Here is a 72089-nt window from a genome sequence, read left to right as displayed (position 1 = left end):
ATCTGGAGTTGGGGTGAGTACTTGTGTTTGTGTTTTTTTTGTTCTGTATGTAAGTCAATTGTCCTGCGTTTTTCTGTAGCATGAAGAGGAAAGTGTGGCTGAAGGTGAGTTTGACAGCCGGATTGGTTAATCTTATGTGGGGGGTCTTGCCGCTTGTTTTCAGCTTGTGATCCCGCCATATTATTTTTTGGCGCCCAAACAGCGACTGCTGGTGAAGCAGCTGCAGGGCGATTGGGCTAGTGAGTTGTGTGATTGGTGGAGAAAGTGAGGATGGAAGGGTTGAAGGAGAGGCTGAAGGCGGAGTTGCAGTTGGCAAGGGAAGCTAAGGATAGATTGGAAGTGGAGAATGAGAGGTTGAGAGCTGAAGAGCAAGTTAGAGGAAATGAGAGGAATGCTAAAGAGTGCAAAAGTGTAAATGAAGGAAGAGGTGAAAGGACCAGAAGATAGAATGGTTGAGAAAATGGACAAAAAATTTGGAGTAATGACAAATGCAGTGCAGGAGATGATGAAAAGATTCATGGTTAGAGGGAGCTGTAGGAGGTAGTCCTACTGGGTCTTGTGACAGGCCAGGAGTGATTAAGAAAGTGAAAGAACAAGTGGATGAGAATATGAGTGAAGAAGGTGATAAGGTTGTGGCAAGTGAGGAGAAGAAGACATAGGATAGGGAGAAATCAGAGTGGAAGGGTAAGAAGGAAGTTGAAGGTAAGAAAAGGGCTAAGGGAAAGACTAGTAAATCTGATGAACAGGGTAAGAAGAGGACAGATGAAGGTGCCATAGAGTTAAGGATAAGGTGCAGGATGAGTGATTTAGATAGCGGTGAGTGGAAACATGTAGGTAGAAAGAAGAAAGTAAGAAGAGCGTAATCAAGAGCATGGATATTAGTATGGAAGTTGATTTGTTGTATTCAGACTAGGTAAAGAGGGATCAGAATGGAAGTAGTGAAAGTGAGAGTGAGAGTGAGCAGGAAGTATGAAAGGCTGTGAACATGAGAGATGTACCCCGATGTGCACAATATGAAGAATATGGTAGAAGGGATATAGGGGACTTTTTAAAGGAATATGAGAAGTAATGTGTGGCTAAGTATGGCGATAACAAGAGAGTCTGGGCAAGAGAGTTAGGATTTTTGTTGAGTATGTATGGGGTAATGATGAGTTTAGGGAATGTGCCGTGTGAGTGTGAAAGCCAGGATTGTGGAACGGGCAAAGAGGATAAAGAGTAGCGTTAGATATAGGAGAAAGCAAGATTCTGAAGAGGCAAGAGAAAATGAGATGGACGAATGAAAGGTTGACATGGAACAACATTTTAGAAATAGTATAGGATTATGAGTTAGATAGCTGTAAGAGAGCAGAAGTGTTAGTGTTAGGACTGAAGTAGCTGAGGGAATACCAGAGTTTAAGAGCTATAGGGAGGCAGCAGATTTAGAAGGGCTGAGGCAAATGGCAGAGCGAGTGGTTGATAGGAGCGTTAGAGCAAGTAACGTGAGTGTAGTTAGCCATAAAAGAGACAGGAGTGTGAGTGCCGGAAGAGTAGGGTCAGTTAGTTGTGAGCAAGAGCAGCAGTGTTACAGATGTGGTAAGCCAGGACATAAGAAGAACAAATGTCAGTGGGCATTAGGAGAGTGCTTCGGGTGTGGGTAAACAGGGCATTTAGTGAGCGAGTGTAAGAAAGATAGGGATATTAAATGCTACAGGTGTGAACAGGTAGGGCATATAGCGAGTGGATGTCGGGGTACCCGTGTGAACGAGGTTTGTGGTAATCGTGGAGGGAGTGGGCATTATGCTAGGATGTGTTAGGAGCCGCATGCAAAGTGTGTTGAATGTGGAATGGAAGGTCATGTGGCAAGTGTGTGTAGGCAAACGAGGATGAGTCAGGCTGGGAATTCGGGAAACTAGGTGTTAAGGGGATTCAGTTAGGTGGGTCCTCTAGTATGCGACAGTATGTTCCAGGAGAATGTGATGAGTGGTTGAAAGTGAATAAATGTCAGCCGAGCATCAGTGAACACATGGGTCTGGGAGATCAGTAGATAATGCTGGTTGAGTATGGAAGAAAGCAGAAGAAGGTAAGGAAAGGGAATGAAAGGGAGAAACATGTACTGCATGATAGGGGGGTTAGTGTTAGGGTAAAAATGGTGGATAAGACATGTAATACGGATGACTTTGAGGGAAGGAATGATACTTATAGTGTGTGGGTTTGAATTGTCAGGGTTTAGTGAGATGTCTGCAGGAAGGGAATCAAGTAGAAAGGACGGGAGTGTAAATGAACTGAGTGATTTGGTGGCAGAGTTACGAGAGATATTAGGACAAGAGTTAGAAGGGGTAGATGAGATAGTGAGTGGGATTTGGGGGATAGCAGTGAGGGAGATGGTAATGGGAGTCTGACTGGAAGTGGTCTGGGAGAAGTCAATGGCAGTGTAACTGAGAGTGTGTATGAGGACCCTCAAACAAGATCCAGGGGGGCCTTGGTCTGAGCATCTGTGGGTGTTGCGGAAGGCTATTTAGTGTGGGTATTGTGAGTGCAAGGAGACATTGTCAAATGTAATGGGGGAGGAAATATGGAGGAGTTATGGGAGTTCCATTTGACAATGTCCTTGAGAGAGAGAGAGAGAGTAAGTTTCATGGTTTGTGTTGCTGTTGAGAGCATGTGGTATGTATTTATGTTTTTGGTTTTCTGTAAGAGAGAGAGAGAGGGCGTACTTGGTGGATGGATGGTTAACGATTCAATTGGTTGTTGGTGAGTTCTGGGTTGTCTGCGCTGGTGCGGTTGGAGTTAGTTGTTATGATCAGAGTTTTGAGGCAGTCTGTAATCAGAGCCTTTGATGGTCAGTAGTATCGGAAGCAGCCTGTGAAGAGTACTGAAGGCATTGGCGGTCAGTTAAATTGTGTGTTATTGATGTCTTGTTTAATTTGTTGTTTGTTTTATAGTTGTTATGCCTGTGTTGTTGGATTTGATGTGCTTATGAATTTGTGTTGAGTCATGTGTGAGTTGTTGTAGTTGGGGGTTGTTGTTGTTGTTGTTGTTGGGGAGCTGTTGTGGTTTCTTGGTGTTGTTGTGAGAGGTTGGGTGTGGGCTTGTGGGGTTGTTGGGTTGGCATTATGGAGTGGGGTTGTTGGTGAGCTGTTGGGGCTTCTTGGTGTTGTTGTTGTGGCTGTAGTCCTTGGTGGTTGTTGTGGTTGTAGGCCTTGTTTATTTGTTATGTTGTTGAGTTGTGGTTGTAGTTCTTTTTTGTTTGTTGTGGTGTTGAGTTGTGTGGTTGTGGTCCTTGGTTGTTGTGTTGTTGAGCTGTGGGGTCAAGGTCCTTGGTTACTTGTCATGTTGTTGTTGTGTTGTGGTTGTGGTTCTTGGTTGTTGTCATATTGCTGTTGGGTTGTGTGGTTAAAGTTCTTTGTTGTTGGTTGTGTGTTAGTGTCTCAGCAACCTCGTCCAGCGGACAGCACAGCATAGACCTGAGCATCTGGAGTTGGGGTGAGTACATGTGTTTGTGTTTTTTGTTTCTGTGTAGGTAAGTCAATTGTCTTGCGTTTTTTTGTAACGTGAAGAGGAAAGTGTGGCTAAGGGTTAGTTTGGCAGACGGATTGGTTAATTTTATGTGGGTGGGGGGAGTCTTGCTGCTTTTTAGCTTGTGATCCTGTCACAGAAGCTGTGCCGTTCTGTTAATGGCGTCTGTGTCGTCCTCGGAATGGAGTTTTCAGAGACCTTAACTGTCACGCCGTATTGAGTCTACTAAAGGTTCTCTGAAGATGAGCGGCCGTAATTAGTCCGTTAAAGGCTGGGCCTAAACCACTGTATCACCAACTCCGGGAGGTCACCAGTTGTAAGGACCAGGGCGTAAGACAGGTAACTGGGTACTGATGATTTATTACAGACGAACTGCGTTGACAGAAAGGTGCAGATGGATAAGCAGTACTGACTCGCACCAAGAGCAGAAATTACTCTGAGACAGTAGATTTGTGTTTTCTTACAGACATACATTCATAAATAACTACAGACACAGTTTGTGTTCATACATGGTAATTATATTGGTGGAAAGGTCAGAGAATTCTACACAATATGGAATACATTAGAATTTGGCATGTTGTTGCAGTTGAATGAAAATAGTGGAAGGACGTTGTCCTTACAAGCTGCAGCAATGAAAATATCCCTTAAGAGTCCATATACACACAAACCAACATGGCAGTTTTCATCTAATAAGAAGTCAAAGACTTTCGATGTTGAATTTTGCTTTATTTGTCAGCTGAACAGCAAAGGAACAGATTATACAAACTATGTGCTTTACCCTTCTTTGCCTTCAGTGGAGAAACTAATTACAACTACTGATGTTCGATGTTCATATGGGGAAACAGAGTCTTTTGCATTAAATGATTGAATAGGTGGTTCGTCTGCCAATGAACTGGTACAGAAAAGTGTTACCTAGCACAAACCTTGTTATAAGGATCTCACAAATAAAACAAACATTGAGCGAGCAAAAACCAAATATGAGAGGGGATGGCAACAGGCAGAGTCGGTGAAATAAAACAGAAAAAGAACGACCATCAAAATTGTTGTCTACATGTACTCCCACATCACGACCTACATGTACCAGAAGAAAACTTTCGACAAGGAGATGTGTCATTTGCCAAGAAGACAGAGCAGACAAGTTGCATGATGTGTCAACTGAAAACATGGGAGCCCAGCTCAAGGCAATTGGCTAACAGACAACAACTGAACACCTGAAAGGCAGACTGAGCAATGTTGTTGGATCATCCAATCTATTAACAGCTGTTGCAGAACAAATGAAGTACTACTTGTGCTTATGCCATGCAAAGCGAGACAGAAAAGGCTAAGAGACAACTCCCAAAAGATAATATTCAGTTCACACAGTTAGTGTCTGACCTGGAGATATTCAACATGGTGGAAACGAAAATTAACTCAACTCAAGAATCTGTTTGGAATATGAACGACATTGAAAAATCATACTAGAGTTTGCTGGAAGCAAATGGGTTTCCATTATCCGATCATCCACGATATAAACCATACCTAAAGCAACTGATTTTGGACAATATCCCTGATCTCCACTTCACAAGACCTCCTGACAAAACAAAACTAGAACAAGTAGTTTCTTTAAAGGCCAAGGAAACCCTGTTAGCTCGTGCTCTTGCTGATCCAAAAGACCTGAGAGATGTGAAAATGCTGCTGATAGCTGCTAAAATCCTGAGAAGTGACAGAAAATGCACCTCTATGGAAATTTCAAGGAACATTTGATGATTATGACCCACCTGCTTTACTCAAAACTCTTCTGCAAGCATGTTATTCAAGGTTTGCTTGTGCTGGAGCAGCATTTTGTGTGTGCATATAAGACAGAACGACAGATTACTTATGAAACAACACACCAAGATGTTGCTTTCAAACACTGAACTGAAACTCCACTCAGAGTTGGACTAGCCCTAGATACCCACAAAAGCACCAGATCAAAGTCTCTTGTAGAGAAGCTACACCAACTAGACCTCATTTTGCCATACAAAAAAGTCATGGAAATAGACTGAAGAAATTTATGGTGACCTCAGGAACACAAACCAAGGGCAATGTTAATATTCCAGATCCACTTCTCACTCACAGCCAAGAAGAGGCAGACACGTTGCTCATACTACATGCTGTAACTGTCCCCCATGAAGCTGACCTTGTGGTCAGTTCTCCAGACACAGACGTCTTATACTTACTTGTCCACATATATCTATATTTGCCAGTTTCTAGTCTTCCTCACTGGAATGGGCAGGCTGAGGAGGAACATTGGTGTTTGTAACATACACAACAACTTAGGACAAAAGCCAGCATCTGCTCTGTTGGGTTTTCATGCTCTGGCAGGCTCAGATATGTCTGGTAGATTTGCTGGCAGAACCAAAGACTGGTGCCATTTATCCCTTCATGGTTTATTCAAGAAGCAGTGCTCATTAAACAATTGACTGGCGAGTACTCCAGGTAAAAGTACCCCCAGCTTCCTTTAGCACAGCAACCTTCATACAAGGCAAAAATACAGGACTAACCCCCTATGTTGCCAGTTACGGAAATGGGACTAAGAGAAATACAGTCTTCAAACACTGTCTCAATCTCTTTCAGGTAATGAGCCGCAAACACCGACTTTGACCTCCAAAAGGTACTCTGCAGGATAGCAGACAGCCACAAATTATGTTGGAACGCTGAAGAGGTCGCTACCGCTTGGACTTCATGTGCCTTGACTTTCAACACGGGATAATCCTTTGTTTACATGAGAATGTGCTGTGATAATGAGTTCTCTCAAGCAGGAGATCACATTTTTCGAAAGAGGATGAGAGGGATTCTTCACCAAACACCACAGTTGAGAAGATCGTCCTCTCATTTTCTCTGTTCTGTGGAATAACTAATATCTAAGAACTCTTACTGGGCATAAGTCTTTCCTCTTCCTCCGGACCAAGAATATTGGCCAAATTCTTGAGTGTGAAGGAGCGGGGCCAAGGTTTTGAACGGTTTTCATTCTTAGCTAGAAAACTTAACATCAACGAGCAAACTGCATCCCCTTGTGAGAAGCCAACTCTTTTTCTCCATTGCATGGAGTTCGCTAACATCTTGCTGAAGCTAAAGCTATCAAGAATATTGTCTTCTTGCTTAGGTTCCTTATAAAGGAAGACCGCATCGGCTAATAAGAAGAACTCGAAAGCCACTTGAATACTACGTCAAGGTTCCAAGATGCTGAATCTTTCGGGCACTTAGATGTCTCAAAAGACTTAAGTCCGAGAGGTCACCATTATTAGAAAAGCCTATGGCTCTGTTCAAATACAGATGCTACCATCGCCCTGTAACCCCTAATTGACAAGGGAGCCAAGCGTCTCGATACTCTTAGGAAAAGAAGAAAGTCTGCTATCTCACTTATAGAGGTCTCAGAAGAGACTTTATTCTGCTTGCACCATCCTCTAAACACTCACCACTTGGATTGGTACAGTCTGTTAGAAGAAGCTCTTCTACACTTAGCAATAGCTTCCAACACTCTTCTCGAAAAGCCTTTTGCTCTGACAAGGCTCCTGACAGTCTGTAACCTGTCAGGGCCAGAGCAGACAACCCTTAATGGAACCTTGGAAAATGCAGTTGTCTGAGTAACGACTCCTTGGACGGTAGGAGTCTCGGAAAGTCTATAAGTAGACTGAGAAGATCTGGAAACCATTCCTTTCTTGGCCAGAATGGTGCTATGAGAATGAGAGATATTCTGATGAAAACAAATTTTGTTCAGAACTTGCTTCATCAGCCCGAATGGAGGAAAGGAGTATGTGTCCAGCCCCAACCAGTCCAGCAGCATTGCATCAATAGATCATGCTAGAGGATCTGGAACTGGAGAGCGAAAGAGGGGGAGTCAGTTGTTGCTGGAAGTGGCGAACAGATCTATCACCGGTTTTCCCTATATCTTCCAAAGGTCAAGTCAAACCTTGGCATCGAGAGTCCACTCTGACGGAAGAACCTGATGACCTCGACTAAATTCGTCCCCCAAAACATTCATCCTTCCCTGGACAAACCAAGGAATCAGATACACTTTTTACTGCCACCGCTTTCCCTGTGATCTGGTGAACGAAAGCTTGCAGACCCAGATGGACCGCTAGTAACTCCTTTACTCTGATGTGAAGGGAACTCTGTTCCATCAACCATATTACCGATACCTTCATCTCTCCCAAGACTGCTCCCCAACCTATGTTGAAAGCATTGGAAAAGAATTGTAGGGTTGGGTGGAGAGGAAGAAGAGAAATGACTTCCGATAGTCTCGGCTCCAAGAGCCACCATGCTAGATCCTCTTTGATCTCTTTCGTAATGTTGAACACCTTCAAGTTCAGTTGAGACTTCCCGCACCACAATACCTTCAGGAAGAATTGAAGGGGTCACATATGTAACCTTCCGAGTTTTACATACTTCTCTAGTGACAATAAGGTGCCCAGAAGACTCATCCACTGGAGAATGGAACATGAATGACGGTTCAGGAACTCCTGAACTACCTGAAGGGACAACTGAACTCTTTTCATTGATAGAAAAGACTGAAAAGCTTGAGTATTGAGAGTCATTCCCAAATATAGAATCTTCTGAGTCGGAATCAATTGTGATTTCTTCTTGTTGACAAGAATCCCTATGATCAAGTCAAACAAAGAGTCCTCTCTAGATCCTTTATGCACTGGCTTTCTGGGGAGGAGCGGAGAAGCCAGTCTTCCAGGTAAAGTGCCACAATGATACCCAAGAGAAGTAGCCATTTCCCTAGAGGTGCCAATACTTGGGTAAATACCCCAGGAGCCATCAAAAGACAAACACAGTGCTCAAAATTGGAATACTTTGCCCATGAAAATAAACTGAAGAAATTTCCTTGATTCCTGATGAATCAGAATACGGAAATAAGCATCTTGCATGTCCAAGGAGACCATCCAATCTCCTTGGCGAAGCGACGCTAGGACCGAGTGAGTTGTTTCCATAATGAACTTTGTTTTCGAGACACGTTCAGAGCTCTCACATCCAACAAGGGTCTCCAGCCCCCCAATGCCTTGGGGACTAGAAAAAGGCAGTTGTAAAACCCCAGAGATAATTTGTCAATTACTAACTCTATTGCCACCTTCTGAATGAGAGCTTCCACCTCTTTGGCCAGAGCTACAAACCTCTCCGAGCCTGCAGAGTAAGCTGACAATATGATCGGCAAATCATATGATTGGAATGGAATAACCGAGGTGAAGAACTTGTACCATCCAAGGGTTTGCCCCTCTGCAAATCCCCTCTCCTAAAACAGGTGTAACCTGACACCTACTGGAGCATGAAGGATAGTTATATTACTTGGAGGAAGTCTTAGAAGCAGGTTTTGTCGTGGATTTGGAAGGGAGATGCCGGTTCAAGCGAGGTCTGACAAAGGGCCTGGTTCTACCTCCATGAAGAGTCTGCTGCGAAGGAGAGGAAGATTTGTCAGGAGTCACAGAGGTGGCTTTCACTCGCTTAGTCAACTGGGCCAACAGATTGTTTGTCAACTTTTTCTCTAATAAGTGCTGCTTATCTAATGGTGAGAAAAGCAAAGCTGATTTCTGTAGAGGTAACTCCTTTTGTGACAAAGGAACACCAAAATTGTCTCTTTTCGAGAGTTCCAAAGGTGAAGTGAGAGGCAATCTCATCAGAAGCATCCCTGACAGATTTGTCAGCACACAAAAGAACCCCTAACCAAACCGACATCACATCTGGAATAGAGGGGCAATCCTCAATCTTTGAACCAAGAGCTCCAGCTATCCAGTCCAGAAAACTCATAATTTCCAGGACCTTAAAGAGGTTCTTGACTAAATGGTCTAATTCGGGGGAAGAAAAGAACACCCTCACTGCTGAAAGTGCCGCTCTGCGATTAGCGTCAACAAGACCTGAGAAGTCCCCCTGGGAGGCAGAAACTCCCATGGAAGGAGCTTTGCCTGTACATAGAAATGGTATCTCTAGTCAATGAGCTTCGATGGTGAAAAAGCAAAAGAAGCCTTCCCTGACTCTCTTAGTCAATAACCAGTCTTCCACAATATGAAGAGACTTCTTCACAGCCTTTGACAAAACTAACTTGGGAAGTAAAGGGTCCACATGCTTCCTTCGCATCATATAAATGGAAGCAGGAGACCTGGGAGCTGCCACACTAAAGTAATCAGGGTATGTATCCAAGAGATACCTCAGAAGACTCTAATATGCCATTGGCATATTAGAGTCTGTGCCCTGTTCTTCTTTCTCTGACAAATCCAGAGAAAGAGAAGGATCTGTAGGCTTAGGGGCTGACTGCTTGTCCTTCAAATAAGCCATCAACTCTTCCAACTACTTCAGAGGGAAAGGATTAGAATTATCCTGAGTCGAAACAGCAGCAGTCGAAGTTGATATGTCAGAAGTCACAAGTGTCAAAATTTTTGACATTGAAGGATCCACATATGTACGTCGAAGCGGACGTTGCACGAGAAATTGAAGGAGTATTTGATGAATGTACCAGCATCAAAGATTTCAAAGGTGTCAAAATACGACGACCATCTTGAGAGTCCGAAATGTCCAAAGTCAAAAAGTGATCTAGAGGAGAAGTAGAAGTCTCAACACTACAAGAAGGATGTGGACCATGATCCCTTCCTTGGATTTCTTAATAAAAGGAGGGGAGAAATCTACAGTTGCGCATCTTTGTGCAATGGATGTGAAACTGATGAACTACACCACTTATAACGCCTCACGGGAGAGGAATCACTCAACTCCAACAATAACGGAGCAGCAAACGAAACACCTTTCCAATGGTGTTATGTCGAAACCTGCTGGCGCACTACAGGAACGAAGGAGGAAGCAACTGCTTGTGGGCAAACCCCACAGTCTTCCTTGGACCAGTATGTCTTCTCCCCAAGGTGGGAGAGCGGGACGGACCTTCGTCTAGGAGAACTGGTGGGACAAACAGCCACCCCATCAGAAAGCACTGCACTAACACTCGGCACTTCAATATTAGAATTAGCCTTTTCTAGAAGAGACTTAACCAAAAAACTTACTCCATAACCGTACTAGCATGAACACCAAACTTTTTCTCGAACCTAGATTCAAGACTGGCAATGGCGTCGGGAAAACTACACGGGAGGCTGGTAAAGGAGTTTAAGGAGTAGAAGAAGGACTCAAGATTGGAGACATGGCGAGAGGAGGAGGAGAAGGAAAGAAGGGACAAACTGGCTCTATGGAAGATGCAGAAGCAGCTACACTAGCTTTACGTTCTGCCCTTAGAGCTGCCTTCCTCATCCTATCCTTTACAGTGGTCCCCCATATTCGTGGGGGATGCATACCAGAGCCAACCCCTCCCCCCAATAGTTGGAACCCCGTATAAAAATGTTTAAAACCTCCTATTTTGTTAGTTAAAACTCAAGAAAAACCCAATTAAAATTTTCATATCTGGTTTTTTAATAGTTTCATCACAAAAAGTGCATTTTATGATGAAACTGATCTTTAAGTCATGAATTTGTGAATATTTCTCATAGAAAAATACCATGTATAGGCTAATTTTCTGCAAATAATGGGGGGAAAGGGTCCAGAGAGAAATCTGCGAATGCGTGAGTCTGCGAATCCGGAGAACATGAATACAGGGGTCCACTGTACTAGTTTATCAGAATATGCAAGAAAAACCTTTATTGATTGTCACTCCAATCTTTACATTCGTCACAAGCCGATTCATGAGTACACTCAGACACATTACCTTTACATTTAATACATTTCGAGTGTGGGTCAGAGCTAGGCTTAACCTTCAATCTAGCCTTGCACCCTCCAGCACAAAACCTAACCCCTGAAGGGCTAGAATCTGACATGATGGCCTAAATGCCATAACTAATTGCAGTTAAGCTAAATAAAATGCAAGCAAACAACCAGCAAAAACACAAAGTTTGAGTACTTCACTAAAATACGGCAGTCAAAATCCATCCAGTGATGAAGATAAAGTCCGTATCGACCACTGAAGTTAACCAGAAGCCGGCAGAGAACGAATTGACTACATCTGGTCTGTTGTACCTGTTCCTCCCTCAAGTGGTGGGAGATAAGGTCGCCTACATCGGCAATGGCGGCGCCACCGCAAAAGTTAGAATCTTTTGTCTGCTATGTAGGGAACCCACAGCTGTATAATTATTCGGTCAGACACTACGATAAAAAACAAATTTTTAAAACATGAGGATATTGATAAAAATTACAATAAAGTTTACCATGATTGATCAAAATCACAGCATGAGTAGATTGTGCAGCAGCATGGGAAAGGGAGTCATACGCTGATCAACTACCAGACTTTCTCCATTTTTAACTCTTAAGTGATGGCAATCAGTTATTTACAGTAATTCAATGTGTGCCTTGGAAGCACTGAAAAAAAAGAAAACAGCCCTTTTCACCTATCAAGCCAAAAAGATCAGGTGGGCTCTTTTACCTCTTTCTGAGGCATAAACCCATTCTGTTTTGCCAGTCCTGGTCATACAGCAACACATACCAGGAAATAGATAAGAAAGATAGCACACTGGGGTAAGTTAACGGTTATTGTCTTATCATCCACCAATACAAAATATACAAACATTTGAGAAGAGACTGGTTTTAGGAGACCTGGCTCTAACCCTAAAAAAAGTTTTGAGGTTAATCTGATTGACCTTAGGACTGGGCATACTTTAATTGACCCATAACTTTATTGTGATAGAAGCCAGTTCCTAACTTCAGATACTTGTACGGTACTAATTTTATTTTCTGGATCTCTTTTATCCAGCTGTCCAACCACTCCAACTCCCTCTATTCACTGTCTTCAGCACTGAATATGCTCTAGCAGTCCTAATTCTTGAATTTTAGTTTGCTCCAATTTTTAGTTATCATTTTGATATCAAATGCTTTGGGCCTGTCCTGAAAGGCCTGAGGTGTGCCTTAGTTGTCACAGCAACCTTAGAAGTAAATAAATAAGGATGAAATGAACCAATTAGAGGTGAAAAGAGATGATCTATTACATGTCCACAATGTTTACCTGGAAAAATAATAAAAATCAATTGTGTAAACATTTATTTACTAGGTATTGTATACATAAGTGAGTAAATCATGAATTGCTTAGCTGAATCATAATTCAGGAATTACAATGCTGTCAATAGTTTTACTTATAAGCTTGCATGATATCATGCTACGTACTGTGATGGTGGTTAGTTACCTGGAATTTTTGGGAATGTCAGCAAGAAAATGAATGAAGTCAAAAGTATAAGTCACCTAATTAGCCATTTGAAATACAAAACAATGTCAATTTGTATCACTGATATCAAATTCATTTTTGAAAAAAAGAAAAAAAAACTCATATCAATGACAAACAGAAGGCAACATACCATCTACTGTTGCATCTTGTGTGGCAACATAGTTCTTTCTACTGAATGAAATAACAATGAAATAAGGTCGTATCTGGGCCTCAGGTCCAGAGCTAAAATCTTTAATGTCCTACAGCAGTGAATATACCATAATTAAAATGGAATGACAGTTTTCACGACTGAAATTAATCTTAACAGGGTGTATAAAAACAAAACATACGATTTGAAAAATTTTAGTCATTTACAGTGAGGTAAGTTTGTGAAAATCTAGAAATTGTATAAAGATAAAAACCAATAAAATATACAGAAAAATGTTATATCAAATTATTTACATTGTATATGTGGGATGAATTAACAAATGTATCATCCCACATTTTTACCTTAAGTGATATCTAAAATCTTTTACAAATGTCCAAATATTGTGAAATATGATATTGTTAAACTACAATAAAGTTTTGTACATACTTACCTGGCAGATATATACTTAGCTATAGTCTCCGACGTTCCCGACAGAATTTCAAATCTCGCGGCACACGCGACCAGGTAGGTCAGGTGGTCTACCTTACCCGCCGCTGGGTGGCGGATGTACGAACCACTCCCGTAAGCTTGTCAGATTTTTCTCTTCCACCTGTCTCCTGAGGGGAGGCTGGGTGGGGCCCATTTAAATCGTATATATCTGCCAGGTAAGTATGTACAAAACTTTATTGTAGTTTAACAATATCATTTTTGTACATGAACTTCCCTGACAGATATATACTTAGCTGATTGGCACCCTTGGTGGAGGGTAAGAGACAGCTCAATAATACAGGTAAGACGGGAAACAACTAATGTTGTAGGATATAAAAACCTTGGTTCTCACCTTTTCAGGATGAAGACTTCATAGATACTATCTTCAGAGTCTGCATTGCCTGGAGAGCTACAGCTAGGACGTGACCTGATGCTGAAAGACTCTCGGATCTACCACTGGGATATGTGATCCCCTATTGTGGTAGAATCCAAGTCGGATGCTGTTAGAGGGACCTTGTCCGCTTACCTAACAGATCCTTACCACTACCTCTGCAAGGAGCCAAAACCCACCAGACCACCTAACCAAAATACAAAGGGTTAATATTACGACAAAAAGAGGTGCCTCCTGCAACCTCTTTCAGACAACCAAAAAACAACAATATAAAATATAGGGTAACATATAAAAAAAGTTTAACACAGGATAAGTTTCAGCTCCCTGCCCCAGCACCGAATCCGCCGATACGAAAGGACCCAAGGCGAAGCATTTATCATATGTGATTTTTACATCACGTAGGTAGTGGTTTGCGAAAACCGATTGGGCAATCTCCAAAAAGTCGCCTCCATCAAGTTCCGCACAGACATATTTTTTCTGAATGCAAGCGAAGTTGCGATGGCTCTCACTTCGTGAGCTTTCACTTCAGTAGTCTAAACTGATCTTCCTACAGGCAACATGTGCCTCTGTAATAAGGCTTCTCAGAAAAAGGAAAGAGCATTCTTCGACATGGGCCGAGTGGGGTCCCTTTACGGAGCACCAAAGTACATCTTGATTAGCCTTAAGTTGTTCCTTCCTCTTAAGGAAATACTTCATAATTCTCATAGGGCAAAGAGTTCTTTCAGGCTCTTCCCCTACTAGAAAGATAAACTACGAACTTCAAAGCTCCTGGGCCAAGGGCGTGATGGGTTTTCATTCTTTGCAAGGAAACTTGGAAGAAACGAAACATACCATAGAATCTTCCTTAAACCCTACATTGCCCTCAATAGCTTGGAGCTCACTCACTCTTTTAGCTGTAGCTAGGGCCAAAAGGAAGATAGCCTTCTTCGTCAAGTCCTTGAAAGAGGCTAAGCCAGGAGGTTCGAATCTAGACGATCCAAGGAATTGTAGGACTATCGTCTAGATTCCAGTTCGGTACTACATGAGGACGCTTAATGGTTTCAAATGATCTAATAAGATCATTGCAGGTCCTTATCATCGGATATATTTAAGCCTCTATGCCGAATACCGCCGCCAACATACTGCGGTATCCCTTAATAGTTGACACAACCAGATGACATTCTTCTTGAGGAAAATAAGGAAATCCGCAATTTGGGTCACAGAGGTACTGGAAGAGGAAATGTTCTTCCTCTTGCACCAACGTCTGAAGACATCCCACTTTGACTGGTATACACGCAAGGTGGAAGGTCTCCTCGCTCTTGCGATTGCTTTAGCAGCTGCTGCTGAAAAGCCTTTCGCTCTGACCAAACTTTGGACAGTCTGAAAACCAGTCAGACTGAGAGCGAGGAGATTTTTGTGGTACCTGTCGAAGTGGGGTTGTCTGAGTAGATCGCTCCTTAGCGGGAGCGATCTTGGAAGGTCCACCAACCATTCCAGTACCTCTGTGAACCATTCTTGGGCCGGCCGAAAAGGGGGGGGAGCGATTAAGGTCATTCTCGTTGAATCGGACTCTACGAACTTCTTGATAGTTAGCCCCAGGATCTTGAAGGGGGGAAAACGCGGTAGACGTCGAGTCCGTTCCAGTCTAGAAGAAGAGCATCTATTGCTACTGCCTCTGGATCCGATATCGGAGAGCAGTAAGGATCCAGCCTCTTGTTCTTTGACGTGGCAAAGAGGTCTATGTGTGGCCTGCCCCATAACTTCCACAGGCTCTGGCATACATCCAGATGAAGGGTCCACTCTGTGGGAAGGACCTGATCTTTCCTGCTGAGGAGATCTGCTCTTACATTCCTTTCTCCCTGCACGAACCTGGTGAGAAGCTTGATTCCTCTTTCTTCTGCCCACAGAAGAAGGTCTCTTGCTGTCTCGTACATGGAGAAGGATGCTCCCCCCCTGTTTCCTGATGTATGCCAGAGCTGTAGTGTTGTCCGCGTTGACCTGCACTACCGATCTTCTGACTTTGGGCTCGAAAGCCTTCAGAGCCAACCACACAGCCATCAACTCCTTCTGTTGATGTGCCAGGCTACCTGGTCCCCCACCCAGGTACCTGACACTTCGTTGGTTCCCAGAGTTGCACCCCACCCCATGTCCGACGCGTCGGAGAACAACACCAGGTTGGGGGTCTGTGATTGAAGAGACAGTCCCTTCGCAAAGAGGTTGGGATCTGTCCACCATAAGAGATGTTTCTTGATGTCCTGGGATAACGACAGGGAGAACGTCAAATCCTTGAGAACGACGACTCCAATTCCGATGAAGAAAGAATTGGAGCGGTCTCAGGTGCAACCTTCCTAGGGAAACGAATTGCTCCAGAGAGGAGAGTGTCCCCAGCAGACTCATCCACTCCCTCACTGTGCATACTTCTTTCCCTAAGAAGGTTGTTACTCTCTCGAATCCTCGGGCTATCCTTTCCTGCGAGGGGAAAAGCCCGAAAACTCAGAGAGTTCATCTGTATCCCGAGATACACACACTCTTGCTCGGGAATTAGTGATGACTTCTTGAAATTGACGAGAAGTCCCAAAGCCTTCGTCAATTCTAAAGTTTACTTGTAAGTCCTTCAAACAACGATCTTCTGAATTGGCCCTTATTAGCCAATCGTCGAGGTACATGGATATCCTCACCCCTTTCAAATGAAGCCATTGAGCCACATTCCTCAAAATCCCCGTGAACACTTGAGGGCCGTCGAGAGGCCGAAACACAGAGCCCTGACTGAAAAATTTTCCCCCCATCATGAATCTGAGAAACTTCCTCGAGGAAGGATGGATCGGTACGTGGAAGTAAGCGTCCTGAAAATCCAAGGAAACCATCCAGTCCCTGGACGAAGCGCTGCCAGCACTGATGAAGGCGTTTCCATCGTGAACTTCTTCTTTTCTACGAAGAAGTTCAGGGCGCTTACATCCAACACCGGTCTCCATCCCCTGAGGACTTCGGAACTAGGAAAAGGCGGTTGTAGAAGCCCGATGAATGATGGTCTGTCACTAGTTCGATAGCCCCCTTCTCCAGCATCTGATCTACTGCTAGATGGAGAGCTTGATTCATGATGGGGTCTCTGTACCTGGCCGTCAGTTCCCTTGGATGGTCGTCAAGGGAGGTCTTTCGACGAAGGGATGAGGTAACCTCTCCTCAAAATAGAAAGGGTCCAAGGATCCGCCCCTTTTTGGGCCCAGACTTCTGCAACTCTAAGAGTCTGGCGCCCACCGTTGTTTGAAGACTTGCAAGTTATTTGGGGGCTTTAACAGACTTGGCGAAAGTCTTACCCCTTCTTGAAGGTCTACGACCTCTAAACGTAGAGGTTCTTGATGAAGATGCCCCTCGAAAGGGTTCTCGAACACTTGCCTTTCCTTCTTAGCCTTGGTAGGAAAGGAAGGGCGAGGTTTTCTTGCCGACTGTGCCAAAAGGTCCTGGGTGGCTTTGGCCGAAAGTGACCTCGAAATGTCCTGCACTCGATGTTTCGGGAACAACTGAGTAGACAGAGGAGCAAACAACAAAGAAGACCTCTGAGCATGGGAGACCGACTTCGTAAGAAGGAACAGTAAAACCGACCTCTTCTTCACGATGCCGGCCCCATAAGGGAGGCGATTTCACTCGCTCCGTCTCTTACTGACTTGTCCATACAAGGGGGGGGAACAAAAAAAAAAAAAAAAAACACACATAAGATCATCTGGTGAAATTGACTCTGGCACTTCAATTTTCTTGGCTAGGACTCCCACGACCAATCAAGGAAGTTAAATACTTCTAGCACTCTAAACATACCTTTGAGCAAATGATCCAATTCGTTCATTGCCCAAGTCGTCTTAGCAGAGTTAAGGGCAGTTCTCCTTGTCGAATCTACCAGCGCCGAAAAATCCGAATCAGCCGAGACGGTAGACCCAATCCTAAGGGCTCTCCTGTTTCGTACCAGAAACCAGCGCGTCCTGATAACTTCGAAGGAGGAAAAGCGAACATCGTTTTCCCCGCTTCTTCTTTGGAAGCCATCCAGGAACCAAAACTCCTCAGTGCCTTCTTCATAGAAAGAGTTGGCTTCATCCTCACACAAGAAGAACTCTTCGCTGTCTTCGCCGTTGAAAAAAGTGAGTGAGGAGAAGGAGGAGCCGTAGGCGTAAGGGAATCCCCAAAAACTTGTAAAAGTAGCTCTGTAAGCTTCTTGTAAGAAGAGACAGCAGCAGAAGTGTTCGGTTCCTCATCCGAACCTTCTAGGACGTCTTGTCGAGGCGAGCGCGGAAGATCCTTAGGTGACGAAGGGATCCTAGCAGGAGTTGAGCGAGAGGTTGGAGAACGCCCTCTCTTAGAAGAGTTCACATCCACTGGAGAACGATGAGAAGATCTGGGAAGTATACGATGAGACTCCCTCTTCGAGGTATACGGAATCTCAGCCGAAGGAGAGGTAGGGCTCCTACTCCGAGAATTCTCGGAAACATCCGCAGGGCGCTTACGAGGAGGCGAGCGCCTACTATACTCTATGCACCTATCCTGGGGCGAGCGGCTGCCAGGAGAAGAGCGCCTATCGAGAGCAGAGCGCTTGCGCGGCTCTCATACCTGTCCAGTTGCGTACGATCAACGGAAGTTCGACTGGAAGGCGAAATGCGCCTACTAGGAGAAGGCTGCTTGCGAGACTCTTGACGTTCTAACAAGAGGGTAACATTCAGGAGAAGGGCGCTTCAAAACTAACGAGCGCCTACTTGGAGAAGGGCGCTTCCGGGATTCCTGGTGCCTACCAAGAGACAAACGGCTCAGGAGAAGTGCGCCTAGAAGCGGGAGAGCGCCTACACGGAGAAGGGCGCTTGAAAGGACTCTTGTTGTCTGCCCTTAGGAGAAATAATCAGGAGTATGACGCCTTTAAAAGAGAGAGAGCGCCTACTAGGAGAGCTATGTGCAGTAGGTCTCTTGGCGCCTACCTTGCGGGGAGCGGCTAACAGTAGGCCGTCTATCATGCACACGACTCTACCAGACTCTAGATGCCTGTCAGGAGAGAAGTCACGATTCCGATACTCGAGGAGAGTGACCCATCTGGAAGAAGAACGCCTACTTGTATAAGGGCGCCTTCTATAATCTTGAGGCTGCTGAGGAGAAGTCTCACGCGAGGGAGTTGAAGAAATCGCGTTGATGAGCAGGTGCAGTGCGCTTACCGGAAGCGGGAATCCAATCTGGAGAAAAAACTTCTTTCTCCATAGAGCGTCCTACCGATGTTTGGCGCCTTGAAATTGAAAGAGAGCCAGGCGAGCGAGGGCGCTCACGCGAGTGAGGGCGCTCCCGCGAGCGATGGGCGCTCACAAGCGAGCCCCCACCTTCATACGAAACCTCCCCATATGAAGGAGAACGATCCTCTGAAGAGCGGCGCCTAGATCTCTTGATCGGAAGAGAAACGTCCTTCTTCCTACGTGATCTAACTGCTAGAGAGTCTGCTAGCGCCGTGATCTGAGCTTGAAGTCCCGCGAGTACTCTCGTAGGAGAATCTTCTAATTCTTCCTCGGAAGCAGGCGCCGAGCGCGGAGCGCGAGAAGAAGAACGATCACAGGATTTCTTGTGTTTCTTCGCCTCCACCGACGATTCTTCCGGGAAAACCTCCGGACTAGAAGCCAAAGGACTGCAGGAGCCTTCCAAGCCCTCTTCAACGGGCGCGACGCATCCGGGGGGAGTTCCAACCTCTCTTCGGAGAGGGAGACGACGAAGAGGAGAAGCATTGGCGTAGGAGCTCCTTCTTGTAGCGATCCGAGGCAGCCTGGGAGCGTACTTCAGGATCTGCCGAGGGGACGCCTGACCGGTGGGGCTCTCCCTAGCCCTCCTGCGGCTTTCGACTTTCCTACTCCCAATGGAACTGGGAGTCTGGAAGAGGTCTAGGCCTAGAGGCACTAAGGAGCCGGTCAGACGCACCCTCCACAACACTGGGGACACTGCACTGATCACTAACACTCTCCTTACCTTCCAACCAAATGACGAATCTTCTGATCCACAGAACGATTCTTGGCTTTCAGAGCTGCCGCCTCCGAAGGCGAATCTCCGGCTTCGGTGCGGGGAGCCGGGCTGCAACTTGGGAAGAAGGTTCTAATTCTACGTTAGTACTATTAGGATCCACATCCAACTCACTCATTCTAGATCGTATGCTAGAACTTCTAGAGGAAGCCTTACGCACTCTATCACGTTCCAACTTCCTAACATAAGAAGAGAGAGCCTTATATTCTTCTTCATTCAATCCTTACATTCACTACAAGGGTTAGCAAAAGAACATTCATTCCCCCTGCATTTCATGCAAATCGTGTGAGGGTCTACCGAAGCTTTCGGCAACCTCACCTTACATCCTTCATTCACGCAAACCCTAAACAAAACCGAAGTTTTAACTACTGAATCTAGGTCAGACATCGTTAAAGAAAATCCAAATCAAAATCAAACCGGTCCACAATCAGCGTATCCAAGCCAAGCAAAACAAAGCGAATACGTCACCAAAAAGAAGTCCAAATTAACTCCAGGCAAGCGAGAATCGAAAACTATCGAGAGGAACCGACAACAGTTGTTATCGTTCCCGCGACAGAGAAAAATCTGACAAGCTTACGGGAGTGGTTCGTACATCCGCCACCCAGCGGCGGGTAAGGTAGACCACCTGACCTACCTGTCGCGTGTGCCGCGAGATTTGAAATTCTGTCGGGAACGTCGGAGACTATAGCTAAGTATATATCTGTCAGGAAGTTCATGTACAAAAATAAAATCTTTCTAGCATGCTTTTGTTAAATACTATACTGTTAAAACAGTTACAGTTCACATTCTCAAGAACTTTTGCTCTATATGAGGATCATCATTATTAAACTAGTGCACCCTTCCATCATAAATGACAATATTAATACAATGGCACGATGGCAAGTCCTGACCTTTGGGATTTTACATATTGTCCAAAGCTAAAGCCAAATTATGTTACATTCATTTTGTACTTTATACTATAGGGGTCTGTGGTGAGAGGCCAGGACTGGACAACATGGAGTTAAAATGTGGAGTCTACTTGCCTCAAATATTTTTGTTACACAGAAAACAAATTCTGAGAGAGAAAGAGAGATATCTGGAATGAAGCTAGAGTTTTTAAATTATCTTAAAGAAACCAAAGGGAACGGGATCAACAAAACAAAATAAATACCAATGGGGGCTAAAAGGAAACGGCAAAGAATCTTTGGTACCACTATCATATCATTACACATCAAATCACTATGAAAATGCCAGAGATAATTTGTATTTTTCCTAGTTATACAAAACATCAATTTTATTCCCAGTACAAGCTAGATATGGCAATTGAAGCTTGGTAACAGGCAAGTGGCCCATTCACCTGTCGGTAATCTATCACATTTTCCTTGGCAAACAATGGACTATGAATGGTTGTTTGAGATGGAATAACAATAAACTGTGTACGTGTACCTATGACTAACCAGAGCCTTTTAAATACCTTTTGCAATAGCTGGATTGGTTATTCCTTTTGCAAGAACTAAATTGGTCATTGAACCTGGTAGTAACAAGGTCGCAGTTAAGTGATGGAGATGAGCAGAGTAGAGGAATACCCCTCACTCAACTTCCATCACTAGTACATACTTTTCCTTCAGCCCCAGGGACTAAGCAGGGTGGTTGTGGTGAGTTTAAAGTATATAAAATGCACTTGTATACTTAGTAAAAATATGAGTTACTTTTAAATTCTGCTATTTTTTATGTGGAAATAAAAACATTTGCCTTTCATACATACTGTACTTGTCCCTAAGGTAGGAAGTTAGTTCCTGCACCTAACTGGAATTGAAAACCATCATGTAATTGTGATGCTCCCATACACCTTGTAAGCCAGGGATGTTAAGACTCCTCTTATTTCCCACTAATCTGGTGAACTGGTTGACCAAAATAGTAAGACCCTAGGCCTGAATGCCCTGCATTGTAGAATGCTCAAACAATGAAAATAATTCTGAGAACCCTGAAATCTCTCATAAGAGGCTTCATTTTGCAAGGCAGGTAATAGACTTCACCTTGCAAGGCACAAGTACCAAGTAAAGGGTACTAGGACTAAATCCCCCCAGGACAAAATCCACCCCTAGGACAAAATCCCCTTGGACAAACTCCCCCCCTCCCCCACTCCCTCACCCCCAAGGACAAAATACCCTTTAGCAATATCCAAAAGGAAATTAACAGGTAGTATCTGTCAATATAAGGAAATACAAATTTAATTGTAAGGAAAAGGTATACACAAGAACAAATAAACAATTAATACAGTAACTTAATTGTTTAAAAAATTACACCCCAAGGTAAGGCTAGAGTACAGAGCAAGCAAACAAACATTATAAATTGATGGCTTACCTTGTTTGTTAATTTCTTATTAAAATGGTAGTAGTCACTTGGTTGTTTTATTTTCTATTTCTTTTGTGCTTATATAGTTCTAGTTATCTTAACTGAATACTATAACTTATAGAAATATTTTTTTAAACTCACTTAGCTTCCACTCATAGAAGATGGAGTTTGTGAAGAGTAAGAAAGGAAAGTTGAAACCATTGCATGAAGGATACATTTACGTCAAGCAGAAAGATTTGTCAAATGGTGTGGTATCTAACGCGAGATTATCGAAAAATTACACACACACACACATGCACCAAATACACCAAAATGTGAAGCAGCAAAAGTATTTCAAGAAATTAAGAAACATGCAACAGGAACAGAAGGGACTGCACAACAAATAATCGCTGAAACTTGTGCATCTTTATCAGATGAAGTAGCTACAAAAATATCTTCCCTCCATACTCTCTGACGTTATAAATGAAAGGGAACTATTTGCCATTGCCATCATGTGCTCAAGATCTTGTTATACCTGCAAACTGTAAAAACAGCCAATTGTGAAAACTTTTTGTTGCATGATACAGCGTTTGCAGTGTTCCAAGAACCTGTGGGCAATGACCCAAAGGAAGAAAGACATAATGTGGTCCTAATGGGACTAGTGCAGCTATCTTCCAGTCCCACATATTCTTCGGAATGCGATGGAAGGACCAAGCCACTGGCACTGTGCACTATTGGGGAAACCATGCAGGTGACATAGCTATTATCTGTAGAGAAGAAGCTCGCAATCTCCCAGGACTCGAAGGAAGCCATGTCCTTAGACACTTCTCTATGAAGAGTCAGTAATGGAGAAAGGAAATCAAAATCCAATGAAGGGTGTCGAGTCTCCGCAGGTACAGCAACCCATCAATAGGACAAAGTAAGTCCAAGGCATAGGGGATCATGAAGGATTCAAATCTGTCAAAACTGATACCGAATGATTCAAGATCCAAGACTGGAGTTGTGACATGAAACCTGCCTTTTGAAGGATGATGTTGAAGATGATCCATACAACACATCTATCTCCTTTGCCAATGCCAGAGAGAGACAGGATATGGTCTTGAAAAACAAAAACTCTGTCTGACGATTCTTGAAAGGGCTCACATGTAATAACAAATCAAATGGCATCCAGAGGCCTGAGGTCCCTGGGATGGCAAGACAGAGAAGTTTCTCATCAGTAGTAGCAGACTCTCAACTGAGGAGAAACAATACTACTTAAGTGAAATACTAAAGTGAGTGTGCACCCACGTCTTTCACAGTTGAATCAGAAAGAAGTTAACTTTCATGATTCTGACAGAGTAAAAGTCCCACCAATGACGCCAACCAGAGAGGACAGTTCTGATCCCTGAAATTTAAAAAGGACTGAAAGAGAATTTCAGCTATTTCATTGCTGTCCAGCAATGTAAGACAAGGGGATGTACTGCCTGCACAAACCACTTCTTGACACTGCAAAGGTTGGTTCAGGGAGGAACTCTTCTCTTTACCCTGACAACAGCGCTGTCAGGGCAGGCGAAGTCTTCCAACACTGATTCCAATTAAGGGTGGTCAACTAGTAGTTGAACACTATACAAATTAGAAAAATAAAGTACAGAGAAGACAAAAACCACTGTATTTGTCTGAAACATCATTTTGAACCATCACAGTGGCCTATGGGTCAATTGCAGTGAAGCAGTGGACTTACAGATTTCTGTTATACTGTGGGGTAAACAGAAAGATGAATATGAGTCTAATGAGAAATATCTCTGTCTGGTGATTCTTACAATGGTAAATGTGGAGCTTGAGACATGAACCATACACAAGAATTCCAGGCCAATCACAGACCTAAGCCTGTGATGGCTGGACAGAGAGATTCAAATTAGTACTTAACCCTCGATAGAGGCGAAACAATACCAAGACAAACAATATTGCAGTGAGAAGGTTGCCTGGTAGTATATTCCATCTTGGAACGCATTCAGCTAGAGCTATCGAGTGCACTACAGAGTACACTCGAGCACCTGCACGTTTGGTGAAAATGCCAACCTGTGGTGTTGTTTCTAAACAATACCACTGGTCATCTCAAAATCAAAACCGGAAACTCTTGGGAGGCCTGAAAGGCTGGCCTGAGTTTCAGGTAATTAAGAAAAGGTGGTACTACAGGCAGTCCCAGCTTATGCGTGAGGGTTCCATCCTCGGCAGGGTGCTCATAAGCGAAAACCGCCATTGGTTAATAGTGCCGATAACCTGTTAATGGCACCTCTGTTAGGTAAGTTATTGCACCATAACTCTATTATTGGCCCCTTATGGCACTGATAACCGAAGCTCGGTCCATTATGGCGCCATAAATCGTCGATTTTATGGCGCTAGACAAGCCCCATAAAACCGGATCGCCATTAACCGAGTTCACTGATAACCGGGGACTGTATTCGTCTCGGTCACACACCAGAAGAACTAACTTAAAGGTATGTGCTTATTACTCAGATGGTGCAACTGATAACAGATGCATTTCACGAGGACAATATACAAGTATATTCGTAGGCTCCTGTTAATCGAGCGCCAGCCTAATTCTTCTTCACTTCAAGAGAGAAAAGAATAAGGACTGGAAGCAGACCTCCTTCATTCTCTAATGAAGAAAGCTAAGATGAAACTGTCCCAAAGGGAGGCTTCTATGGCGATAACAGGACATCGAAGACGACTAGTTCATGCAGAACTGGCTGTTCCCAAAACAGAGGTGGAGTTCAAACTTCTTGATGTTATCCATCCTGAACAGATTGAATATATGTTCGGTGAGAACCTAAGATCCAACCAGGCACATAGTCTCATGCATTCAAACTCTGGGGTGTAGACTCTGTAGAGCTCCTCTTATTCCCTCACTCATCCTGGTGTAACCTAGGGAGTAGAGGGTAGAGAGGAGAAAAAAAAAAAAAAAAAAAAAAAAAAAAAAAAAAAAAAAAAAAAAAAAAAAAAAAAAAAAAAAAAAAAAAAAAAGAGGAGGATTGACTGTTCTTGTTCACTCTTCTCAGAACTTGCAGTGATGATAGCAATGCACAGACATGGAAACATATTCACTGAGGAAAAAAGCTTCCTGAAGGGATATCAGAGGTTCTCACTTACCAAACGGAGCATTCTCTTCCTACAACTGGTTCATTCACGCAAAAGCAAGTGATAGTTGAGCGGAGTTGAATGTGCCAAAAGTTAGCAAGAACTTGCCACATCTTGCTAAGCATCTGTCTTCTCCATGATCGAACCTCACAAAGAAGACTACTGCGCAGAGAACTTACTCCTAGCTCCTCCAGAAGCCTTGTCCTGAGGGACAGCGACATCAACCTTGCCACCTGAAGAAGCGCCACTCCTGGCTTTCACATGTGGGTCTGAATCACCAACGTGACTTGGTCCCTTCTGTCACCAACGCAGCTCAGTCCCTTCTCTCACCCTGCATCACTGTCATGACAGAAAGAAGACTCCCCATCACTGACTGTGGGTGTAGGGCCCTCTTTGGAGGTTGTACACTGAGAGACTTACTTGGTCCGAACTCCTGGGGCTCCCAAGACACTAGACCCTGAGGGCTGCGTTACAGTTCCCTTTTAGAAATCTTGAGGCGAGGCTTCTTAGGAGGGCAGAGAAACTACCTTCGGGAAGCCTTTTAGGAGAGAGGTGAAGAAGCATCAGATGACGACCCCTTTCTGTGGAACTCAATAGTCTCCAGAGGAAAAATAAGACCTGATTCTGGTATAACTTTTTACAAGGATTCCAAATATGCATCTATTTTCTTTCTATGATGAAAAATAAGAAATGACAACAGGACTGCAACACAGGAAAGGAGGGTGCTATGCCAAAAAAGAAGTAGAAGCAGTGGGGATCCACCTAGATGGAGGGCAAGAAGGACAACATACAACTGCTCACACCTTTCACACTTAATGCTCTTTTTCTATAATAAAGTAAACAAAATACTACTCAAAACATAAGTTCAAACTCAGCAGTCAGCAGGACAGCAAGCCGTCCTCTCAACAGCAGTAAAGAAAAGGTGCTTGGTGAGGTGAGGGTATCTCAACACTCACATCCCATGGCCACTTGTTAATTACCTTCTTACCAAGTTCCAATTACTGATTCCATCTTGCTCTGCAGAAAATTTCTATTTAAAGAAAATGGTTTGTATTTCTGTAGGATAAAACAAGTTTTGTTTCTTGCAATGATGAAAATCATGTAATAAAATATTAATCTATTATGTTATCATCACCTTTTCTTTCTTCTTTTATAGCCAAAGAGTGTAGTCCACCTTCCTCTGAATTCTTTGCTTGATCACCATGACAGTAAAAGGTCCCTTCTTTTCTTAGGTGTGCCTCATTTTGCTTGCAAGTTAGATTTTTTTCCTTAGGCAAACATACATTCTCTTCTAACCTATCCTCTAATTCCTGTGTAAAAGTATATACATCCTTAATTTCTTTCATATATTGTTTACACTCTGTATGATCACCCTCATTTTCATCCTCACCCAACCAACCTTCATTCTCACTTTCAGAAAACTCCTGCTCTTCACTGGATAGAATGTGAAGACCAGAACTTCCACTTTCATCATGTGGATAACCCTTATTCCTAATAAGATCTCCATGCTCATTTGATTTATAATTATGTTTTTTCATATGTTTATAGTGTCCACTAAAACTCTGAAATTTTTTCTCACACACAGTACAAATATATTTTTTTTCTTTTGTAGGAACAATTGCACGTCTTTGCAAAACACCATAATTACCTTCCTGATCATGCATTTTCATGTGCTTATAATGTCCACTGAAACTTGAATACTTTTTGTTGCAATAGGTACACTCAAACTTTTTCTCGGGATTATGAACTCTTAAGTGACTGTGAAGATGACTGTTACTAGAAAATTCTTTCTCACAGTAAGTGCACTTAAACACCAGATCTTCACTAGAATGAACTTTCATATGCTTTTCAAGATTACCATTTTGTGAAAATTTCTTGTCACAAAGAGTACAAGCGAAAGGTTTTTCTCCAGAATGTATCCTCATGTGAATTCTTAATACGCCACTATCAGTAAACCTTTTGCAACAAGTAGGGCACTCAAAAGGTTTATCGTTAAAATGTCTCCGAAGATGTCGTGTGAGGTGACTGTCTTGAGCAAAACTTTGCTGGCAAAGGGGACAAGTATGGGGTTTATCACCAGTGTGAATGAGCATGTGCCGTCGCAAGTTATTAAGTGAACCAAAAGTTTTGCCACATTCAACACACACATGTGGTTTGCTCCCTAAATGGAATTTCCTCATGTGTTTCATCAAACTATTATGGTACAAAAATCTCTGATCACATTCAACACAAACAAACTGCCTTTCAGCAGCCATTTCTTCTTTTGTAGGACTGTCACCAGAAAATGTAAAAAGTTCAGTGGAATCTCTTCCTTCCATTTTCTTGACATGAAAAAGAAAAATACAATTTCATATTTTCTTTAGGGATATACAGTAGTACTCTAAATATTTTATATGACTCGTGACAATGTTTAATAATTACATAAAACAAGTGCACACCTCAACTTACCAAGATGCTTGGGACCTGGCTTTTTGATAAGTATCAAAGTGTTTTAAAAAACAAAGACCCCATATCACAGCCTGTGCTTGAATATTTTTGAAATATATTTCAGCTAATAGCAATTCCACCTATTCTAAACCTAAAGTAAATTGTACTTTACAATAAACATTCAAATTAAGAGATGTATCTAAGTATGACTTTTTCATGATACAATATTTTTTAATTATACTTACCCAATAATTATATAGCTAAGAGTTTCACTCGCCAGCTGTTAAAATCCCGGAATTCGCGGGTCGCACTAATTTTTTATTTGTTATGGTTAGGTAACATTGCCCCGCCCACTTTCGGGGCAAGAGAGAGAGGAACAGCACGGCAAAGAGCTAAGTTTGTTTATGCTCATCAACATAAATCCATGCTATGGGACGGAGGGTGGGTTCCGATTACAGGCAGCCCTCGATTAACAGCAGGGGTTCCGTCCCCAAGTGATGCTGCTAACCAAAAATCGTTGCTAACCGAAAATCAACGATAACAGCACTAAAACCCTGCAGCGTCGCTAGACAAGCGCCGTAAAACCGAATAACTGTTAACTGATACCGCTGTTAACAGAGGGCTGCCAGTACATAATTACTGGGTAAGTATAATTAAAACTTTATTTTATCATGAAAATGTCATTTTTAATTATACAACTTCCCAGTAATTACAGGTAGCCCCCAGTTATCAGTAGGGGTTCCATTCCTGGCCGGGTGCCATAAAGCAAAAATCGCCTTAAACTTAATGGTGGCCCCGATAACCGCTATGGCGCACCTGAGGGGGCTTATGGCATGCCATAGCGGACGGGTAGCTTATAGCGCGCCATAGCGGATGGGTGGCTTATGGCACTGATGGTGCTGATAACCAAATGTGATGCCATAAGAAAATGGAATTTTTATTATAAAATTAATATTAATAATACTTACCTGTATAATTTATCTAGCCCTAAATCCCCAAAAACAGCACCAAAATTAACCACATTGGCAACCCTGTTACCTCCTATTCTGTCTGCCAGTTGGCAACACTGCCTTTGACAGTTACAAAACCTTCCCTTGAAAATCAGTTGTGATAGGCAGAACATGGGGTAGGATGGGTGGGGCTAGATAAATTATACAGGTAAGTATTATTAATATTAATTTTATAATAAAAATTCCATATTAATAAAAATTACCTTAATATAATTCATCTAGCCCGATTAACCACATTGAAAAGGAGGAGGGAATCTGAGTACAATTTCCCCTTTGGGCAGAATAGGACATAAAACAATCAAAGAAATATATACCATAGGCAGTTAAAAACTCAACCCAAACTCTAAGATAATACTAAGAACTCAAAGTCTCCTACCATAATGCCGCCAAACTGCAGTACGTAGTAATGGACAAGGAGTAAGTGCATAGTCAGTCCGTCTGTACAAAAGTCAGGTGACCGACCAGGTGACCAGTCAGACGAATCGAGGACAGCAAGGCTGCACCCTTATGACTTTATCAAGCACTTCAACGACACCTGCTCTCTCACAAATGTCTGGCGCCAAGAGAGAGGAGCGGGTATCGACAACTCTTTCCCTGAATGATGAGTGCCTGGACTGCCTGGGCGATTCAAAACTAAGCAAACATTGGGGGTGAATCAACACAACCCAACATCACCAGCAGCGATATCGGCTCATGAGCAACCCCTAGCTCGAGCTTTCTGGTATCAAGAGAAAGGAGCGCGGAGCAAAAGGCAACTCAGTCCCGAAGGACGAGTGTGCCTGACAGTCCAAACTGGTCTTATGTTAAACAATCAACGGAGGGTGTATCAACACAACCGACTTTGTCAACAAGAAACTCAGGGCTACTAAATGTTGCCTGATCTCACACGAGTGTCTGACTCCGAGAAAACAGGTGAGACAAAAAGTAGATGGTGAGCGAGTCACCAGATGACAGCAGACGATCCATCGACTAATTCCCTGTCAAGTAGGACAATGGAAGAAGCGTGAGATGTCTGGACAAGCGAACCAGTGGCTAGTCCTAGGTCGGCATCAACTTTGGGAGAAGTGTAGTCACCAAGTGCCGACAACCCAGTGGCTGGTCCCATGTCAGACTAACAATGGAAGCAGCATGAGTTGTCAAGCAGCCAGTCCTTGTCATCAACAACACCTAAATAACAAACTGTCTAATTCCCATTATATAACTATACCAAAAACTGGCAAAAGTTATACATAATGAAAAAAAAATATATATATATAAATATATAATATATATATATATATATATATATATATATATATATATATATATATATATATATATATATATATATATATATATATATATATATATAATATATATATATATATATATATATACTATATATATATATATATATATATATATATATATATATATATATATATATATATATATATATATATATATATATATACAACAAAAAAATAATAATAAACAGGAACAGGTAGCAACCAAACGTAAAACAGGAAGACTACCTAATTCTCCTGTCTGACAACCTGTCCTGCCATCACCAACGGGCCCAAAGAACGCAGGTCGCCTAGAATTAGAGAAATATCCCTCAAGTAAAAAGAGGCAAAAACAGAATTAGAACGCCAAGTCGCCGCCTAAGCACCTTAGCAACTGACGGTCACAAGGAAAAAAACAAAAGCAAAAAACGAAAACTAGTTTTTATAAAAAATCTGACGCTGCTGTCTGAATGACTTGCCGAGACAGCTAATACAAGAACAGAGTACTTCACCAATTGTGATTACAAAAGGAAAGCCCAACAAATTTCAGGAATAACTGCAACCGACAATCATAGCCATCAGCCGGCAGAAACAAACTGAGCTCTTTGCTGTGTTGCTCCTCTCTCTTGCCCCCGAAAGTGGGAGGGGCATTGTTACCTAACCAAAACAAATAGAAAATTAGCGCAACCCACGAATTTCGGGATTTTAACTGCCAGTGACTTATGCAAAATGATAATATAGAAAAAGATAATCACAATATAATAATATAGCTGATAAATACAAAGCTCTATTAAATTTACGTCCATTACATTCATGTGTTACTAAAATGAATTACAAAATTCTGAATTCATGAGTGAGAGAAAATTGTAATTTTATCTGATTACATAAGTACATACTATTCATGTTGAACACATAAAAAAACATTAAAAGATCTGATATATCTGCAAGAAATTGCAGCAAAATGACAAATTTTTAAAGTGATTTGTATTTACATTTTGGAAAACTTATATGTATGCTGGCACGTCCCTGTCGTCCTTCCCTTCCGTCCCTTCCTAAGGCTCCAGATACAGAAAGATATGAACAGATTCAGAGTTATGCCCTAAGATTTGACAAAGTTAGTAACAGTACTTTTTTGAGAGTCAGAAATACAACTATGGCCCACCTAGATGACTGGTCGATCCGGGGGTCCACAAGAGTGTGCTTGAAAAACATAAGAGCATTGGTCAACTGACTACAGTTAAAAGGTTTTATGGTAATTTGGCAAAATCCGACCTCACACCCAGTACACCCTTTCAGTAACTGGGCTGTGTTGGGATACTTTTCACGCCTCGTCTCTCCCCATCATACTCAAAACAGAATAAGGCAAGTCCTCAAAAAGTCCTTGCACAGCCCAGAGTTTCTAAACAGCATTTAGAACGTATGATGGCTTTGTTCCAATTTGCATCAATATTAGATCCCATACACGGATTACAACAAATGAATATGAACAAATTCTAGCTATCACATGCAACAAACAGGATACAAGACCGAGGTCATCAATAGATTAAAAAAGGTGGGGAGATACTTCAGCCTTGATCCTAGAAGGAATCTCTAGTGATACAGGTCACCCTGACTCCTCAGTCCTTATGAATGACAATACACAGATGCCTTATTGACATCAGCTATTCTGAGGAATTGTCATATCAATTTCCTGGAGTAGATGGCTGTCTTTTTGTCTCTCAACAAGCTCAAACCTCCTGAAGAGAGAAATTTGGTTGGTTCTAGACAACATGACTGCAATGTCCTACATTAAGAGGTCGGAATACTCGCCTCCTCTCAATATGGTAATGCTAGCCATCCTTCGATAGGGCAAGAAAAGAAGTGGTACTTGTCTGCAATTCACCTTACAGGGTCTCTCAATGTAATAGTAAGACTCCCTATCAAGGAAAATGACAGCCTCAACAGTGGAGTTAGACAACCACTCTTTCAGAAAATAGCCAATATGCTTCCACAAATGGAAGTGGACCTTTGCCACATATGAGAATCACAAACTGCTAGGCAAGCAACAGCAAGAGATGCCTTCCTACATGACTGGAGCAAATGGAGGACAATATATCCTTTTCCTCCATTAACCCAGATTTCGAGTTGAGGAACAAACTCCTAACCTACTAAGGAACAGCTTACATAATATATATACCCCAAAATTGGCCAAACAGGCATTGGTTCCTTGTTTGTTTGTTTGTTTGTATGGTGCTTTTACGTTGCATGGAACCAGTGGTTATTCAGCAACGGGACCAACGGCTTTACATGACTTCTGAACCACGTCGAGAGTGAACTTCTATCACGCCACTGAGGCACTGGCATTGGTTCCTATTACTTTAACAACAGGCAAAGAGAAACATTCCAAAACTGTCTGCTGTTTTATACCAGTCAGTAGGAGGGAAAGTTGCTTAAGGATCCTCCTTTCTAAGCCAAGACCTTCATGGGTAGATTTTTTTAAATATCTATACCATGAAAATTACTCACCCAATATTGCTAGCTACCTAGTGCAAAAATTAAACATTTCATATCTCTGGCAATACCAGTATCCATACCAAGAGCCCAGTCAAAAATCACAATTTTTGAAAGTAAATTGTATTTTTCTTAACTATACAAACCTGAGGTCCTTTACATATGGAATTACTTTCAGCGCCAGCTGGAACTCGGTCATAAGATTCTAATAACAAGGTAGTTAGACAGTACAGTAACTGCTTGTCCAATAGTCGGGAGTCCCGCCCGACTGAATGTAAACATTCCACTTTGATTTAGGCCCAGGAACAGATTGATGCACTTTTTGTGATAAAACTATTAAAAAAACCATGTAGGAAAATTTTTAGTGGGTTTTTCTTGAGTTTTAACTAACAAAATAGGCTGTTTTTAGCATGTTTATAGGGGTTCCAAACATTCGCGGGTTCTAACTATTCACGGGGGGGGGTCTGGTACGCATCCCCCGCGAATACGGGGGGACCACTGTACTTTCAAAAACTGTGATTTGTTCCTACACGTTATACAAACCATTGGTCCTTTACATAAGAAAGGCTCACTGTCCAAATGATCGGAGTGAGATTACTACAAGACCAATGGGCAGACCTCTGGACCAGTTCATAAGAGGGAGGCATGCTATTCTTATGAATAGCAAACAAGAACTTATAGTCGGAAGCAAGAAGACAAATATAGTACATTGTCAACTTTGTCTCATGCTAGTGTCCACTTCCCCCCTGTTAGGGAAGGGACGGATATATGCTTCTATACCCTAACAAACGGGCAAGAATGGAGCTCAGTCATATAGGTTACCTGCATCGACCCCCCTTTCCAGCATGTGATGACCCCTGCTCTCTGCCTATAGGAGAGCAGAACGAAGAAGGAAAAGAAGCCAGTCCCATTCTCATTCCAACCCGTTCCTGCAGTCACACAAGGCGGGATGCGAACTTGTCCAGTTAAAGGAGCTGAGCAAGCTATACAACCTGTTGTGCAACCACCATGGGTCCCAAGGAAAAGTGTCCAAGGACCCATGGGCTATATCCAAAACGTAGGAGCAGGTGGACAGTGTCTGGTTGGACCATCTCCCTGCCTTCCACACCAGCAATACCGAAAAGTTCTTGCGGAACATAAAGGTACGACCAAGATCTCTGACTTCATGGGTTGTCAAAGGAAAGTACCCGTGTCGAAACTCCCTTCGGAGGGGTACGCTTCCCTAATCATCTTACAAAGCCAAAAAGAGGGAATATTCTTTGAATGTCTCCTTCTTTATCACCCCGGCGCTAACAAAGAGGATTCCCCCTGAAGTCTGAAGGGACGAGCTCTCAATCGATAGTGCCTTACCACTCTAATGGTACAAAGTAGCATCCGTCTTGCTTGTTGCTACTGAAGACCTCTAGGGAAGGAATCGTAAGGACTCGAACCTATCGTCAGGGACCGAAAGATTTCGAGTCCTCACCACAACATCCAGGACGAACTCGAGCAAAGTCGATCCCCGTCCCCTCGAGTGCTTCATGCCCCTGAAGAGGTCGTGAAGTACGCTCACCCTCTCGCCACTGCTAGGTTTAGCAGAAAGATGGTCTTGATGTTCAGATCCCTGTCTGATGACTCTCGGAGAGGCTCGTAGTTTTGCAAGTCAAACTACTAAGACAAGAGTCACATCCCACTCAGGAGGCTTGTTGTGTCAATCCCACACTCTTGATGTCAGTACCTACAGGTGTGCACCTCTTCACTCCTTTGATGCATTCCAGGACAGAAGCATGTCCGGAGGGGGAGTATGCATTACCTCTCATGTTATGATTCTCCTGTCATCCTGTCACTAGGCTAACTCCTTCCTCGCTTCCACTGTGAGAGGTACAAGGAAGGATCGCAGATTCTGGGGTTTGTGTTACACCCTCTCAGTCTCTATGCAGAGACCGGAGGCAAAGAACTCCCATAGGGGACTACTTCGCAGGGACCACAGGGAATCGATCACGACAGATCAGGACAGATCTCTTCCCCAAGCAAAGGATAAAGTGCCCAGATGAGCTGATCGGTGGATCAGCAAGTTCGGGAGCTGGCATCCCGAACTTGCTGATCCACCGATCAGCCCGTCTGGGCACTTTATCCTCTGCTTGGGGATGAGATCTGTCCTCTCAACTTTACCACGATCCTCAGATAGTGATCGTATCGAGAGAAAAACAATCTCTGCTCTTAGTAACTGGGAGTAATGACTTGCCACTACTAACCCCTCGTCGAGGTACCTTCAGAGATGGATCCTGACTGAGTGGGCCCAAGCTGCTACCAGTGTGGACACTCACATGAACACCTGAGGGGCGGTGGGGAATCCAAAGCCAATTGCTCTGAGTTGGGACCCCTTGCCCTCGAGGATAAAGCAGAGGTACTTCCTGTAGGACCAATGGACGGGTATCCAAGAATACTCATCCTTCAGGTCCACCAAAAGTATGACATCATTCTCCCCGACGGAGGCGAGTGCGAAGCCTGCTGCCTCCATCGTGACACGAGTCTGGTGAGCGAATCGGCTCAAGGGAGCGAGATACCATCTGTCTCCAGCCCCTCGTAGCGTTTTCCCCCAGGCAGAGGCAGCTGTAGAGACTCGATGAAGGCTTTTGAATTATTATCACAGCCTTCTTGCTCAGCATGGCTGGCGTTCTGCGTTCCTCTCCCGGAGCGAGAGAGGAAGGTTGGGTGCCTCCTAGTGTCCCCTTCGACGAAAAGTGGTCTTGGGGGCCGGAGAACTAGCTAATCTGATTTCGAGGCATAGCCGCAGTTGTGCAAGACAGTTTGTATGTCTTGGCAACTGACTGGAAGACAAGACAGTTTGTAAGTCTTGGCAACTGCCTGGAAGGCAAAGATGGTTGTTGCTTTATTCCTCCACTTGCCCACCATATCTCTAGGAGAGGAGGCACCCAGTTACAGTTTATCTTCAGGCCCAATGCCGACTTTATACCAGCCACTCTGGCTATATTAGTCCAGACAGCGTCCTTCCTTTAAAGAACCAGGTTGACATTGGTTGGTATTACGGTGGATTGGTTAGGAAACAACCCCACCACCAGACCGACCGAGTCTCCTGAAGGCCCAGCCTTCCAAGTGAACTATCAGTTCCGAAGAAGCTGCAGCCTTGGGTACTGTGCTGGACCCCAGGTCCAGCCAGGAGACACATGTTAGTCAGCAGAGGATTCTCCGAGGACGAAAGAAGTGCTACTGACCAGGCAGAGGAGGGGGAAGCAAACTTGTCCGATTGTCGGACCTGCACAAATTCTCCTGTCCTGCGACAAGATTGTTCACTGGTCAAACCTACTTTGGATAAGAAAGACCAGGATCACTCCCTGCGAAGGGCAACCAGCGGTGGTAACCACTGATCCTTCCCCAAAGTCACTATGCTGACGAATCAGCACTGTGACCCTGCATCTCTGGAATCACTGAGTCCGGGGAAGGACCGTCAAATCCTTCCAGGGCGATTCCTTCCCTAACTCATCATCCTTCTGAAGAAAGACTTCCCCCGTGATCTTCCTGAACCACTCGAACATATGCCCACTCGGGTGCTAAGACCATACCGGCCACCTCTGTTCTCGTGGCTGAACCATGCGGAGTGCAATCTCCACGATTCCCCTTGGTCACCACATTACTTTTGTTGGATGGTGAGAAGATTAAAGGGCCAGTTGAGGAAGATCTGACGCTCCCGCTCAGACTGTTAGCAGATCTAACAGCCAGTGCAGGCTACGAGCAGTCACCAAACAGCAGTGATGATTGGCTTGCAGGTCTAGGAAAGCGCTTTCCCCACAGGGAAAACACTCCCTCGAGGATGGTATCGATGCTCCGTACCGTCTGGGAAATCGCTACTCGACACCCGGACCGTCTGGTGCAGAATAGCATTTAATGACATGACAAGAGTGGGCACCGTCCTCATGACGCGTCAAAATTCTCAGAAGCCGAAGCTACTCCAAGAGACTGACCGGGGGACCTCCTATTGGTCTCCAACGTGTACAGTCCTGCCAGACTGTCATGTCAGCAAGGCAGAAGTCACCTGAGCAACTCTCACCTTCCTCAGTACCATGCTCGAGACGTGACGGTGTATTGTACTGTCACATCAGCCCTGGGATCAGGGCAATTGCTACATGAGCAATCATCGGCAAGTCGGAAGTCACCTGAGCAACTCTCGCCTTCCCTCAGTACTGTGCTCGAGACGTGACGGTGTATTGTACTGTCACGTCAGCCCACCCCTGTGATCAATCATGGGCAAGGCGGGAGTCACCTGAGCAACTTTCACCTTCCTTCCACACCATGCTCAAGAAGGGACAATGAGCGAACTCAGTCACTGACTCTAGCTACACGCCCACCTGCGGGTGAGCATACACTTGGAGAACTCGCGAACCAGCACCCGAGATGGACTAGAAGCAGAATAACCAGCGATAGCTAGTACCTCTGCGGTCCACGCTCTGCACGCCCCTGAGGGTGGTGAGGCAGTTCCCATTCCTGAGGGAATGGGAGGACCAGTGGAAGGCCCACTTGTCCCACCAGGTATGATGAGACAGGCCCCTAGTAGTCTCTAAAAAAAAAAAAAAAAGCGAGACCTTCTTGGGGGGGGGAGACCATCTTCTTCCTCCTTGGCAGGGGAACCTCAGAAGTTTAAGTGTATAAGGCAGCAACAACGACGACAAAGGGAGAAGGGGAGAAAGACGATAATTTCTTTCACTTCTTCTAGATTTCTTCATCAGCTTCCTCAGCATGTCCGATATCTCTACCATCCAGGGTGTCTTCAGGTGGAGGGTGTTACCTTAGGGTATTCCCACCAACTGGGGGAGCGAGGACAACATAACCTTGAGGAGGAGGCTGAAATTTCCACCTCCCAAGTATGTGGCACTGATAACACCATAGCAGAGGGAGTCATAGACATCACATCCTGGGTGTACACCAAATATGGTGGTGGCACATACACAAGCATTGACATGGTCATTGTCGTCCTCCTATTTCCCATGAGTCACAGGGACTGCCGAAACATGATTCAGGGGATCCTGGAGGAGGGAGTGCCACATAAGCCCAGTCCACCACACCTTCCTGTTCCCGACAGCGAAGACAGACACACCTGAGGGAGTAAAAGACATATTAGTAAGGAAAAAACACAATTTTCGAAAAGGAAACTCTATTTTCATTAACTCCATACACCTGAGTTCTTTTACATATGGAACTATGTATTACCCAAATTACAGAATTGAGGGTTTACATAACGTGTAGGAACAACTCTCGATTTTACATAAATATTGGGTACCCACATCTGGCCCCTCCTCCTCTACACGTGACGGATCAAGCGGAGAAGCGGGAGGAGGCAATTACCCAAAAAGAAAGTATCAACTTATCACTCACACTTTCGGTGCTTAGCGCATAAGAAGTGAGGCTTTAAGTTCATACTCGAGCGGAAATTGCGCATTCCCGCCTCCCATTTCATGCATAAATGAAGGGCAAAAGGCACATATAAATTTGGGGTTTGCAACATAATAAAGCAAACACAAATTTCATAAACCAGACAAACAAAACAAAAAAGAAAGATCTCACAATTTCTTACGACAGGGGTAGGCAGAGAGAGAACGTCTGCACATGACAGCAGTCGAAAGCAAAGTGGAATGTTTACATCCAGTCAGGCGGGACTCCCGACTATCGGACAAGCAGTTACTGCCTAACTACCTTGCTATTAGAATCTTACGACAGCGTTCCAGATGGCACTGAAAGTAATTCCTTATGTAAAGGACCGATGGTTTGTATAATGTGTAGGAACAAATTCTATGAAAACAATGTAAAAACTTCTCTTCCCTTTATGAAGACAAACGCCTTGCAGTTACAACAATCATGGAACACAAGGCAGCATTAATGGAACCATTGTTTTATGATTTTGTGGTTTGACTCTAGTAGATAAGTTTTCACTTCCCTTCTGCAGTCCTTTGTACTACAAAGATCCACTTTTGAAGGGTTCCAATCACTTGATCCCTAAACAAGGTGCTTAGACTTCGATCAGCCACTCAATTCAGTGGGCCTGATATAACCACAACTCTAAAGCTGCAGAATGTGTTCTCCTTGATTGCATTAGCATCAGGTGCGCTAATTAGCAAACTGGGCTCTCTTAGACAAGTACAATACATCACACAAGCAGCTGATGATCAATTATTATTATTGTCCTCTGGCCCGTCATTCCTGGCCAACAATGAGATTCCTTTAAGAGGGCAATCTCCTATTCTAAGTAATAAGAATAGGAGTTAGCAGTTCAAGCACTTAAGGTTTTACCTAAAGGTCAGGACAGACATCCCAAAATGACAAATCATCTAAGACAATTTGTATTTTTCATATCTACAAACCTAAGGTCTTAACAATAGAATATTTCTAGCGCCTAGCTGGATCTGGTTAAACTGCAAATGAAAGCAAGGCATCTTGTGAGATCTGGCAACGCATGCATACATTAGGTGAAGAGTGGTCAAGGACCACACATTCACAGTCTTTCCCAACTCAGGATGTCTTAGCAAGACAAGAGGGGCAACTAGAGGTGGGCAGCACAATGTTAAGACCTCAGGTTTGTAGCTATGCAAAATACAAATTGTCTTAGATAATCTGTCATTTGTTCAAATGCGAACAAACCCTCAGTCTTTACAGAAAACAAAAACACTAAGAATACCAGAAATTTCAAGGAATTCAAGCATCTAGCGAGATTCCCGGCTATTGTAATAACAATTATCAGGAATACCTGTTTCGCCCAAGTGTTCGAAAATTCAAACATTCAGCGAGATTCCAGGCTATAGTATTGTAATAACAATTACTATAGGGAATTCTTGTCTTGCCCAAGTGTTTACAGGTCATAAAAGACCAAAACACTAGGAGAATACTAGAAATTCTAAAGAACTTAAGCGCTCGGAGAGACACCCCAAATATCGCCAAACGATCATCACGTCACGAGTTGGGGGAACGTTCTTACCCTGGAGAAACATTCTCCCGAGGAGGGAAGCTAGACTCTCGCATGGCAGGAGAGACACTCACTGCCACCGGGACCGAGGACTGGGTGGAGTTGAGCGTGCGAATTGTCCTTGTGACGCATCCCAGTCTTCTTCGAGGCCATAACCCCTCAAGAAGACTGAACCGGAGACCTCCTCTCGGTCTCGGCACATGCATGGTCACGAGGGACCGTCACATCACCCCTGGGCACCAAGCGATCACTGGTAGAGCCATCACTGGGAAAGTATGAGGCACCTGAGTGACTCACTCCTTTCTTCTGCCCTATACCTGAACCATGATGTTGAGCAGACTCAGCATCAATGGTTCTGGATGCGCATGAATCTGAAGATTTGCGTGCACTCAGGGAAGCTCGCAAAAGAGCACCCGACATGGGACTCCTACTGGCAGAACCTCTAGGACTAGGTAGAAGTGAGAACCACAGTACGCACCTCTCTGGCTCCCAGCACACTAGACCCTGGGGACAGCATGACGGAGGGAGGAGCCACATGAGTCACAGGGACAGAGGAGAAATGGGCTACCAAGCCCTGTTTAAATCTTAAAATATGGCCTTAATTTCTAACTTTAGAGAAATTACTTAGTACTTCGAAAGGGGAGTAGAGGTCTTTAGCTCCTTCTCTCACCAACAACAACTCGTGACTGATGACCATCTCCGGTGTCAGGACGCATTAAAAGTACTTTTTCGGAGGGTGGCCTAGCCATGGTAGTCGGTGAGTTGGCCAGTCCACGTGGTGTTTTACCCTATCTTCTAAAAGAGTTGCCTGCCAAAGCTAGTCTCTCTTCTACCCTAATTGATAATCCTACAGTTTAGAGGTCCAAATTCACTGCATTAGCTAGGTATCCTAGTATATATCTAGTCAAGATCAGCACACAGATTTACTAGCTACCTATATTAAAAATTTATTGAATCATGGAAAACAATGACAAAATGAGCAGTTTATCTGTTTACAGAAGCAGAGATTTAAAAAAAAAACAAAAGGAGTAAAGGGGGAAAGTTAGTAATAACTAAAGGAATAGAGGGGGAACGTAGTAAATAAAAATAAAGCTGTCAAAGGGGATATGAACCAATAGGATTTTGAGAAAATTATAAATCTCTGCTTCTGTAAGCAGACAAACTAGTACTCATTTTTTTCAGATACCTACCTAGCTAGTAGGGTAGAATATCACGACAGGCCAACCCTCATCACGGTGGACGGGTCTTATTCACTCGATATTTAATTGGTGAAACAAGAATACAATTGCAACTCTAAGCATACCATTTAAAAGACTGAAGTTTTGTCAACATATTGTGATATATGAAAGCCCCATACGAACTAAAATAAGCATGTGAGCTCTTCGTAAAATGATATTGTTATGTTACAATAAAGTTTCATACATACTTACCTGGCAGATATATACATAGCTAAGACTCCGTCGTCCCCGACAGAAATTCAAATTTCGCGCCACTCGCTACAGGTAGGTCAGGTGAATCTACGGCCCTGCCCTCTGGGTGGCAGGACTAGGAACCATCCCCGTTTTCTATCATATTTTCTCTCTTCCACCTGTCTCCTGCGGGGAGGCTGGGTGGGCCTTTTAATTGTATATATCTGCCAGGTAAGTATGTATGAAACTTTATTGTAACATAACAATATCATTTTCATACAATCAACTTACCTGTCAGATATATACATAGCTGATTGGCACCCTTCGGTGGAGGGTAAGAGACAGCTTCTATATGGAATAGACAGGTAAACAACATATGTTGTAGGTATAAATAAAACCTTGGTTCCTACCTGATAGGTGGTAGACTTCGTGGGTGTTTGCCCAGTAGTCTGCATCACCTCAAGAAACTTTAGCGAGATATTATGAAATTATAGGCCAAGAGTTATTGTGGGTCTGCCGGGATTGGGGGGTCTTAACCCACTTACTCGGCAGAGCCTAAAAGGACTTTGTCAATGGGTGCTGATCCACTTATATGACAATACACCTTATGAAGGAGCACACAACCAATCCCGACCACCTGATCCTAACCATACGTTAGAACTACAGATTGTTAAGAGTTATCCCCGAACTCGTCACAACAATCGTAACTCAAAATCACTACGCACACATACATAATTTTCAAAAATTATACTCAACTAATTGGATATGACAAGAATTTTACTGAACAACATAGACGGCCGCCCGTGCTAGCCTAAGTCCTCTATTGTTAGAAGAGACTCGACCATATCCAAAAAGAAGAAAAGTATAACATTTAAGGATGGTGTCTGCTCCCGTACCCAGAATCGTATCCGCTGATACGAAAGGACCTAGAGAAAAACACTTCTCAATATGTCACACGCACGTCTTTCAAGTAATGAGATGCAAATACTGAGTTGCATCTCCAAAATGTCGTATCTATTATGTTTTTAACGACATATTCTTATGAAACAGAGAGACGTCGCTATAGCTCTAACTTCATGGCTTCTATTCTCACAGTTGTAACTGTTCGGCAGGACAGGCCTTATGAGTGTCTGTAATGACGTTTCTTACAACGAATGCCAGCGCATTCTTGGACATCAGTCTTGTGGGGTCTTTTACCGCGCACCAAAGACCTTGTCTAGAGCCTCCCATTCGATGCTTTCTCTGAAGGTAGAACTTCAGAGCTCTAACAGGGCAGAGAGACCTCTCTGTTTCTCTGCCTACGAGACTTGACATGCCTTTGACTTCGAATGACTTAGGCCAGGGATTCGTAGGATTCTCGTTTTCCGCTAAACAGGGTCTGAAACGAGCAAATCGCTGAGTCTCCCTTGAATGCTACTTCATCCTGCAGAGCATGCAATGCCCTAATTCTCTTTGCCGTAGCTAAAGATAATAGGAATAGGCATTTCGGGTAATGTCTAAACGATGCCGATGAGGAGGTTCGAATCTTTCCGATGACAGATACTTTAGAAACTACGTCTAGGTTCCAGTTCGGAGGTACTGGTTCCCTTTATACTTTGAAGTCTCAAAGACCTTATGAGATCGTGGAGATCTTCATTATCTGCCCGATCTAATCTCTGTTCCTGAAATACAGCCGAGAGCATACTTCTATATCCCTCTATTGTGGATAACGGCTAGATGAGATTTTCCTCTCAGGAATAGCCGGAAATCCGCAAATTTCCGCTATAGAGGTAGTGGAGGAGGACAACTTCTTGGATCTACACCTCCTTCTAAATACCTTCCACTTCGACTGGTATACTTTCGTAGTGGAGGTTCTGCGTTCTCTCGCGATCGCGCTTGCTACTTCGCGAGAAAAGCCTCTCGCTCTGACAAGTCTTTCGATAGTCGAAAGCAGTCAGAGCGAGAGCGGAGAGGTTTGATGGTTGTATGAGAAGATCCGTCCTTCCGGGTAGGGATCTTGGAAAGTCTACGCTTCACTCTACCACCTCCTTGAACCATTCCTGGGCCGGCCAAAAGGTGGCTATTAACGTCATCCTCGTCTCCTTTGACGCCACACACTTTTCATTACTAACCCCCGGATTTTGAATGGGGAGAAGCATAAACGTCTCTCGAGACCAATTTAGCAGGAGGCATCTACCATAGTGCTCTGGGATCTTCCACGACCGAGCAAAACACTGTGAGCCTTTTTTTGAAATAAATGTTGCGAAGAACTCCACCTGAGGAGTTCCCCACAGAGACCAGAGATCGAGACACACTTCCTCGTGTAAAGTCCATTCTGTATGAAGGACCTGGTTCCTCCTGCTGAGCCTGTCCGCCTCAACATTCCTTTCTCCCTGTAAGAACCTTGTCATCAGGGAGATGTTACTGTGATACGTCCAAAGTAATAGGTCTCTCGTGAGCTCGTAAGAAAGGAACGAGGAGTGCGTCACCCTCCCTGTTTCCGAATGTAGCAAGAGGGTGGTGTTGGGCGTCAACTCGTCCCCGTACCCTCAAGAAGAGGGTTAGTCAATCCCTTCTAGTTAGACAAACCTTCTCTTTCACTATATTCGTTATCCGAGTTTTCCTCTAACTCGGGATCTAAAAGCGTCTCCGCTCTCCTTTCCGAACATTCTTCTTCTTGCGGAAACAAACTCCTAACAGGAGAGGGGCTAAGGAATGATAATCCTTCCTCTTTCCCGCTCTAATATTCTTGGAAGGCGTCATAAGCTTCGGCTTCTCTAGAAATTTAGAAGACTCTTCATGCTTACATGACGCTTCCCGTTTGCCAAGCGTCATGATGACGTCTTTTTGCTGACGTCTCGATGACGCTTCGCGCTTGGAAGATGCTCAGCTCTCCAAAGGCGTCCTCCTTGGCGTCATAATATTGGACGAGCGTCATGTCTATGCTCCGTTTCCAATGACGCTTCGCTTCTAAAAGACGTCTTACTTCTCTCTGGCGTTACGAAACTCTCGTAAGCACCTGTTCTCTCTCTCGCACTAGACGCTTCTGTAAGACGGTTTAGCCGATTCCCGTCTGTATGACGCTTGTCGTTGAACAGGTAAGAGAGGACGAGACTTCTTAATTGGAAGCGACACGTCTTACGACGTTGCGTCGAGATGACAGTTGCTCTTGAACTGCTATAATGATTCTCTTGACGCTTCTCCCACGTCCAGTGCATGACGTCTTTCGTCATCACTCGTGGGAAAAAAGGAAAGGGTACTTCCCGCTACACTTCAGGTGACGCTGACGCCCCCTTCGCTTTCTTGCTAGAAGACGGAGAGTCATCTGAGAAACTCTCCGGACTAGAATCCCTGTCAGGCGTCATATGGCGCTTCAGCGGTTTCGACAAGTTTCGATTCCCTCCACCCTCGTTTAGGTGAGGGAGAGGGAGAGGACGAGAAACACTCGCGAAGGACGCTTTCTATAGTGCCCTTGAGCCGCCTGCAACGAAGCAGAGCTAGCTTAAGGAACGTCTGACTGTTGGGGATTCCCCACAACCTCCTTAAGGCTTTCGACTTCCTTCCTCTCTGTGTTCGTGAGCTTGGAAGAGGTCTAGGCTTGGGAGTGTCGCAGGAGCCTGGCACCTACTGGTGCTTGGAGGAGAAATGTTTCATTTGTTTTCCCTTTTTAAAGGACGAAAGGCGGACCTACCTCTCTTCTCTGGAGCCTTCCTTCTTGCGGGAGGTCTGGAGATCGGACCACCTCGAAAGGGCTGCGTAGAAGTGCTAGGTCCTTTCTTGTCCGATACTAAAGCATGGTTTCTTCTTCCTAGCTGACTGCGTCAAAGATCCTGCGTCGCCTTCTCAGGTTCAAAGAGGTGAGCCACGTCCTTCACTAACTTAGAAGGGAACAAATAGTTCGAAAGAGGTGCATATAGTAGAGCTGCCCTCTGCGCATGCGAGACTGCCTTTGTTAAGAAGGCGCCCTACACTGTCCTTTTCTTCAAAGACCTGCTCCAAATAATGCAGAGACTTCCAAAGATCCATCTTGTACTGCTTTGTCGATGCACGACAAAATGCATAACAGGGCTTCAGGTTCGATTCCCTGCGAATCGTGAGCTTTCTTGGACATCACCCCAAGGGACCAATCCAAGAAGTTGAAAGACTTCCAATACATGGAAAAGTCCCTTGAGGAGATGATCTAGTTCCGAAATACTCCAAGTAATGCGGGCAGAATTAAGACTAGGACGCCTTGAAGCGTCAAACTACGTCGAAAAGTCTGCCTCTGTAGTAGAAGGGAGAGCGATACCCATATCCTCCCCCGTCTTGTACCATATGCCTCTTTTCCCAGCTAACCTTGCTGGAGGCATGCAAAATACTGTCCTGGTTAAGTCTTCTTCGACTTCATCCAGGCGTCGAAGGCGTGTAAAGCCGCTTCATCGAGATGGTGGGCTTCATCTTCAGAAAAGACGAAGTCTTCTTCACCTTCGCACTCGAAAAGAGCGAGCGCGGAGAAGAGGAGCAGCCGGAGTCACTCGTCTCCGTATTCCTCCAGAAGCAGGGTAGTCAACACCTTATAGTTGGACAAGCCCTCTCTTCCAAGATCGTCATCATCCGAGTTTCGTTTCGAACTCGTGATAATCCTGAGTTTCTGTTCTCCTTTCAGAACTTTCCTCTCTGGGGGAGACAAACTCCTGATCGGAGAGGGGCTAAGGGAATGAAAGTCTTTCCTTTTCCGTTTCTGATCGACTTGGAAGGCGTCACAACCTGCGGCTTTCTCTCGCGCTTTAGAAGACGTCATGTATGACGCTTCCCGCTCTCCGAGCGTCCATGTATGACGTCTCTTGTTGACGTTTAGATTGACGCTTCGCGTTTGGAAGGACGCTTCGCTTTCTAAGGGCTTCCTACTCGGCGTCACAATCTTGGACGGAGCGTCACGTCTAAGCTCCTCTTGATTTGACGCTTCACATTCTACAAGACGACTCCGAGGCAGGTGCGAGAGGACGAGACTTCTTAATAGGAAGCGTCACGTCCTTCCGACGGGGCGCTAAAACTCCCACAAGAGATGACAGTTGTTCCTGCACTCCGCCATAATGATCTCCTTGACGCTTCTCCTACGTCTAGTGCCTGACGCCTTTCGTCATCACTCGGGGAAGAAGCATGATGGTGGGTACTTCCTCGTAAGCGTCAGGTGACGTTGACGCCACCTTCGCCTTCTTAATAGCCGACGGGGCGTCATCCGAGAAAGCGCCTCCGGCTAGAATCAATGTCTTTGCTTCATATGACGCTTCAGCGGTCTCGATAAGTTCGACTCCTTCCACCCTCGTTTAGGTGAGGGAGAGGGAGAGGACGAGAAACACTCGCGAAGGACGCTTTTTCTTATATCCGCCCCGCCCTTGAGCTGGCTGCCATGAAGCAAAGCTAGCTGAAGGGACGTCTGACCGTTGGGGATTCCTCCGACCTCCTTAAGGCTTTCGCTTTCCTTCTCCTCTGGGCATGTGAGCTTGGAAGAGTCTAGCCTGGGAGCGCCGCAGGGACGATCAAACGCCCCCTCCACAACACTGATAGGGCTCACTTCACTAAAATTTTCACTATCACTAGCCTTACCTTTCGAGTCCGCCATCTTGGACTTCATGTCTCGAATCGTCGCTTTCAGATTGGCGATTTCCGATGCCGAATCCGAAAGACACTCTGAGAATGATTTATAGGGAGAATCTACAGTAGTAGGGTTAGAATTATTATTGAAAGGCTCAATAGGCCTTGAATTCACACCTTTCAGCCTTCTAACTCTATCCCTCTCTAACTTCTTCAAATAAGAGTCAAAGTCTTCCATTCTTCTGCATTCAAACTCTCGCATTCCTTACAAGTGTTAATAGCAGAACACTGCACCCCCTACATTTACGGCATACAGTGTGAGGATCAACCGAAGCTTTCGGTATCCTCACCCTGCAGCCTACATTCCACACACAAAATAAGAGTTATTCCAAAAAAAGGACAGTCCACAGTAGCGAATGCCAAAACACGATCCAAATACGTCACACAGTCGAAAAAAACGCTGATCAAGTGTTGAAAAATGAATCCAAGTCAGGAGGTAATAACAACAATGTTGATACCACCGGCGACAGAGAAAATATGATAGAAAACGGGGATGGTTCCTAGTCCTGCCACCCAGGGCAGGCCGGTAGATCACCTGACCTACCTGTAGCGAGTGGCGCGAAATTTGAATTTCTGTCGGGACGACGGAGTCTTAGCTATGTATATATCTGACAGGTAAGTGATTGTATGAAAATATGTTTTCAAGGCAGTTTGAAATCCAATATGGCGGCTACGTTTTTGCATGGACGGTTCTCATCAGTGACGGCCACCATCTTTCCCCAGCCTTCCCAGCCACTCATTTGAACAATGTTAGCGTATAATGTAACGTTTATTGATCTTACTCAAGATTGCAGTTGTAATCAGCACAATAAAAAACAACATTTTGTTTGCCTATATTAGTGAAAGTATGAAACTTGTTATTCCCGGGGTTATGGTTTGAACTGAATTCATTCTACCTTGTAATCGGCGGTTTTTTATCCTTACTGCCATCACAACTGAAACTCCACAGTGCTTATTTGATTGTTATTATACACATTTTGGTCTCAGTTCACGTCCACATTGCACTTTAAACCCGTTGCTGTTCCTGGTTTCTAAGCGCGTGCGCATAAACACAATTACGAACAGCAGACGACGACAGACGACGAAACTGCAAAGTTTTATTCCCTACAAACTGTTTACTTTACTCGTTATTTAGTTTAAATATCCTTTGTTATTTAAAATTTTGATTTAATTCATGTATATTATCCCTTTTTTTGCAACCAAATTACCCCGAAAAATTACAGTTATTTCAAAAAGTAGATTTAAAATCATGTTTCCCTTTTTTCCTACGTTTCGCTACATCTGGCTAAACGTTTTCGTACATCTGGACCTAGAGGAACGATACGGAAAAGTGCATAGAGGAACGACAACGATATTTTTTTTTTGCTTTTGTTGCTTTTTTGTTTTTGCTAGCACTTTTCAGTGATTTCAGTCTTTATTAGTATTTTGAATTTCTTTAATAACGTATGCCAGAAAATAAATGTAACCTTTAATGTTTGCATGCTAAGAATGGCAAAATCATCGTTGCCACATTAGTGGAGGCTTCACACATACGCCGTTCCATTATTATAAAACTGTTTCCATGAATTCTAGTTGTCATAGTAATGCAATAATGATAAAATTGCTTTAATATTTTCTTTATGTATATATACTTCCAATACATAGCCTAATTTCACCAATTTCAACGTTTTGTGTGTAGTCTTATACCCAGTTTGGAGGGTCAACATACGAATGGCAACAGAGAGAGAGAGGAGAGAGAGAAAGGAAGCGGAGGAACGAAGAAGAAAAGGGATGGCGGTGGAGGTGGGGGGGGGGGGGGGGGGGTGGGGGGGGGGGAGGGGGGGGGGGGGGGGGGGGGGAGAGGGTAGGTGGAGCTTTATAGCGTGGTTCGTATCCATTTCTGCATAATGGAGTTTTGTCTCTTGGTACAAGGACAAGTGTCGTTATTCTTTACGATTAGTGATTCAAGATACCCTTATAAATTACGGCACTGGGTGTAATGCACTATAGCAAAATCTCGTTCTGTACGAGTGTTTCGTTACAGAAATAGGTATTGCCCAAAAACGTGCTTGCACTGTCTCTGAAACCCATAGTAGACATGCTGCTTAGTTGTCATCAAGTTTTATAACCAAGTATTATTTTACAAGCTAGCTATTGAATAAATTTTGAATAAATTTGTATTTTTCTCAGTCAAAACATATGCCCCTCATCAATGCTAACTTTCTCTTTTAACGCGTTTCTTCTGGTCATTGCAACAAATTCGGCCCCATAATTTCTTATGGTGCGAAAACAGACAGAGGCCCATGGACCGAAAACGATTGCGTCACTACGGCGATAATCCAAGCAGTAAAAACATCTTCATATATCCAAAAAGTAAATAATAAAGATATATATGCGCATTACGATTATAACAATTACATGTATAGCTGATAACAATCTGCATGAATATCTGGTAAACTGTTCTGCAATGACAGTTGCGTATAGCAATTATTTACAATAGGTACGAAAGTCAAGATGTCGTGACGTCATAATACAGAACTTAAAAGAACGTTCTAATTCAGAAAAATAATTACTTAAATTTGAGTCAGAGTCGAGTTACTTTTTCAATAACGAATATTTTCAAATTAATCATCATATAAATATGTAAAATATTGATGTTTTTACTACTTATTTAAAAATTAGCTAAGAGCACGCTTCTCGTCATCTTCTACCAAAACAGCTGTTTACTCCTGGCTTGTTTGTTGGTGAGAAATCGTGTTTCATTGTTGTGATAAAAGTGCTCCAGCGTCTGTGGGGGTACAAGTGGTGTGCGGATTTATCACAGGAAATGGAAAGTTTTGTTGACACAAGCGACTCCGTAAACATCGAGATGGCGTCAATCTTCGAAACATTTTTAGTTGTAAGTAAAAATTTCTAAAGCGTTTTGGTGAGATTTCCACTGCTTTGGGCGCCCATTTTCAGTACTCTCTGTTTAAATCTTAAAATTTGGCCTTATTTCTAACTTTGGAGGAAATACTTACTTCGAAAGGAGAGTAGAGGTCTTTTAGCTCCGTTTTTCACCAACAAGAAGTCGCGACTGATGCCCATCTCCGGTGTCAGGACGCGTTTATAATGTACTTTTCGGAGGGTGGCTAGCGTTGATTGTAGGTGGCCTGCTTGGCCTGCTGTGATATTTACCGTAGAATATCACGACAGGCCAACCCTCATCACGGTGGACGGGTCTTATTCACTCGATATTTTAATTGGTGAAACAAGAATACAATTGCAACTCTAAGCATACCATTTAAAAGACTGCAGTTTTGTCAACATATTGTGATATATGAAAGCCCCATACGAACTAAAATAAGCATGTGAGCTCTTCGTAAAATATGTTTTCAAGGCGAGTTTTGAAATCCAATATGGCGGCATACGTTTTGCATGGACGGTTCTCATCAGTGACGGCCACCATCTTTCCCCAGCCTTCCCAGCACTCATTTGAACAATGTTAGCGTATATATGTAACGTTTATTGATCTTACTCAAGATTGCAGTTGTAATCAGCACAATAAAACAACATTTTGTTGCCTATATTAGTGAAAGTATGAAACATGATATTGTTATGATACAATAAAGTTTGTTCATACTTACCTGGCAGATATATATATAGCTGTATTTTCTGAAGTCCGACAGAAATTCAAAAACTTCCGGCACACACAGTGGTCGGCCAGGTGGTTAGTACCCATTACCCCTTCCCGCCGCTGGGAGGCGGGTATCAGGAACCAGTCCCATTTTCTATTCATAATTTTTATTTCCACTGTCCCTGAGGGGAGGTGGGTGGGTACTTAATTATATATATCTGCAAGGTAAGTATGAACAAACTTTATTGTATCATAAACAATATCATTTTGTTCATGAAACTTACCTGTCAGATATATATATAGCTGAATCCCACCGTTGGAGGTGGGGAACGGGACAGAATAGAAGGATTTGGGAAACAAATGCATGCAGATGATTTACATCTTGGTTCCACCTGTTAGCATTGCTGGCTTCGTGGTTATTGCCACGTAAGTCTGCTTGTGCTACTAGAGTTGCCAGCGAGGTAGAGACCTATATAGCTTGTGCACTCCAGATGATCTGTCAACAGGGGCGAGACCACGACGTGACTAGACCATATTGACCATACCATGAGGGCTAAGAAGTAAAAATAAATATATATATAAAAATATATATCACCACCTGACCAACCTAGCCAAAGTTAAGGTGTGTTAACATAAGGCTTAAGAGTTAAGAAGTCACCGTTGTCGGCGACTCAACTACTAAATTAAGAGCTCTTCCTAACCATTTTCTACAGGATAGGATGAGTGGTACTACTTGCCACAAGATTGTGTCTGCAGACACGTATGGCCTAGCGAGCAGCAGATCTCATATGTCATCTTCACATCTCGCAGGGAGTGTGAATTGAACACAGAGTTGCTTCGCTAAACATGGTACTCAGGATGTTGCTGAGTGCCATGCTCTGTTGAAATGCTTCCGAGGCCGCGCCCTCACTCTCGTGAGCATTCAAATCAAAAGATTTCAAATCTTTGTGCCAACACAATGAAGGAGCTTTTTTGAAAGAACTCCTTAACAATAAAGCCAGGGTGTTCTTCGATATGGGCAAGTCTGGTCTTTTCGGAACACTGCAGATTGTCCGTACGACTTCGACTTTCTTGAGTTTTATGTAGATAAAACTTGAGAGACCTGACAGGGCACAGGACTCTCTCCTGGCTCCTGCCCAATAACTTGTGCCATCCTTGATTCCAAGCTCCTGGCCCAAGAACAAGACGGGTTTCCATTCTTAGGCCACAACGGAAGGCTTAGAGAACGCACCCTTGTGTTCTCTAATGCCAAAACTTCTGACGATGGCTGAAAACCTCACTAACCCTCTTTGTCGTATCTAGGGTGGTTAGAAAAGGGACCTTCCTGATCACGTGCAAGAAGTTAACAGGTAGGAGATGTTTCGAATGCTTTGACATCAAGAACTTCAGACTATGTCTAAGTTCCATATTGAAAGCTTCGATCTGGACATGCACAGTCAGTCAGTCTGTACTAAAGTCAGGTGACCGACCAGTTGACCAGTCAGACGCATCAAGGACAGCAAGGCTGTACCCTGAAGACCATAAGGCACTATTCTTCGCTGAAGGATGAGTGTCTGGACTGCCTGGGCGATTCAAGCTAAGCAAACCTTGTGGTATGAACGCAACCCAACGTCGTTAGTGAATCAACTCCTGAGCCACTCCTGACTCGAGCTTCTGGTGCCAGGAGAAAGGAGCGAGGAGCAAAAAGGCGATTCAGTCCCGAAGGACGAATGCCTGACAGTCCAACCTGGTCTCATGTTAAACGATCATCGGGGGTGTGTAAACGCAACCGACTTCGTCAAACAAGAAACTCAGGGCTACTATGTGTCTCCTGATCTCGCACGAGTGTCTGACTCCGAGAAACAGGTGAGACAAAAAGTAGATGGTGAGCGAGTTTCGAGATTCCACAGAACTCAAAGATCGTGAAGGGCTTTGTTGCTTGACAGAAGCAAATCTCTGAGCCCAAAGGCCATCAACAACATATTTGCGTATTCTTTAATAGTTGTGACTGCCAGCTTATCCCATTCTTCAAACGGAAAGGGAAGACGGCAATCTTATGCTGTCCACATCTCGATAGTCTGAACGTAGTCAGACTCAGAGCGGAGAGAGGTTATAGGTACCTTTCGTGTTAAAGTAGACCGACTCTCTCGGAAAAGGTCCTTGGAAGGACGTGACCTCTGTGAATCTAGGATCTTGAAGGCCAACATGGGGCGATTAGCGTCATTGTCGCTCCCTGTGATGGTATAAATCATCTTATTACATTTCCTAAGCGTTTGAAAAAGGGAAAAAAGACTAAACATCCATCCCTGTTCAATATCATAGCGAAAGAGATGTATGAAAGGACGTCCTAAAGTCTCCATAAACTCTCAACATACTTCTAAAGAAAGATTCCACTCGGAAGTCAGTAGTTGCTGCCGTCGATCGAGACGATTCGTACGGACTTTTTGCAATCCTGTAACGAACCTCTAGAGGATCGTTACATTCTATGTCTGTTGTTATAATAGGCTCTTTCTCGTAAACCCGAACAGGGACCGAGAGAAGATACTTCCTAAGATATGAGAGAGCTGTGGAAGATCAGAGTTGATATGGACCATGGTTCCAAAAACTCGTTTCCAGGACTGGAGGACGACAGAATTGCTTCCACTTCTTTCAGATTATGATCCAGGACATCTGAAACCCTCTCCAGATGTCCGGCACTTCTTTCTATCACCTCAAGTGATACTTAACGCACCGAGAGATGTTCAGAATCATTCCTAGATCTTTAATAAAATTTCAGTTTCCCGGTAGGAAAAAACTGTAGAGGTCTGAATGCAGTCTATTCAGGGAAACAAACTTCTTTAGGAAGGAAATGGTCCCCAGCAAGCTCATCCATTCCCTCACACAGTATGTTTACTTCCCTAAAAAGGCTGCGCTTTGCCTAAGCAGGAGAGCATATAATAGTGAAATGTTGCGGTAGACTCGTAGTCCTATACCGTGCGGTAACGAGCACCGAAAGGAGTAAGCGATATCTCTGAGAACATAGTAAGGCAAACGAATGCAATGTTTATTCATTCATGTAAGAAATCCCCTCAATCTTAGGCTAAAGTCCGTGATTGTAGGGCAGAGATACAGTTAGTCAGTCAATCCCGCGGAGGAGAGAGAGACGTAACTGCCAGCACAGAGATACGGTTAGTCAGTCAATCCCGCAGGAGAGAGAGACGTAACCTACCGCGCATGACAGCGAACGAGCTGGTACTGCCTCGTTTGGACTGGCGGAGAGGACAGTGACAGCAGCAGCTTACGATCGTCGTCTCTTAACTTTATGCCTGGGTTGCCAGCTACCCTATTCTACGAAGAAAATAGGTCCGTAATTTTTAGCATAAAGAGACTCTCAAGCTGGTATATTTAAGCGAAAACAGAAAAACGCTAAATATATAGATGCGTTTGTGTCGTCATAACACTACCATACAACGGTAAAAAGATAAATCGGAAACTCCTGGAAGGCTGCAGGGAGGGAGTAACGATTAAATGTCCTTAAATTAATAGACAATAGACCTCTCGGTTGCCATCCGAAGAGGTAACTACAGCAAGCGTATATGACTTGAGCCAACCAGTAGTAAAATAACGCAAGGCAAAATATGATATTATATTGCAATAAAGTTTTTTTCATACTTACCTGGCAGATATACTATACATAGCTGAATTCGGAATACAGCTACATACATATCTGACAGGCAAGTTTCATAAACAAAACTCAAGAGAATTGAAGCGGACAGCTCAAGCTTCTTATGTTATTGGACATAAGCGTTCATTGACGTAGTCTACAAGTCTATTTATTTCTTGTACGAGTCTGCGAATGATGAATGAGAGCTCTTCGAATCTTGTCAATAAGAGCTTATCCGCTTACGCAATATAAAGTTAATGAGAAGTTTGTCAATGAGAACTAACCCATTTACGGGACAAAGAGATAATTTGTCAATGAGGGGATACCCACTTACTTGACAAAACGATAGTATATTGTCAATGGGGGAAATTCACTGAATTGACAAAACGTAATCCAGGAAGTCGAGCATTTTATTTCCGATTCCCGTCTCAAACGAGGAAGGGCAAGAATCCTGTTAAGAGACGGCTTACGACAGGTAGAACGACGATGTTCAATTCGGCAGCGTAAGTCCCGACTAGGAACTAACAAAATCTATCATCTGAAAAGCCCTTTCAGATGGGCTAAAAAGCTTGCAAAATTATCCTGGGAAGAGGAAGAAACTCTCCAACCAGCTTCCTCTCCCGTATCAAAATTTATTGGCAGTATGGCAAAGGAAGTCCTGTCTTGCGCTTTCCTCCTTTTGATGAGTGCCTTTGCAAGAATCCTACTGAACGTTGCCGAGAGTCCTGACGCGCAGGACGTCGAGCTTTTACATAACCCATAGCTGCCTTACCGCAAAGTCTTGACTGCGGTAGAGCAAAAGAGATCTTTCCTTGAGCTTTCCATAACTCCATCCAATCCTGGACTTTACGAAAAGCAATATTACTGACAAAGACCTCTATAATTCACGAAACCCGTGGTCTTGCTGGGTTTCGAAAACGAAGTTGCCTTTTCACTTTAAGCTTCCTCCGAAGCACTGCTTACTTCATTCTTCGCAGGCGATGTAGAAGGGGATCACCGAAGTTAGGTAAAAAATCTTTAGGCCCAAATCAGCTTGAAGACTTCAACAGAAACGTTCAGCCAGGCGACACACCTGGCGTGCGCGCTCGGCGTCCACTGACTAGCAGCGAGCACGCTCGGCGTCCATTGGCGAGCAGCGAGCACTCTCGGCGCGCCCGCGCGGCGTCCACTGGCGAGCAGCGAGCACTCTCGGCGCGCCGCTCGCGCTCGGTATCCACTGGCGTGCGCTCGGCCTCGGCGTCTACTGGTGCGCGCTTGGCGTGCACCCGCGCGCGCGCCTGGCGTCCATCCGAACGTCCCGTCCAAGCCGAGCGTCAAAAAAAAAAAGCGTGCAGAAAAGCGTCACGCTCCTGACAGCGTCAATGCAAGCGAAACTGCCTTCAGGGAAGAGCATTTAGACATCTCGGAGAGAAAAACCGACTGCACGAAGCAGTCTCAGGTGAAGGGTTGATCGTGTGAGAATACGCGGGGCGAGGGAACGCCTTCTTATTCTCACAGCAACAAAGCTAGGACGTCCGCGCTCAAAAGCGTCCTGCTAATATGACTTGCTTTCCCTTTTCTCGGTGGAAAGGACGTACACGAGTTCAGGCGACGTTCGCCTTCTTACTTCTCACTGCAACGCATGACGAGAGAGAGAGAGAGGACGTGAAACGTCCTCTTCTATAAAGCTTCTATTTAGAGGGCGCGAGTCCTTCCGAAAGCTCCAAACCCTGCGCAGGGAGGACGCTTCGGAGGACGACGAACAATCCTTCAGGATTCGTGCCACCGCACTTTGGCAGCCTGGGAGTAACTTCAAGGTTCTGCCGAAGGCACGTCAGATCGGTGGGGAGTTTGCTTCCTCGGTAACCCTCCTTCGGCTTTTCGACATGCTCTCAGTCGCCCTGTTCCTGGGAGTCAAAGTCAGAGGTCCCTGGCCTAGAGGGCGAAATAAGGCCGATCTGACAGCAACCCGCCACCACTACAAAGGGGGCACTGTCACTGCACTTAGCCACACTTCACTGTTTTGCTCTCTCCAAAGCCAGCACTTTCGATATTCTAAGTTAACGAATCGATAGTATCAAGAAGAAAGGTCAATACCCTCTACAGAAACTGTTTTAGGGTCCCCGAAGGCCAACATTACAGGGTTTAGGAGGGTAACAACATACAGAAGTAGCACTTTTCACCACAATGATAGGAGAGTCGAGCACCTTATATTCCCAAGAGACAGATGGAATCTATAACGTAAAGGGCATCAATTACCTCACGAGTACATATTTTATAGCCCGTAGGCCATAACTACAAAAGGGTTAGGCAAAAATAGTCCTACACAGGTAGGTTAGCCCTACCCTGACTTTGTTTACTGGATTAATTGCGTAACATATGAATCATACGTATTCCTTATGGGGAATTAGACAAAGTTCCCCTCACACTCCTTACATGACAAATCTCAACAAAGCAAGACAAGACACATAGCCCTCGTGGGCATATCGAGTGCGGAAACGAACCGAAGATTTCGGTATCCACCCACCCTATCTTAGCAGACAACCACCCTCTGAAACTAGCCTAACTAGAATTCAGATATACAAAAATGAAATCATAGTTCAAAACAATTTAAGATAGCGTAATGCCTACCACCACAAATCCAAGTCAATAAATCAAAAGACAATTAGGATATTTTAGCGGCCATGAAGTTTTCCCAAAATCCTCAAGACGGAGGTACTGAAAACAGGTGTTTTCCAGCACCGGCGACCAGAAAACTTATGAATAGAAAATGGGACTGGTTCCTGATTATCCCGCCTCCCCAGCGGCGGGAATCGGGTGGTACTAACCACCTGGCCACCGACCGACTGTGTGTGCCGGAAGTTTTTTTGAATTTCTGTCGGACTTTCAGAAAATTACATGCTATATCAATAATATTCTGACATGGTAAGTTTTCATGACTAAATTGTTTAATTCCCGGGGTTTATGGTTTGAACTGAAATTCATTCTTAACCTTGGTAAAGCGGCGGTTTTTATCCTTCTGCCATCACAACTGAAACTCCACCGTTGCGTTATTTGATTGTTATTATACACATTTTGGTCTCAGTTTCAGCTGCCACATTGCACTTTAAACCCGTTGCTGTTCCTGTTTATAAGCGCGCAGCTAGACCATAAACAAAACCCAATTACAAACACAAACGCAGACGACGACAGACGACGAAACTGTCAAAGTTTTATTCCCTAAAAACTGTTTTACTTTACTTGTTATTTAGCATTTTAAATATACTTTGTTATTAAAAATTTTGATTTAATTTCATGTAATATTTACCCTTTTTTTTGGCAACCAAATTTACCCCGAAAAAATGATATTGTTTTAGATACGATAAAGTTTGTTTTTTTCATACTTACCTGGCAGAGTATATATATAGCTGTTATTTTCTGAAGTTCCGACAGAAATTCAAAAAACTTCCGGCACACAACAGTGGTTCGGCCAGGTTTTAGGTTAGTACCCATTCCCGCCCGCTTGGGAGGCTGGGTATCAGGAACCGTCCCATTTTCTATTCATAACTTTTTATTTCCCACCTGCCCCCTTGAGGGGAGGTTGGGTGGGTAACTTTAACTTAAAATTACATTAACTGGCCAGGTTAAGTAATGGAACCCAAAAAAACCCCCCCTTTTATTGTTTATCATAACAATATCATTTTGTTCATGAAACTTTAACCTGTCAGAATATATATATAGCCTGAATCCCCCGGTTGGTAGGTGGTGGGAAGGGACAGAATAGAAGGATTTTTTGGGAAACCAAATGCATGGCAGATGATTTACCATCTTGGTTCCACCTGTTTAGCGTTGCTGGCTTCGTGGTTATTGCCACGTAAGTCTGCTTGGCTACGAGAGTTTGCCCAGCCGAGGTAGAGACCATAGATAGCTGTTGCAACTCCAGATGAGCTGTCAACCAGGAGGGGCGAGAACCACGACGTGACTAGACCATATTGACCATGAGCTTCCATGGGAGGGCCTAAGAATTAAAAAGTAAAATAAATATATATAACAAGAAAAATATATTCACCACCTGAACCAACCCTAGCCAAAGTTAAGGTGGGTGTTAACTAAGGCTTAAAGTTAAGAAGTGCACCGTTGTACGGCGACGCAAACTACTAAATTAACGAGCTCTTTCCTAACCATTTTCTACAGGATAGGATGAGTGGGTTACTACTTGCCCCCAAGATTGTGTCTGCAGACTAACCGTTATGGTCCCTAGCGAGGCAAGCAGATCTCATATGTTCAGCTTCACATCTTCGCAGGGAGTGTGAACTTTGGAACACACAGTTGCATGTTCGCTAAAACATGGTACTCAGGATTTTGTTCTGAGTGCCATGGCCTTCCCTGTTGAAAATGCTTCCGAGGCCGCGCCCTCACCCTCGTGAGCATTCAAATCAAAAGATTTCAAATCTTTTGTGCAACCAACCCAATGGGAAAGGGCTTTTTTTGAAAGGAACCTCCTTAAACAACTAAAGCCATGGGTGTTCTTCGATATTGGGCAGTCTGGTCTTTTCGGAACAAACCCTGCAGATTGTCCGTATCGACTTCGACTTTCCTTGAGTTTTTTCATGTAGATAAAAACTTGAGAGACCTGACAGGGCATACAGGTACTCCTCTCTGGGCTCCTTGCCCAACTAACTTGTGCCATCCTTGATTCCAACGCTCCTGGCCCAAGAACAACGACGGTTTTTCCATTCTTAGGCCACAAAGCGGAAGGCTTAGAAGAAACGCACCCCTTGTGTTCTCGTAATGCCAAACTTCTGACGATGGCTGAAAACCCTCACTAACCCTGCCCTTTGGTCCGTATCTAGGGTGGTTTAGAAAAGGGCTCCTTCCTGATCACGTGCAAGAAGTTAACAGGTAGGAGATGTTCGAATGCCTTTGACATCAAGAAACTTCAGACTATGTCCTAACGGTCCATAATTTGGAAAAGCTTCCGATATGGACATGCGCCACCGTCAGTCCAGTCTGTTAACTAAGTCCAGTTGACCGACCAGTTGGACCAGGGTCAGAAACGCAATCAAGGGACAGCAAGAAGGCTGTACCCTGCAAGACCATAAAGGCACTATTATTCGCTGAATGGATGAGTTGTCTGGACTTGCCTGGGGCCGATTCAAGCTAAGCAACCTTGTGGTATTGAAACGCAACCACCCAACGTCGTTAGTGAATCAACTCCTGAGCCACTCCTGACTCGGATCTTCTGGTGGGCCAAGGAGAAAGGAGCGAGGAGGGCACAAAAAGGCGATTCAGTCCCGAAGGACGAAGCCTGACCAGTTTCCAACCTTGGTCTCATGTTAAAAACAAACCGATCATTCGGGGTGTGTAAACGCAACCGACTGTTCGTCAACAAGAAACTCAGGCGACCTATGGGTCTCCCTGATCTCGCATGAGTGGTCTGACTCCGAGAAAACCAGGTGAGACACAAAAAGTAGATGGTTGGAAGCGAGTTTCGAGATTCCCAACAGAACTCACCAAGATCGTGAAGGGCTTTGTTGGTTTGGTACAGAATGCAAATCTCTGAGCCCAAAGGCCGTTCAACAACATATTTGCGTATTTCTTTAATAGTTGTTGGACTGGCCCACGCTTAATCCCGATTCTTCAAATGGACAAGGGAAAGACGGCACAATCTTATGCTTGGTTCAACATCTCGATACGTCCTGAACGTAGTCAGACTCAGAAGCGGAGATGGTTTTATAGGTACCGTTTCCGTGTTAAAGTAAGACCACCTCTCCTCTGGAAAAGGTCCGTTGGAAGGACGTGACCTCTGTGAATCTAGATCTTGAAGGCCAACCATGGGCGATTTAGCCGTCATTGTCGCTTCCGCCCTGTGGGATGGTAATAAATCATCTTTATTAACATTTCCTAAGGCGTTGGTTGAAAAAAGGGGAAAAAAGACTAAACAGCCCATCCCTGTTCAATATCATAGCGAAGAGATGTATGGAAAAGGAACGTCCCTAAAGTCTCCATAAACTCTCACAGACTTCTAAAGAAAGATTCCACTCGGAAGTCAGTAGTTGCTGCCGTCGATCGAGACGATTCGTACGGAAACTTTTTGCATCCTGTAACGAACGCCTCTAGAGGATCGTTACAATTCTAACGTCTGTTGTTATAATAGGCTCTTTCTCGTTAAACCCGACGAACAGGGAACCGAGAGAAGATACTTTCCTAAGAAATATGAGAGAGCTGTTTGGAAGATCAGAAGTTTTGATATGGAGCCACTGGGTTTCCAAAAACTCGTTTTCCCAGGAACTGGAGGGACGACAGAATTGCTTCCACTATATTCCACTTCTTTCAGATTATGATCCAGGACATCTGAAACCCTCCTCCAAGATGTCCGGCACCCTTCTTTTCTATCACGCCTTCAAGTGAATACTTACAACGCAACCGAGAGAATATTTCAAATCAATTTCCTTAGAATCTTTAATAAAATTTCAGTTTCCCACCGGTAGGCAAAAAACTGTAAGAGGTCTGAATTGCAAGTCTATTCATGGTAAACAAACTTCGTTTAGGAAGGAAATGGTCCCCAGCAAGCCTCATCCATTCCCTCACCACGTAATTGTTTACCTATTCCCTAAAAAGGCTGCGCTTTGCCTAAGCCATCGAGAGGCATATAATAGTGAAATGTTTTGCGGTAGACTCGTAGTCCCTATACCGTGCGGTAAACGTCAGCCCCCGAAAGGAGTAAGCGATATCTCCTGAGAACATAGTAAGGCCAAACGAATGCAATGTTTTTATTCATTCCATTTAGTAAAATCCCCTCAATCTTAGGTCTAAAGTCCGTTGATTTGTAGGGCAGAAGAATACAGTTTATGTTCAGTCCTAATCCCCGCAGTGGAGAGGAGAGAGGACGTAACTCCCGCCAACACAGGATACGGATTTAGTCAGTCAATCCCAGCAGGAGGAGGAGAGGACGTAACCTACAAAGTGCGCATGAACATGCGAACGAGCTGGTACTAATACTTGCCTCGTTTGGGACTGGGCGGTAGAGGACAGTGACAGCAGCAGCTTACCGATCGTCGTCCTCTTAACCTTTAATGCCTGGGTTGCCAGCTACCCTATTTCTAACGAAGAAATAGGTCCGTAATTTTTTTAGCATAAAGAGACTCTCAAGCTGGTATATTTTAAAGCGTAAACAAAAACGAAAACCTAGAAATATATTAGATGGCGTTTGTGTCCGTCATAAACCTACTTGACCATACAACGGTAAAAATATTAAATCGGAAAAAACATCCTGGAACGGCTTGCAGGGCATTAACGATTAAAATGTCCCCTTTAATTAATAGACAATAGACCCTCTCTGGTTTTGCCATCCCGAAGTAGGGTAAAACTAAAGCAGCAAGCCGTATGATGACCTTTGAGCCCAACCAGTTAGTAAAAAATTAACCGCAAGGCAAATATGAATATTAATATTGCAATAAAAGTTTTTTTCATACTTACCGTGGCAGAATATATATAACCTATATCAGAAATTTCGGAAATACAGCTACATTAACATATCTGACCAGGCAAGTTTTTCCCATAAACAAACGCAAGAGAAATTGAAGCTGGAACAGCTCAAGCTTTCTTATGGTTTTATTGGACAATAAGCGTTTTACATTGACCGTAGTCTAACGAGTACTAATTTCTTTGTACGAGTCCCCCACCCTGCGAATGATTGAATGAGGAGCTCCTTTCTTCCGAATCTTGGTCAATAAGGAGCTTTATCCGCTTACAGCAATTAGAAAGGTTAATGAGAAAGGTTTTTGTCAAATGAGAAACTAACCCATTTACGGGACCAAAGAGATAATTTTGTCCATGAGGGGATCACCCCACTTTACTTGACAAAACGGTAGTAGTTATTTGGTCCAAATGGGGGAATTCACTGGAGAATTGACAAAAACGTACTCCAGGAAGTCGAGCATTTTTTATTTTTCCGGATTGCCCGTCTCAAACGAGGAAGGGGGCAAGAAATCCTGTTTTTGTTAAGAAGACAGGCTTTAACGACCAGGTTAGAAAACGACGAATCTTTCAATTCGGCAGCGTTAAGTTCCCCGCACTTAATGGAAGCTAAGCGAAAATCTATCATCCTTGAAAAGCCCCTTTCAGATGGGGCCTAAAAAAAGCTTTGCAAAATTAATGCCTGGGAAGAGGAAAGAAAACCTCCCTCCACCCCAAGCTTCCTCACCCCCGTATCAAAATTTTATTGGCAGTATGGCACAAAGGTAAGTCCTGTCTTTGGCGCTTTCCTCCCTTTTGATTTGATTGGTGCCCTTTGGCAAGAATCCTACTGAAACGTTTGCCCGAGAAGTACCCCTGACGCGCAGGACGTCGAGCTTTTTTACAGAACCCATAAGCAGTGCCTTACCGCAAAGTTCCGTTGAACTTGCGGTAGAGCAAAAGAGATCTTTCCTTGAGCTTTCCATAACTCCCATATCCCGAATCCTGGACTTTTAACGAAAAGCAATATTAACTGACAAAGACCTCTATAATTCACGCAAACCCGTTGGTCTTGCTGGGTTTGCGAAAACGAAGTTGCCTTTTCACTTTAAGCTTCCTTCCGAGCACCTTGCTTAACTTCACATTCTTCGCTAGGCCGATGTAGAAGGGCAAATCACCGAAGGTTAGGGTTAAAAAAATCTTTAGGCCCGCCGCCCAAATCAGCTTGAACGACCTTCAACAGAAACGTTCAAGCCAGGCGACACACCCTGGCGTGGGCCGCTGCAATCCGTCGTCCCCACTGACTAGCAAGCGAGCACGCTTCGGCTTCCATTGGCGAGGGCATCGAGGCACCTCCCGGCGGCGCCCGCCCAACCCTCTTCGTCGGGTCCACTGGCGAGGGCAGCGAGCACTTCTCGGTCGCGCCGCTTCGCGCTCGGTATCCACCCTGGCGTGGGCGCTCGGCCCTCGTCGTCCATTAACTTGGGTTGGCCGCGTCTTGGCGTTGCCCCACCCGCAGCGCCTTGGCGCCTCCCACCATCCCGAACGTCCCCGTTCCAAGCCGAGCGTCAAAAAAAAAGCGTGCAGAAAAGACGTCCACGCTCCCGTGACAGGCGTCCAATGCAAACAAAAGAAAGAAAGCCGAAACTGCCCTGGCCTTTCAGGGAAGAGCCCAATTAGACATCTCGGTAGAGAAAACCCGACTGCAGACGAATGGCAGTCCTCAGGTGGCAGGTTGGTTTTTGAAATTCGTGTTGAAGAACTACGCGGGGCGAGGGAAACGCCATTTCTTATTTCCGCACAGGCAAACAAAAGCTAGGACGTCCCGCAGCTCAAACGCGTTCCCTGCTTAAAATGACTTGCTTCACCCCTTTTTCCTCGGTGGAAAAGACCCGGTACACGAGTTCAGGGCCGACGTTCCGCCTTACCTTACTTTCCTCACTGCAACGCATGACGAGAGAAGTGAGAGAAGAGGACGTTGAAAACGTACCCTCTTCTATAAGTCTTTCTATTTAGAGGGCGGGTCGGCGAGTTCCCCCCTTTCCGCAAAGCTTCCCAAACCCCTTGCGCCAGGGACGGAACGCTTCGGAGGAACCGAGAAGCTAATCCTTCAGGATTTCGTGGCACGCAACTTTGGCAGCCTGGGAGTAACTTTCAGTCTGCCGAAGGCACGTCAGATCGGTGGGAGTTTCCTCGTAAAACCCCTCCTATTTCCGGCTTTTTTCGACATGCTCCTCTTCCCTGTTCCTTGGGAGTCAGCAGAGTGAGGGGTTTTTCCCCCCCCCCACCCTTCCCGGCCCTAGAGTCGAAATGAATGCCGATCTGAACCCGCACGCCCTCCCCCACGAACCAATAGGGGGGCAACTGTCACCTGGCACCCTTAGCCCACGTTCACTTTTGCCTCTCCAAAGCCAGCCACTTTTCGATTCTCAGTTACGAAGTCGATAGAGTATTCAGAGAAAGGGTCCAATACCCCCTCTTACAGAAACTGTTTTAGGGCCCGAAAAGGTCAACAAAATTACAGGGTTAGGAGGGTAACAACTACAGAAGTAGTCCAACTTTTCGAACCACAATGAGAGGAGAGGCGAGCACCCTTAGAGTTCCCAAGATACAAGATGGAATCTATAACGTAAAGGGCAATTACCTTCACGAGACAGTATTTTATAGCCCCGGTAGGCCCATACTACGAGGGTTAGGCCAAAAATAAGTCTATCAGGTAAGGATTACGCCTACCCTGAGACTTTGTTTACCTGATTCAATTGGCGTACCTAATGAATCATAAGTTCTTTCCTATGGAATTAGAACAAAGTCCTCACATACACTCCTTACATGACAAATCTCAACAAAGAAGCAAGACAACATAGCCCTCCGTGCATATCGAGGTGCGGAACTACCGAAGGCCTTTCGTTAAGCCACCAAACCCTAATCTTAGCCAGACAACCACCCCTCTGAAACTAGCCTAACGAGATTCAGGATTATAACGGGAAAAATGAATCATATTTCAAAACAATTTAAGATAGCATATTCGTATCCTAGCCAACAAATCCAAGTCGAATAAATCCAGAGAAAGACAATTAGGATATTTAGCGGCCGATGAAGTTTCCAAAATCCTAAGACGGAGGTACTGAAAACAGGTGTTTTACCAGCACCCGTGGCGACAGAAAAATTATGAATAGAAAATGGGAAACCTGGGTTCCTGATACCCACCCCGCCCTCCCAGCCGGCTTGGGACAATGGGTACTAAACCACCCATGGCCGACCACTGTGTTGTTGGGCCGGAACGTTTTTTTGAAATTTCTGTTCGGACCTTCAGAAAATACAAGCTATATATATATATCTTGACCAGGTTAAAAAGGGTTTCATGAACAAAATTAAACGAGATTTTCTTAAAGTTTAGATAAAATCAAAGTGTTTTCTAACGTTTGTTTTTCGTAACATCTTGGCCTGCCCGAAAAAACCATAGAAAGGAACGAAGAACGGAAAAAGTGCATAGAGTGGAAACAGACTACGTTTTTTTTTTTTTTTTGCTTTTTTTGTTTTTGCTAGCAACTTTTTCATTGAAATTTCAGTCCCGTTTATTAGTATTTTTGGAATTTCCTTTAATAATCGTATTGCCCAGAAATAAATGGTAACCTTTAATGTTTTTTTGCAATGCTAAGAATGGGCAAAATCATCGTTGGGCCCACATTAGTGGAGGCCTTCACACCAATACGCCGTTCCATTATTAATAAACTGGTTTCCAATGAACTTCCCTAGTTGTCAGAGTAATGCAATAATGATTAAAATTTGCTTTAATAATTTGATGTATATATAACCTTCCATACATAGCCTAATTTCAACCAATTTCCCAACGTTTTTTTGTTTTGTGGTAGTCTTTTAATACCCCAGTTTTTTGGAGGGTTCCAACACATACCGAATGGCAAGCAGAGAAGAGAGAGAGGAGAGAGGAGAGAGGAGAAGAGAAAAGGGAAGGCCGGATGGAACGAAGAAGGAAAAGGGATGGCGGTGGAGGGGGTGGTGGGGGGGGGGGGGGGGGGGGGGGGGGGGGGGGGGGGGGGGAAGGGGGGGGGGGGGGGGGGGGGGGGGGGGGGGGGGGGGGGGGGGGGGGGGGGGGGGGGGAGGGTGGGGGGGGGGGGAGGGGGGGGGAGGGGTAGGTGGGAGCTTTTATACGCTGGTTCGTTCAAATCCATTTCTGCATAATGGAGTTTTTGTCTTTTTTTTTCTTTGGTACAAGGACCAAGTGTCGTTATTTCCTTTACGATTAGTTGATTCAAGATACCCTTATACAAAATTTACGGCATCCTGGGTTGTGAATGCCCCACTATAAGCAAAATCCTCCGTTCTGTTTACGAGTGGGTTTCTTCGTTTACAGAATAGGTATTGGCCCAGAAAAACGTGCTTTGCACTGGTCTCTGAAACCCCCATAGTAAAAAAAGACATGCTGCTTAGTTGTCAATCACAAGTTTTTATAACCAAGTATTTTTTTAACAAGCTAGCTATTGAATAAATTTGTATTTTTTTCTCAGTCCAAAACAATAAATTGCCCCTCAAATTGCTAACTTTCCGCTTTTAACAACGACTTTCTGGTCCACAAGTTCAAATTCGGCCCTCCCCATAATTTCTTATGGTGCCGAAAACAGAACAGAGGCCCATTGGACCGAAAACGATTTACATCACACTACGGCGATAAATCCAGCAAGTTAAACAAAAACATTCATTCATATCCATCAAAAGAAGTAAATAATAAAGATAATATTATGCCCACATTACGATTTATAACACTTACCATGTAAGAGGCTTTGATAACATCTGCCAATGAATAACTGGTAAACTGGTTCTGCAATGACAGTTTGATTAAATAGCATAATTATTTTACAATAGGTAACGAAAGTTCAAGATTGGTTCGTGAACGTCATAATACAGAAACTTTAAAAGAAACGTTCTAATTCACAGAAAATTAATTTACGTTAAATTTGAGTTCAAGGTCCGAGTGTTAACTTTTTCGAATACGAATTATTTTTCAAATTAATCAGCATAAATATGGTAAAAATATTGATGTTGTTTATTTTTACTTACTTTTTAAAATTAGCTTAAGAGCACGCTTCTCGTCCATCTTCTAACCAAAACAGCTGTTTTTTAACTCCTGGCTTGTTTTTGTTTGGTGAGATCGTGTTTCGATTGATTTGTGATAAAAAAGTGCTTCCAGCGTACCTTGTGGGTACAAGTTTGGTTGGTGGCGGAATTTTATCACAGGAAATGGAAAGTTTGTTGACACAAGCGACCTTTCCGTAAACATACGAGAATTGGGCGTCAACGTCTTTCGAAACCATTTTACTGTTTGTAAGTAAAAAGTTCTACAAGCTTTTTTGGTTTTGGAGAATTTCCTTTCCACTGGCCGTGGGCAACCATTTTTCAGTACTCCTCTGTTTTAAATCTTAAAATTTGGCCTTAATTTTATAACTTTTGGAGGCAATACTTGAATTCGAAAGGAGAGTGAGAGGGGTTCTTTTAGCTCCGTTTTTCCGTTTTTTTCCACGCCAACAAGAAGTTCGCGCACTGATTGCCCATCTCCTCCGGTGTTCAGGACCGCCATTTATAATGTAAACTTTTTCGGAGGGTGGCTAGCGGTTGAAGTTGGTAGGTGGCCCTGCTTTGGTCCTGCTGTTGATATTTTTACCCTAGGTAGGTAACGCCCAGCCTATGGGTATCAAAAAGTGGCCTGATGAGGTAGCAAGTTTTGGGCCAGGTTCCTAAACGTTCACTACGCAAACACAGTTTCAGGGATACTGGGTACCTAGGTAAACCTAGTAGGTAGGTAGTACTACAACTGATTAGCTGCACAAGCCTAGTTAACCTACTAAGTACCCTAGTACCTAAACGTGGCTAAGCCACCTACCTTTTGGTGGCGAAGTGCAGAGCTTTTAGCTCAGGTTAGCCATTCCCTTTGCTTTTTTCCAATCTCTGTTTCTGTAGGCAAGTAGGTAAACTGTTCATTTTTTCTTTTACTTAGCAATTAGCCTAACCTGTACTTCCGTTTGCAGATCTGTCTAAAGAAGTTGAAGACAATTACTTATAGTAGCTAGGCTAGGTAGGAAAGAAAACTGAAACACACATACTAGCTAGCTAGCTAGTACCTAGCCTAGTAAGGGAGCAGTGAATTTGGACCCCTAAACTGTAGGATTACCCCCTTACTTGTGTAGGAAGGGACATTACCCCCTAAAGTGAATGTTGCTAAAGAAAAGCCCATTAACCCCAAGACTAGAACTCAGCCTAGCGTTTCACCCCGGTGAACTGGCCCGGTAATCCATAAACTAGCCTACCCCAAATTTGCTTCATGCACCAAGTTTTGAGAAATCAAGGTTAGCCTATTACTAGGTAAGTATGATTAAAATTTAAATAGTATACTTACAAGTCACAAAATTCTAAATCATACAGTGGCTTAAACTTAATTTTAAAACTACAAAGTGTACATCATAGCTAGTTGGTAATAATAAATTTTCAATATTGACTTCATACTGTAGCTATCTACTGGAAGCCATAAGTGGTTTTACATACTGAACGTTCCCCCATTAATGGTACAAATAAACAACCTCGTTAAGAGAAGACGATAGCACCCAGCAAGAGGCGTTTTCAATTTTTGGGCATTAATTTACTTTGGTAACTAGTGTACATTTTTACACGACACTCTGGGGCTAATATTAAGCAAAAAATACCCTTGCCAAATATTGTACTTTTGATAAACTGTCTTATTTCATTTTCTTCCAAGCACAGATTCATAGTGTGAGGTCTCAATGAAACAGAACTGGCTCTGATGATTTATTGTTGTTGGAGCTGAAGCTGGCCTTAATGCCAGCACGGACTCTTGCTCATAGAGCAGCCCGTAGGTCACATGAATATTTTGCAGGTGAAAGGAGAGTTTTGAGGATATGAGGTGAGCCTTGATTACGATAAAATGGATATGCATGTGATTGTGAAATTGCATGGTTTGAAAAGAGAAATGAAAGGTGAACAAGCGAGGTTACAATTACAAACTCCTTTGAACCCTAAGGTACTCATCAGTAGGAGAAAAAGTTCAAAAGCAGCGAGTACTGGCGAATCAGAAATAGCTAGTAAGGAAATCGAAATCACTATCGTCGTAGAAAAACGGCAACGCTAAACTCTATGGAGTTCAAGTACCATTTTTCATTACTGGAAGATAGAAAAAAAGCACAGATCTTTATAGGCTTAGTGGTAGAGAACAATGAAAGAAAAATGAAAAATTATCTGTTTTAGAAACAGCAAAACAGAAGTTTGTAACAGCTCAAGCGGTAGTTAGAGTGACAGTTGAAATTTTCTGTCGTTAGTCGTGAGGCGGCCAAAAATGGAGGAGAAAGAAGGTTGTTTTAGTAGTAGAAAAAGTACTTGGAAGTTTGCCAACCAAAAAGTTAACAACTAATTACAGTTGGTTATTGTAGGATGTTAGATGAGTAGGATTATAATAAAACCTGGTGTCCAGTGCTGCGTGTGTTGCAGAGCGATCCATACTACAATCTACAAGAGTGGAAAGACACTGGAAACCCCAACCTTCCCTCGAGCCGGGAAAACATGTCCCGATCTCTTCTACAATCTTACATCTCCCTTCCAAAATTTTTTATTAAAGTATAAACAAGAAATAGTACAAAATGGCTCTAATAATTGAATGAAAATTTGATATATAAAAAAACGGGCAATGAACTTTTGTAATAACGAACAATCAAACAAATTAATACCTTTACTCGTTCTCACTGTTAGGGCGTGCTGGTACCCCTGGCTGAGCTGATCGGTGGTTGACGGTGCAGGCGTGTGGGTGTGTGAGATGACGAGGACGTCGGTGCTGTTGGTGGGTGAGATGTGTCTCTTGTTTCTTAGTGACTGCCGTCCAACTTGATCCTGTACTGCCGGTGGGGGAAGGAATCCACCACCAGCCCTGTACGATCCCATTCATTTGTCGCTTGATTTTGCACTCTTGTACAGGCTCCTATACCTCCAAGGGTTTGAGTGTCCTGGTGGCGTGATTGGCACTGATTTTCTCTTTATTGGTGGCCATTTGAATTTCACACCTAAGCAATATCTGTTGCTTGTGCCTGTCAACCAGGTAATGTTGCTTCGCCGTGGGAACGCCATCTCGTAATTGCCTCCCAGTCGCCAACTGTGCGAGGTCTTGTTGATGTTGCCTGACAGGTCGCAGTCCAGGCTGCCTCCATCTCCTGTGTTTGCCCTGATGATCCTTTTTGCGGTTTTTACAGATGCTTCCGACCTACAATTTGATTGCAGGAAATGTGCTGATGAGAGGCGCACCTTGACCCCCCCATCTCCTGAAGGAGGCAGACATTTCTTCGCTTACCAGGTTAGTACTCCTGTCCATGTACACTTTCCTCTGGGGGTCCCCATCTCTGAAGTAGCCTCTTTAGCACTGACATCACTCTCTGTGAAGTGGTACCATTCTGAAAATGAGCTATTTCCAGTCATCCCGTGAGTCTATCAGCGTACATCATGTACATGCGCCCCTCCAACTGAAACATATCTGCAACTGTGCACTGGAAGGCGCCTGTGTGATGACCATCGCTTCCTCAGGATGGAGCATGTTGTCACAAATAACGCACCTGTTCCTGTGGTGCTGAAGGCCACCCTCCATACCAGGCCAATAGACAGATTGTCTGGCTCTCCTGAGCAAGGAGTCGAGCCCTTGGTGACCTGCATGTAGACTTACTGACACCAGCTGACAAAGTTCTTCTGGAATCACTAGTTATACACACCTATTTTCACATGTGTAGAGTACTAAATTTTCTGATGTTGAGAGGCGATCTCTCACGCCGTAAAAGGGCTTAAGGCAGGCCACCTCTTGCACCTTCTGTGGTGGACAGTCACCTACAGACATTCTCGCCATCAGCAACTGATATACAGGATCTTTGGCCACCGCTGAACTGACGGTCTTCTCATCTATCTAAGTAGTGTCTTGGTTGCTGCCACAGTGACAGCAGCTGCCATGTAGTCCTCTAGCTCAACGTCACAGTCATCAGGGTAGATACCTGATGGTGAATCTATATTGAAGGGTCTTCTCTTATAGCTTGAACAACCTGGAATATGTCAATGTCTGCCAGGACTCTGTCCCCCAGGAGCTTGACTAGGGGTCGGTGGTCAGTAATATGGATGAGGTTAGAGCATCCCAGCAGAAGTAGTTTAGCCTTCCTTAGGCACCACCAGGGCCTCCCCTCCTACTGCAGCATACCCAGCCTCGGCGGGGAACAGGTGTCTACTTCTGCAAAGGGCAATTCTCCACCCACCTTACAGCAGAATGGCATATCAGCAGCTGCACAGCTGCAATATTGCTGGAGGATGATGAATCCTATGCCATCCCTGGTCCAGTCCGTGAGGGCAACTGTAGGGTGGGACTTATCGTAGTATGCAAGACCATCCCTGGCCTGCTTGCAAATGGTGTCCTGAGCACTCCTGAATTTCTCCTGCAGACATATGTCCTAGAAGACGTGTTTGCCTGTCTGTTTCTTCTTCAGGAGGTCCTTGAATGGTTCCATAATGGGGGCGGCCACTAGGAATGGCACCAGCTGGTTAACAAAGCCGAACCACAACCTGATGTCGGTAATGGTGGGCTTGGGTGGCATAGGAAACTTCTGAATGGCTACAAGGCTGTCGTCAGTCGGTTTATAGCCTTCCCAACCCAAATAGAACCCAATGAATTCTGTCTCTCTCCTGCAGAAGTTGAATTTTTCCGGCTTAAGTGTGATACCCTCTGCTGCACACATTGCCAGGAAGACATGTGTGCCAGAAAGCTTCTTCAACCCCATTGTCATAAAGAAAGATGTCATCCATGCACTTATACTTTCATGGTATGTTCTTGATGTCATCGTCAAATCGTCTTGCATATGCATCAGAAGCGAAGCAATGGCCCATGGTGGTCCTGCGGGCCCAGGGTGTGATGAACGTCGTCAGGCGATGGCTTGCCTCTTCAAGTTCCACCTGGTGGAATCCCCAGTAAGCATCAGCTATTGTCTTGTAAGAGTGTTGGGGGATGCCGGATACCATGTCAAAGGGCACTGGAGTGTGATGTGTCTCCCTTCTGCAGGAGGCATTCAGGCGTTGATAGTCCACTGTGCGTCGTGGGTGACCTGACTTCTTTGCCACCACAACCATTCGCGCACACCACTCCGTCACCTCTCCTGGGGGACTTCTTGGATGACGCCCTTCTGTAAGTCTTCTTCAATCTGGGACTTCACCTCGACTTCCCAGTGCTCGGGAACTGTTGAGGGAGTATGGCATGCATACGGCACAGCATTTGGCATCAGATGGATGTGGTGGGGCTCACCCACCATCACTGGTAATGGCTCATATTGAATGTCACATTGAATGCCGTCGACGAGAAGTGTATGTTGCAGAAAGTTGTTTGGGACAAGTCCGAGGTCTTTACAAGCAGAGAGAAAGAGAGGTAAAGCGACTTGGCAGATTTGACGAAATAAAGCTCTTGTACATTTGTGTGATTCTTGAAGGAGATCTGTGAGTTGGCGACATCTCTTAAGCCAGCCTGATACTGCAGCAGCGCAGGCCGTACATTGAAAAACGACAGCATCTCCGTGCCTGCAACACATACCTGAGCCCCTGTATTGGCAATGGCACTCACGTTCATGAACCTGGGGCCCCCTTCTCCACCACCCTGACCAGGACAGTTGGTTGGGAGGGGTGCTGTGTTACAGCGACGATTGCCCGTCACCACCATGGCAGTGGTGGGGTCTGCTGGTGCCTTCTTGCTCCTGCAGTATTTCTTGATGTACCCAGTTTTCTGGTAGTTATGACAAATAAGTGACCTTGCCAGGCATGCATTTCTCTCAGGGGCGTAACTACCTCCACAGTTCCCGCACATACGCCTAATAGTGATGGGATTCGACAGTGGCTGATTCCTCCTAACCACTGAACTGCCTGGTTTGAAGCATGAAGAACGAGTTTCGAGGCAGCATCCAGTACCTCCTCAGTCGAAAGGGCGCTCAAGTTTGCTGCACTGTACCTGGCATCGAGGGCACACTGCAGCGTCGGTGTGCAATACAGTACCATGTGATGGACCGCCTCGTCAGCCGGCACTGGGCAAAGTTGAAGCCAACACTCCACTGACCTTCACCATGATCGAA

The 72089-nt window shown here is 44.2% G+C and overlaps 1 protein-coding gene across 1 annotated transcript; it reads right to left on the bottom strand.

Moving 5' to 3' along the window:
• Positions 1-24979: 24979 nt before the first annotated feature.
• On the bottom strand, positions 24980-67480 carry LOC135198191 (zinc finger protein 501-like). The gene is made up of 2 exons (XM_064225761.1): positions 67346-67480; positions 24980-27458 (listed from the first exon to the last, which is right to left on the bottom strand). Exon 2 carries the CDS (start codon positions 27453-27455, stop codon positions 26250-26252), a length of 1206 nt encoding a protein of 401 aa, XP_064081831.1. The 5' UTR covers positions 27456-27458; positions 67346-67480; the 3' UTR covers positions 24980-26249.
• Positions 67481-72089: the final 4609 nt, after the last annotated feature.

This window comes from Macrobrachium nipponense, chromosome 21 (genome assembly GCF_015104395.2).
Source record: "Macrobrachium nipponense isolate FS-2020 chromosome 21, ASM1510439v2, whole genome shotgun sequence".
Lineage (NCBI taxonomy): Eukaryota > Metazoa > Arthropoda > Malacostraca > Decapoda > Palaemonidae > Macrobrachium > Macrobrachium nipponense.
Note: the sequence above shows the minus strand (reverse complement) of the source record. Positions and strands in the feature narration are given on the sequence as shown.

Coding starts and splice junctions, on each gene's coding strand:
- LOC135198191 (XM_064225761.1), bottom strand. CDS start 27,455: ATGGAAGGAAGAGATTCCACTGAACTTTTTACATTTTCTGGTGACAGT.